Source organism: Lissotriton vulgaris, chromosome 3_1 (genome assembly GCF_964263255.1).
Source record: "Lissotriton vulgaris chromosome 3_1, aLisVul1.2, whole genome shotgun sequence".
Taxonomy (NCBI): domain Eukaryota; kingdom Metazoa; phylum Chordata; class Amphibia; order Caudata; family Salamandridae; genus Lissotriton; species Lissotriton vulgaris.
The window spans coordinates 1,451,049,910-1,451,121,998 of NC_141689.1; positions in this window are offsets into that span (position 1 = coordinate 1,451,049,910).

Below are 72,089 nucleotides of genomic sequence, written 5' to 3' on the forward strand. Positions count from 1 at the left end.
GCGTACAAGTTCCGCTCATAGCGGACCGAAGAGATCATGGATACATGGACCCCCAGATACTTAAAACCGTCAGTCGCTACTAGGATGGGAAATCTACGGGGGAGAGGCGGTAGAGTACCAGCTATGGCGTAGACACAGGACTTGGTCCAATTAATGACCAGTCCCGAGTTCTTACCGAAGGACGTGAGGACGTCGAAGAGAACATTGAGTGACTTCTGAGGGGAAGTAAGATAAAAGAGGATGTCATCCGCATATAAGGAGACACGATCCTCGAGGTCAGGGGACCATCGGATCCCTTTGATCGAGGGTTCCCACCGGAGCCACGCGGCAAGAGGTTCGAGTGCCAAAGCGAACAAAAGCGGAGAAAGGGGACATCCTTGACGTGTGCCACGGCCCAAAGGAAAGGGGTCTGAGCACCTCCCATTCACAGCGACCTGAGCTAGCGGCTGTTCATAAAGAAGCTTGACCCATGCGATGAAGTTGGGGCCAAAGCCAAATTTGGCGAGGGCTGCCCATAGGTAAGGCCATTCAATGGTGTCAAATGCCATCGTGGCGTCAAGGGAGGCGATCACTGCTGGCTCGGCGAGAATAGAAGCTCTCGCGAGGACACTGTGGAGCCTACGTAAATTAAGGGCAGTGTTCCTGTGAGGGATGAAACCGGATTGATCCGGATGGATTAAGTCGCAAATGACAGTAAGCATCCGATTGGCCAGCACCTTAGCAAGGATTTTAGGTTCCGCATTAAGGAGGGAGATGGGGCGGTACGAGGCACAACGGTCACGAGGTTTGCCATCCTTATAAATGACCACTATGGTAGCAAGGCGCTGCTCAAGGGGGAGGCATCCGGCCCCAACCGCCTCAAGAAACATGTGACGCAGGTGGGCGGCCATCTTGTCGGGACAAAGTTTGTAGAGTTCAATGGGGAGTCCGTTAGGGCCCATTGCCTTACCCGAGCGAAGGGAACGGATTGCGAGGGCAATCTCGTCGACAGTAAAGGGGGCCTCCAGAGCGAGGCAGTCCTCATCAGACACAGTAGGCAGAGCAATGTCACGCAGGAGGAACCTGGAGTCGGCCTCATCTCGATCACTAACCGGCGTATAAACCATACGAAAGTGGTCAACAAAGCACTCAACAACCTCACCCGGATCCGAGACAGTCACACCAGAATCACGAACAATGGAGGGAACAACACGACTCGCACGCTCAGTCTTATCCAGCCACGCAAGAAGCTTGCTAGCCTTGTCACCCACATCATACAGTCGACCAAGTTGATTTGACCGCATCAATTTAGCAGCATCGGTGACACAGGCCTTATAGTCTGCTTGTTTCAATTCCAATTCATGCAACAGTGCAGGCGTATCATTCCCACCCAACTCACTTTCAAGCGCAGTGATTTCAGTTTCAAGAGCCACAACAGCCTCCCTCTTGACCCTACGCTCAGTAGCAATGAGTGACAGGGCGGAACCCCGAATAACCGTCTTGAAGGCCTCCCAGAGAACAGTGGGGGAAGTGACAGAGCCCAGATTCTCAGAAAAATAGCAATCTATTGCCTTAATCAAGTCTGATCGGAGCCGGGGGTTTTTAAAATGCCAGGGAGGGATCGGGGGAACTCTGTTACCATGCAGACCACCCACAGAAGTCGTGATCAGCAGGGGGGAGTGGTCCGAGATACCCCGGGGGAGATGTCGAATCTCACGAACAGTGGACAAAGTGGAGGCTAACATAAGAAAATAATCAATACGGGAGAGGCTGCCGTGCGCGCCAGAATGAAAAGTGTAGTGTTGGAGCGTGGGATGTAGTGAGCGCCAGACATCTACTAAGCCAAAAGTGTCAGCCATTTCACTGAGCCACATCTGGGACTGTGGCAATACTCTAGGGGGTAGTCGGTCGCAGTCGCCGGACATGACAGAATTGAAGTCCCCGCCCAGGACCAACAAGCCATCTGGCAGCCCAAGAAGAGTCCTACCCAAATCAGCATAAGTGGTAGCCTGCAGTCCCGGGGGGATATAGACAACAACAAACACGACCTGTTTACCCTCCCACCTCCCCGAAACAGCAGCATACCGCCCACGCTCATCAAGGATAACATCATCAATAGCAAGAGCAAGGGAAGACTTTACCATGATACCCACACCTCGGGAACCCGAGGTGAAACCCGCATGTGCAACCAGTCGATAACCCCGGCGGTCTAAGGCCTTGCAAGCGTTACCAATCAAGTGGGTCTCTTGAAGGAACACAACATCAGGGGCGTGGCGCCTCAAAAATTGCAGTACAATGCCCCGCTTAATTCTGTCGCCCAAACCATTTACGTTCCAAGAAAGAATCCGCAGTTCACCCCCCCCCATTACGGCAAAAACATTCCACACCCACCCCCCAGCAGGACCCACTATGAACAATCATTGCAAGATATGAAATACCATGAAACAAAGAACAAAACAAATTAAACGAAACACAAACCAGTCCCCAAACACCAACCCCGGAACCCAAACCCGTTACAACACCCCCCTCCCTGCACCCCTGCTGACTAAAAAGCCACCCCCAACTGCAGTGTGCCTGTCGCCCCATACTTCTACACAAAGAACCCCCCGAGGAGGAAGGGAGAAATCACCCGTTACCGCACCGCCACGGGCAGAGTCATTAGAGAATAAGTCAATATGTACAGTACGTTGCATAGTCTCAATCGGAACCTCCAGGGCATCTGTTACTCCTGGGCCTCTGCACCACCTTCCGCACCACCAGGGCCTCCGCTCCCAAAGTCATCTGCCGGCAACGAGTCCAACCAGTCGGCTGCACGGTCAGGTTGATCAAAGAAATAGGCACGTTCCCGATATTCAATCCGGAGCCGGGCCGGAAACAGCATGGCATATTTCAGTCCCCGGTCCCTTAGGCGACGCTTCACTCCGAGGAAACCTGATCTTTGCCGCTGCACTTGAGGAGTGAAGTCGGGATATATGGAGACAGAGTTATTGTCATACTTCAGGGGACCATGTTTACGGGCAGCCTGGAGGATAGCATCCCTGTCCCGGTAATGAAAAAGCTTGGCAATGATAGGCCTCGGCGGGTTCCCCGGCTTCACTTGACCTCCGGGGAAACGGTAGGCGCGCTCAACGGCGAAGAACTTACTAAGTCCCGCCGGAGCCAGGTGGGCGACTATTAGTTCCTCGACCAGAAGATCGGTCGCTACCAAACCATCGCCTTCCGGAACTCCGACAAGGCGTATGTTGTTCCGCCTGGCCCTGTTATCATAGTCCTCCATCCGCTTGAGCAGCAAGTCGTGCGATGCACGCAGATTGCCAATTTCGGATTGCGCCTCAGCCATGTCGTTCACCAGGCTCGACGTTTTAAGATCCAGTGCCTTCACCCGCTCGTTTGTTTTGGCCAGGTCGGCTCGAATCAGAGTCACATCCACCGCCACAGTGTCTATTTTGGTCACTACGGCCTCGAATTGTTGGCCCATGTCGGCCTTGAGTCCAGTGATGGCAGCCATAAGGTCTTGGAGCGACACTTCCGACGTAGAGGATGTGTCCGTTTGAAGTCCTTCAGCACCCATGCATACGGCCCCGGGGGAGCCTCTCGGCTGGGTATAGCGTTCGATCATGTTCGTCTGGATCGATCCCCCCCGGGTCGCAGCCTTCCGGCGTCTTTCGGCCTCCACTTTCGTCGCCATCTCGCCTTCAGAGTTGGCCGGTTAGCCAAAGGAGGTGACGCGCAGGTAGAAAAGTCTCGAAACTCCGATGCGCCAGTGAGACAGAGGTGTAGCGGCCTCCTTGCCAGTCCAACGGAGGACCGTGCAGATCGAGAGGGCAGCAGGCGAGGCAGAGTAGGAGGAGACAGGAACAAAGGGAAGGAAACCGAAAGTGAAAGCAATACACCTCCGGCGGGCCAGATGCCAGGCAGCCGTTGTTGTTCAATTACAAGTCGGCCACAGTGGGCAGCCAAGTCCCCGGTCGCGCCAGCGGGCAGGCCAGAAAGTTCCAAGTTGCAGAAAAATGGTCCCCAAGGTCCGATTTCGACCGGAAAGGGATCAGTAGCATCAGCGATGATAGTGCTGCAAAAGCCCGTCAAAATGACCAGGATAGGTTAAGGATGGATAAAGGAGGACGGCGCGGGTCTCGGGAGCTCTCTGCTCACGCGACCATCTTGGATGCCCGCGTAGCTCCTCCCCCCTCATGACTTTTCTTAAAGACGCCCTACCAGCAGTGCCATTGTCCTCCTGCTTTGTTATAGAAAGGGCGCACAGGATGTCTAGGGTTCGGCCTCAACCGGGGGCACCCCCCCAGCCGCTGGACCCCTCAAATGGAGATCCCCGTTTGTTGCGCCCCCTGAACAAAGGCGAGGAGGAATGAAACTCTGGTGCCAGATGCCCTCAGTCAAGATGCTGTATTGCCCCGGCAATATCAAGGAAATATGGACCTTTTTGCTGCACGTGAGGAAAGTATAAGAGGGTTGGATTTTTCTGTAGTATTATTGAGTTGAGTGAGTTGGGGAGGAGGGCTACAGACCTCTGGGCAGGGTTGGATTGGGATTAAAAATCGGCCCGGGAACGCATCAAAAAATCGGCCCACATTTGCATAATGCCTTCCCTCAAATCACTGCTTTCAGCGTAGTTTTACATTAAAGGGGGGGTGGGGGTGGAGGGGTAAAAAAAATGCACGCATCAGTTTACACTAGTGAAATACACCTGAAAACAAGTCAGGCCACTTCTGCTCAGGCCCCCCCCCCCGCCCCGCTCAGTATGCCTACATTAATAGGAGGCCCAGCAAAAGAAAAGGGGTGACACCTCTGCCTGTTGCTGCTATACGGGAGATAATGAGTGCCCATCTCCCTCCAGAAAAGCCACTCAGACACCCACTGGGCTGCTGGCGGTATAGTCGAACAACAGAGACACCGCCCAAATTGGCCCCCAGGCTGCTCAAAAGCAGCCCTCAACTGGAACTCGGACCCCGGCCCCTCGGGCATTGCCCGAATGCCCCCGTTACCAATCCGACGCTGCCTCTGGGTGATCTACCTGCTCCAGTGTTGTCCTGTTGGCAAGTTTGGGAGTGGTGGGGGTGCCTGCAGAGTGTGGGGAGGGGGGACAGAGAGACTCTATTTTTTGTTTTTGAACATTGAAGGACGATAGTACGACCCTGAGGCCATCAGGACTCTGTGAGAAAGGGGCCTAACAAGGGGAAGTATATTTTGAGCGCTTCTTGTATTTCTTTTGCTCTAGCTCATGTTAGGGGGTAGAGAGGGGGTGACAGACCTCTTGCAGAATACCTGTGCCAGAGTTGTCATGTTGATGAATTGGGGGATGGTGCGGGTACCTGAAGAGTGTAGGGAGGGGGATGAGCAGCTATTACATGACCACAGTGTGACATGGTTACTAGTCGAGCTGGGGGTTTTGATGTTTTTGTTGGTTCTGTTATATTTCTTGAGTGTGGCACTAGGGAGAGAAGGAATGGGAAGGGGCACTCCTTGTGGGAGGGACCCTGTAACTTTACTGAGAGGCCATGATGACTGAAGAATGCTTCACGGTCCTTACGTGGAATGTTAATGGCTTAGGCAACAAAATTAAGCAGGTTCTGGTTTCAGCCTATATTAAACGACATGCACCTGATATTGTACTTCTGCAAGAGACACATCTGATGGGGTCGAGTGTTCCCTTTTTGGCCAGAGGGCACTACACCGTTCTGTCTCATGCCGGTTTCACTAAAGGCTCCAGAGGGGTTGCGATTCTTGTCAAAAAGTCCCCCCCATTTCATGTCACCCACAGGTGGATATACCCAGATGGGACCTATGTGGCGGTGCAGGGCACCTGGAGACACAAGCAATTATTTGTGGCAAGTGTGTATGCTTCTCCACAATTGCAGCAATGCACACTAGATAAGCTCACAGGGCTTGTCCTGCTATCTGGGCCTGGTACACACATCCTGGGGAGAGATTTTAATGATGTTATCGAACCAATGATAGATCGTACACAACCACGGTTAGGACACCATAACCCCACAGCACTGGCACAATTCCAACACGCACTGGGGTTGACTGATTTGTGGCGACAACACCACCCGAATCTCCGGGCTTACTCTTATTTTTCAGGGGTACATAGGGTATTCCCGAGACTGGATTATCTATTTGCACCAGCGGGGGCTATCGCTGGGGTGGACTCAATAGAATATTTGGCCAGGGGCATTTCGGATCACTCCCCACTCTTGCTGACAATGGGAAGGGAAGAAGTTAACAAACTGGCGACTAAGCTCCTTGGTCCTAAAAGATAAAAAGACGGCGGATGAATTACGAGTAGAATCGGAACTGTACTTGCAAGAGAATAGTGGTTCAGTCCAATTGGCCGTTACCCTATGGGAGGCCTACAAGGCGGTACTCAGAGACAGAGCACAGAATATTGTTGCCTATAAAAAGAAAAGGGAAATTCAAGGAGGCCAATCTGTTGCATTTAGAAAGTAAACTTATTGATAATCCAGACGCCCTTGCGCTGGCCCAGCTAGAATTACCAGACGGGAGTACCATTCGTTGGCAACCAACGCAGTCCGGTCACAACAGCTGGATGTCGTACACCGGCTCTATGAAACGGGAGATAGGGCGGGGAAACTCCTTGCATGGTTGGGCAGAAAGGAGCTTGAGGCAAAGGTGGGTAGGCGCTATTAAGGATCGCAAACAGGTGTATACTACGCCAACAGATATTGCAGGGGCATTTACTAAGAACAGCTTACACTAACATCCTCTGCCCCTACCCTGATTCAGGGAATAGAGGGGCTACACTTCTGCTTTCAGATGAGTCCTCAGCTATCCCTAGCGGGATTAGTGATATACCGCCCGCCTGGCGGAGAGGATCCCAACCTGACAACTCTGCTGGAGACGATTGTTCAGAGCTCCCTCCTCTATCCTCAATTCATTGTGTTCAGGGACTTTAACATCCATATGGATAAAGAGGACTGCGCCCCTGCAGAGTTATTGAGATCCACACTAAATGCAGCTAAGCTGAGACTGATTAACGAGGGCCCCACGCACAGAGCGGGTCACACGCTCGATCTAATTTTTTCTAATATTAACGATGTGAAGGCAGAGGCACCACTACCATTAGTCTGGTCAGACCATTTACTGATCCCATTTAAATTAAATTTAGCGGCCGACAGACCTGCTATAAGCAAATGCTCTTTTATGAAGAGACAATGGAAGAAGCTAGTCCCTGCTATCATGGGCCCTGTTTTGGCTCAGAACATTCCCTCTCTTACCTTAAATGCTAACATAGACGCACAGCTACTCAATGATTGGGTCGGGAATATGGTGTCTTCCATTGCACCGGCCACACGCGCAATATCTAAACGGGATTCCCCCTCCGCTCCCTGGTTCTCTCAGGACCTTAGAGTAGAGAAAGCAGCCTGCAAGAGGCTGGAGAGACTGTGGAGGGTAAACTACGGGCCCTTAGAAAAAGCTCGATTTAAGGAAGCATCCAAAAAATTCCACAAGGCTATTAGAAAGGCAAAAAAACAGTTTTACGCAGATTCATTCCAGCAGGCAGAACAATCGAGCAAAGAGATCTTTAAGGTGGTACAGTCCTTTTTCTAACCTAAGTGTGTTGAGAGGGAGGTCTCCCCGTCAACCACTCTGTGCGAAAACATCTCAGAGTTCTTTGACCATAAAATTAAACAAGTCTATGAGTCCTTTGGGCCGGAGAAAAAAACGGTGAAAACGGATCTAGCTAGCAAAGAGGTGGTTGGTGAAACCTTAGCACAATTCCAGCCGATATCCCTGAGTGTGGTCATGCAAGAACTAAGTCGTTGCAAGTCAGGTTCACCGGACGACCCTTGTCCACCTAAACTCTGGAGTACCATAGCTGAATTTGTGGCGCCCACATTACAACAGATCTGGAATATGTCCATCTCTTCCGGGATGTTCCCGAACATATGGAAACATGCCACTCTCCTCCCGCTTAAGAAAAAACCAAATGGGGATCCTAAAGACCTCAGCAATCTTCGCCCGATCTCTCTACTAGCAGCACCGGGCAAAATGTTCGAGAAAATAATACAGCGCCAGCTGAGCAAATTTATTGAAGACAATAAGATATTGCATGAGACGCAATCAGGCTTTAGACCCGGCTTCAGCACGGAGACAGCACTAATTGAGGTGGCAGAGTCAGTATGGTGGTCGATGGATTCAGGAAGCTCAGCGATGCTGGTACTCCTGGATCTGTCGGCCGCCTTCGACACTGTTGACCATGCTAGACTCTTGATGCGACTGGCTGAGATAGGCATCCAGGACCAGGCACTGGGGTGGATACACTCGTATCTGACTCAGAGAACACAGAACGTGGCGCTGGGGACTGTCTCTTCAACACCTAAAGTCCTCAGCTGTGGCGTCCCTCAAGGTTCGGCACTCAGCCCCCTTTTATTCAACATCTACCTTGCTCCACTCTTTACGTTGATTGCCAATTGGGGAGTTAAGGCAATTTCATATGCCGACGACACCCAATTGGTATTTCCGTACTCAGAGGTGTCGGAGGAGTCCTTCTCGAGTTTCAAGGGCTGTCTCCAAGATGTGGCCTGCTGGATGAACACAAACAAATTAAAACTCAACGCTAACAAAACGGAAGTGATCTTTTTTGGTAAAGGCCTCCCTCCACCCTCAGAGCTGTGGTGGCCAGCGGAGATGAGACAAGCCCCGTCACCTAGCAAAATGGCAAAAAATCTGGGAGTGCGGTGGGATGACAGTTTGTCCTTTACCTTGCACATCCAGCAAGTAGTCGGCTGCTGTTTGAGTAAGCTGAGGAATCTTCGTAAGATTCTGCGACTTCTACCAGAGAGTTGCCGAAAAACAGTAATCCATGCTACAGTGACATCTAGGCTGGATTACGCTAACGGCCTCTATCTGGGCCTACCAAAATACCTAATTCATAGACTTCAACTGGTCCAAAATGCGGCTGCGAGACTGCTTATGCGGATCCCTTTTAAGCACTCGGTCTCTCCGTATCTTCGGTCACTTCACTGGTTACCAGTAGCCAGCAGAATCAAATTCAAGGCACTCACGCTGGCCTTCAGATCCCTGTTTGGCACCTGCCCCAATTACTTGAAAACTCGGCTCCCTAGATACACCCAGGCCCGTGCTCTCCGTTCCAATTGCCGCGTTCAGCTTGCCGTCCCACGAGTAAAAAGGGCTCGGCTGGGAGGACGAACTTTCTCGGCTAATGTTGCGACACTTTGGAACTCCCTGCCCCCAGCAATTCAGCAAGCCCCTTCTGAAAGCTGCTTCAAGCGGTTGTTAAAAACTTGGCTTTTTACCCAACCGCGCTAGGCATTATCACTCCAGTCCTCATGGTCAAACCTGTTCTCTAGCACCGGGACACCTCCTTGCGAGGTAGCTGTTCGCGCTCTATAAAATGCTGTATTATTATTATTATTATTAAGTACTATAAAGACCTTTACATAGCCAAAACGCAGGTGAGCATAGACCATATCACTCAATATTTGGACGCAATCAAATTGCCAATTACTGAGGCAATTGGTCGGCCAAAATCCGGTAAGACCCCTGGTCGGATTGGACTTTCGGGGGAATTAAAAAAAAAAAACAGTAGTATATTAACCCCGCACTTATTACAGATATACCTGGACTCCAAGGAACAAGGGTGCTTGCCTCCAGATCTTTGGTCGGCCACTGTGGTGGTTATCCATAAGCGTGGGAAACTGCCGGAGGAGGGTGGATCCTACCGTCCCATATCCTTGCTTAATGTCGAAACTAAAATTCTGGCCACAGTACTTGCGAAGCGCCTCCTGGCAGTCATTGGCCCCCTGGTCCACGGTGACCAGTCTGGATTCATGCCTGGGTGAGCTACCCGTTTTAATTTGCGATGCGTGGCTAACTGGGTGGACAAGATTCAAGGCCGCAAGGCTCCACATCTACTCTTTTCTTTAGATGCCGAGAAGGCATTTGACACCATTCACTGGGCCTTTATGTGGTGTGTTTTGAAAAAATGTGGTTTCGGCCCTGGGTTCAGGGAGTGGCTGGTTCTCTTATATAATGCACCTGAAGCTAGAGTGTGAGTTAATGGGATACTATCTTCCAACTGGGCTATCCAACGCGGTATGAGGCAGGGTTGTCCCCTATCGCCCTTACTATTTGCATTTATTTTGGAGCTCCTGGCATGTATAGTTCAATCTACCCCAGGCTTAGGGGGCTTTCTCGATGACTCCGGCCACCTTGCAGAGGAACGCATATCGTTGTATGCGGATGATATTCTGCTATATGTGACAGACCCGGCTAAAACTCTTCCTAAACTTCTTCGACTCTTTGAAGATTATGGTCGTCATGCAGGGTATAAGATTAACTGAAATAAATCAACCTTGTACCCAGTGACAGGGGTGGTGACACCTCAGCCCTATCCGAGCTGTCTGAAGGTGTCTCCGGATGGGTTCCGATATCTCGATTGTATATCACTTTTCATACTCCGTCTTGCTTACAACACAATATTCTACATATCCTTTCCAACTTTCAAGAAGATGTTAAGAGGTGGAGGAGACTCCCTGTGACAATCATGGGGCGGGCGGCAATGTACAAAATGATAACTCTTCCGCAGTTGTTATACTTTTTACAGAATATGTATTGCAAAATACCAGATGCCATATTTGCATCCCTTGATGGGGAACTCCGTACCCTCCTTTGGGATGGGGCCCACCCACGTATAGCATTGCAAACAATGCAATTGAATCTGTATAACGGGGGCCTGGCCCTACCGGATGTTAGGGCCTACTATAGGGCAGCACATCTTATTATAGTCAATGAATGGGGCCACGCTCCAGGTGATCATCCCGCTTGGAGCGACTACAATTCCAAGATCATACATTACTACATTACCTGTATGGTGGGCCGGGCACCGCCCGCCTCCACCCGGCCACGCATCGGATGATAGAAGCATGGAAACGCGCAGAGAAACAGATGGGACAAGAAACTCACTAGGCAGGCTCCAGTATGGGCAGGGACCCGATTGAAGTAAATTAGGAAACTGAGAGGTTTCCATAGTTAGGACTTAATAGGAATCTCCAAAGTAGTAGATGTCCTGGACAAAGGCAAATTGGCGTCCTTCGCCTCCCTGCAGGCCACTTACCAACTTCACTCAAACCAACACTATGTCTATCTCCGGTTTCGACATGCCTGGCGAGCCGAAGGGCTTGCGGAGGTGACGCTCCCAGAATATTCCCCCTTGGAGGGAAGACTCCTCCAGGAAGAGATTCCTTGGAAGGCTATCTCACTAACCTATAGGACACAAATTGATAATATTCCTGATAACTTGGGCCAACTTAGGGTTAGATGGGTACGTACTACGGGCCCGCTAGAAGACCTTGATTGGGAGGCCACCCTTATGCATCCCCGTAAATTTGCAATCAGGCTGCGACTGCGCCTTGTACAGTACAAAATCCTTCATAGGGCTTACTTTGATAGGGCAAGGCTGCATGCGATTGGCAGAACAGAAAACCTGGAGTGCCTTCGGTGTCATGCAGAGCGGGCAACATTCATACACACACTCTGGGAGTGTGCTCGGATACAAATGTACTGGTTCACCGTGGTGCGGGAATTGAATTCTATATTGGGGGCTCGCCTGGAGGTACAACCTCACTCTATACTATTGGGGTTCAATACGGAAGTGGATCTTCCATGATATAAGCTTCTCTTGGTCAATTTGGGATTGGTAGTTGCCAAAAGAGACATAGCTCGCTACTGGGGCACTTCCCAAATTCCTACCATACAGGAATAGAGGAACTGTTTAAATTTGTATATGGTAGCAGAGAAAACAACGTATATAGCGAGGGGAGGTCCTCGAAAAATTCATAATATATGGACTCCCTGGTATTGCCTGAAGATTGAGTTGGGGGAGGAGAGATCGAGCCTGTTGGGGGGTACGGGGAATTGCGCCTTGACTGTCCTACTGCCTACATTGTCTACAGATTTGTTGCCAGTTATTGAGGGGTCTTCCTGTATATGTACCTTTGTAATCATACATTGGGGAGCCCTGTCCTTGCTCGGGGAGGAGGTCACGACCTGTTCTATCTATCAGCGATTGTCAATGTGTATTGATGCCTGGTTATCTCACACTCATGAGTTATGTATTTCTTGTTTAAATCCAAATAAAAATATGAATAAAAAATAAATAATACAAGGTGGAAATATTATGTGGTAAGGCTGGGTGCCTTACGGTGTGTAACTAGGACAATTCACAAAGATGGATACCGGGTATTTTCTCAGTATACCTTCTCCCAGTCCTGGTAGAGTGGCAAAGAGCAGACAGGCTACTTAGAGGAACATGTGTTAAGCATTTCACATCACCAACGTGGATGATAAGTAATTGGCACAAAATCAATACAACCAGTGTAACTGGAGTTATTCAGTACTTTGCAATATGAAAACATTAACGTTGCAGTCAATGGGAAAAACACAGACATGCAATTGTTTACTTAAAGGGTGAGCTCAATGGAACCTACTTAGAGCTAAGACCTCAAGAGTCCCTAAACCAGTTCACAACAGCTAACACAATTTTAACTGGCTCAGGGGAGTGGGGTGCAAAGTTAAACTTTAGTTGTCAAACAAAAAGAAGCCAATCAGGCTTGCACTATTGGAACGATGACCTTAGCAAAAAGGTACTTGCAGAGCATGTTGAGCAAAACCCATTGGAACTTAAGCAAAGATCTGGCCCTGGACCTGGAGTCTCCAGGCTGATCCGATCTACCTGCTTCAGGGGACTCTGGAGCAGAGGTGTTTTTGGCTATCTGTGGCGCTGAACTGGATCTGCGTCAACTTGTGCTGGCAGATGCACCAGGAGCGGGTGAAAACAAATGCTTCATCTTCACAACGGAGCCACAGAGGGGTTGGTTATACTGGCAGCTTGATCTCTCCTCTCGAACCGTCAAGTGAAGCTGGTAGTAGTCTGAAGGACCACCAACTAGCCTTGGCACTGCCAAACACAGCAACTTGGGAAATCTTCTTACAGAAGACCAGGGGAGCAATGTAGACAGTTGAGACTTGCTGAGAGTCAAAGTCACAGATCGTTGAAGATGGCTTACCACTTTTCTTTGGGTAGATACACTTTGGAGCCCAGCAGACAGTCCTTTAGTGGTTTTGCAAGTACGGTGTGGTCCTGCTGACTGCAGGAAACTAGTACTTCAAGTCCTAGGTAGTTCTTGTGAAGTCTTTAGGTTGCAGAGAGGTTCACCTTTCATTTGATAGCAGTCTCTGGTAATGGGTGAGTCATAGTCCAGTGGGTGCAGGGTGGCTGTCACGTTTGCAGTACTTTGTGCCTTTCCTTTTGTGCAGTCTGGCACTTGTGCAGACACAGGACTCTTCTTGTTTCATTTTGAATCTAAGGTTCTGGTGGGTGGTGTGCCCCTTAAATCCTGGATTTAGGGGATGTTAGTGGGTGTGATGACCAGTAGCCAATGGGTGTCTAGTCCAGCGGCTAATCAGCCCCAGTAGTGACAACATTCTATGGGTCTACATCACTAAAACTAGTCAGACCCTGATTTCTAGCCTAAATTCAAGATGGCCAAAGTCATCCGTGACTCTACACCTCAGCTGCAACACCCTAGAGGTGTGGTCCGCTTTGTGGAAGTGGACGATTCCTAGACTGCTAATTTCCTACCTGCCAGTGAAAAACAGTGCCTGGGGCCGGGAGAGCATTGTCCTCCAGTGGGGGACATGTTCCTATGTCCAGCGGGGCTAGTGCGGCTTTTGAGGCTCACTGCAGCACTGGTCTAATCATTAGCCATTCTGTGTGGCCGGAAGTCTCACCTCCTGCTTAGACAGGTCATTGTCTCATGCCTCTGTGAGTTGCAGGCACTGTCTTGCATGAGGTCAGACTTCTGTCTTGGTGGCAAACCTTTGAAAAAGCCCACCAATGCACGAGAACACCGAGTTAACTTGGTGGACACTGACTAAAGTGCCACCTAGCTACATGCTAGTTAAACCTCAACACCACCATCGTGTCGGGGGTTAAAAAGCACAGTGTTTGACACCAAACATGAAAAAAATCATCCGGGCCATCATGGAGCTGGACACATAGGTAATGCCCACATGCTAGCTCATGTTATCCTGTGGACCGCAGGTCACTTATGGTAGGATTATGTTTAGAATGCTACCACAGGCCAATATATGCCAGCACAGATATTCCCACACATATAATATAATGCACCCTACCTACTGGGCTATAGGAGGCCTGCCTTAGGGGTGACTGATATATTAAATGCAGTGAGGTGACCCTATCAAATAAGGTGTGTGCAGGGTAGAACTCGAACTGGCAAGCTGCTCATGCAAGTCTGACATGGCAGACCCGCAGACTTCGGTTTTACTCAGATAACTCAGGTTGGCCCAATAAGTGCTGTAGCCCTAGTACCCCTTTTACATCCCTGCCCTGGGTACCACTGGCCATTACGGGTGTAAAAGTACTTGCCAATTGGGTGTACCAATTCACATTTACAGTTTAAGGGACATAGCACTGGTGCTGGGCCAAAAAGACCCAGCCCACTCTCAGATCAATTATGACAGCATCTAGCAATTAAAAATGGGACAAAAAGTGTGGGGGAGCATCTGCAAGCAGCCAAGTTTACTACACATTCGTTTACTTAGTATGGCTCTAGACAAAGCTGCGTTCCACGCCTCTATCGAGTTCAAAATTATATTTAGTCATGCCCCAGTCTCTGTGGTCTTATACGAGTTTCCCCAGGAGGCCTCTTACCCATCCCAATGAGAAATAAAGTATGCAGTGTTAAGTGTCCCTGTGCAGAAAGAGTACAATAAGAAATCTCTTAGCCATCACTTCAATGCAAATATCACCGAAATATGGCTTAGAGCACAATTATTTTGGATGCTGCCAAAGCAGTGATAAGAGGTGAGTCAATAGCCCATACATCAACATTTATCAGGCTTACAAAGCAAGAAAGAGGCAATCTTAAGAATCAAACATCACAGTGAGAATTCCAACTTAAAGCGAACCTGGTCACAGAAGACATAAGCAGAATTAAGGAAAGTACTGAGGGAGCTCGCTACCTTGCCAATGAAATGATCTTAATGTTAATTTTGATGCTAATGTTAAGCATCAGACAGTTCCACTCTGATGGGGGAAGGAGGTCGTGAAGGTGGACAGACCTTTAGCTTGTAAAATTAGACCCAGAAGCCACATTAAATAAAACCATAGATCAAAAAGGCACCTTCCACTCAACCTCCACAATATAGGCAAAGTATTTTGAAATTATTACAATGATTTGTATTAGACTCAGGTATGCAACCCAAAAAGAAGGATAAATATCACCAAGACATACAAATATGAGACTTTGCCCCTGAGATAATAGCCTCTTTCCATGATCTTATTTCAGAAGAGGACAGGAACAGTTCCTCCATTGGAGTGGAGGAGTGTTGCCCCACGTAAATACCCCCCAAACAAAGCCCCTGAGATGAAAAAATAAAATGACAATTTATTACCATTTTATTTTTCATCTACCCGTCCTGAACAGAGCATCAGGACGGGGCGCGGCCTTCTGAATGAAATCAGAAGGGAGGAAGGTGGGTTACCTGGGCACTTTTCAAAGTGTGCATGTCTCTTTGGCTGGCTGTCTTGTGACGGCCAGCTGGATATTCACACTTTAAACCTCTCAACCCAGCTGTCTTAAGGCAACCGGTTTGAGAGCAAGTGCAGGCCTCCAGTGTGCTGTGGAGCGCTGAGAAAGGCCGCTCACACCAATCAAGGCACTGCTCTCATGCTGGGAGCAGCGCCAGGATTGGTCAAGGGAGTTGCAACATCCAGTTCCTGTTCATTGGTCAAAAGAAGAGGTCCAACACAGAGGACGTTGTGTTGAAGGTAAGTGTTTAATATTTCAATTGTATTTGCCTGTGCACCTGAATTCCCCCCGTAGATGCCAGCTACCACTGGAAGAGGAGGTAAGTAATGCTTTCTAGCAGATGCCACGTAATAACGCCCTACAACTAGCTGACTCTACTGCCTCAAGGTAAAAAGCTTTCCAGACCCTTCTGGTGTATAACTCCTTTCAACAGGTAGATGCAGTAACTGATGAGAAGATGGAACCAACATTGTCACTGGTACGGAAATCAAAGTGTACTGTATCACTAATGAAATGAAAAGCCAAAATGTAAATTATATGGTAACTAACACAGCCAGTAGTACTCATCAGAAGGACCAAGCAGAGCTAATCTAGCTCACCACTGTTTTTCACTCTCTCACTTTTGCAAAAGGTAAATTCTAATGCTGATATCCATGGTATACAGATGCGGTTACTACCGATTGGTCGTGTTTACAAATAATGTTTTGTGCTTTTTAACTGGACTGACGTGGAACATGCCAGCACTAAAGCACTAACACAAGAGTTGCAAAGCTTCTGTGATGTATCGGGTGTCAAGATCAATTATCCAAGTTAAAAGACATGTTCTATTGGCCCAACACTTGGATCCTAAACTTGATATTCATACTGCACTTTGAACTTTTTTTTAGGTCCAGGATGGTTAAGGTAGGAAACTGTCATCACTTAATATGGAATTGAGAGGTGCAAGAAAATGTCATTAAAAATATATTAGATAAAATCCGGTTAACAACACATTTCCATTTTTCAGAGGAGGATTGGCAGACCATACCACTTTTAGGCCATAAGTGGTTGACAGCAACTAACTCCTAACAGATGTCATTCCTTCCTCGTTGGATGGCCTATTACACTCCAGCAGCTCTAAATAGAATGTTTCCAGCACTTGATAACTGCTGTTTTCGTTGTAAGCACCAGGGTGATGTGAGGGGGGTGGCCACACCCTTTTTACTTCTGCCCTATGTTAATGCCCTTTTGGCAGCAGTAGTCTTCTGTTTTAAGCTTGGCTATGGGGATAACAATTGATTTGGATCCTGCCTTGGTACTTTTTCGTCTTTTAGAGAATGGTCAATATTCAAATTTAGCAAAATCAGGACAGCGATTAATGTCAATTGTTTTTACTATAGCCCGCTCTCTGATTCTGCAAATGTGGAAAACCTGCAAGGTCCCAGTGTATCAAGAATGCCTGAATAAAATGATTAGAACAATGCAGTTCAAGGCAGCCTATCGAAAGAGGGTCGGGGGCTTAAAGAGATTCAATGCCTCTTGGTAGTATTTCGATCTAATTGAAAATCAGGGCTTTGTGGTTCACAATAGTTTGAGATCCTCTTGAAGTGAATCTTGTTTTAGGTCTTCAAGGGCTGGGTTACAGCAGTTCTCTACTATGCCACAGGGTCGAGGAGTTGACCCAATCAATTTTGATTGAAATATCATTGCTGTCTTACAGCTCATTGGGGTATATTTACAAGCCCCTATCGCCACCACAACATCAATTTTAGTGAATTTATGGTGATGATAGGGGCTTCGCCATATTTACAAGGAAGCGTGAAAGGGGAAGGCAATGGGTATTGCTGTGGGCGTTCCACTGCAAACCCCATTGATTTTGAAACTACCCTCTATTTCCAAAGGCAGAGTAAGTATGGGACACCATCAAAATTAAGACCAGGGAAAACTTGGTCTTACCCTGGCGCAACCAGGATAAATGTTTTATTGCTCCTCGTTTTTGTTGTATTCATGTGTGCTTCGATGTGAAGCATACATGGAAACAGCAAAACGCCATTGATTGTTTATGCACAGGAAAGTCCCCCTTCCTGTACATAAACAATCATTTTTAAAAAATACTGTTTTGCAACTTCTATGTGTACTGCATTAAGCAGCACACATAAAAGTTACAAAACAGCATTTAAAGATTGTTTATGTGCTGGAAGCAGACCCTCCGGGCACATAAACAATCTTCCCCTCAATACAGACACCATTGCTCTATGGTGCAAGGGTGGCGGCGTTGGTGCTAGGCTGCTAAACTTAGCACCACGCACAGGGGGAAACGCAGGGCTACACTATATTCATGTAAATATGGTGCAGCCCTATGATTCAGAAGTGGCGGAGCATGTCCTTAAGCCAAGGAGGCTAACGACACACTCTGCCACTTCTTTGTAAAATGCCCCTCTATGTGTTGAAGTGATCTGCATCTCTTTATGCAATATGATCTTGAGAGATATTCGTATCTGGCCACTATTTTGTTCTGTTTATGCACTTTATTATATTTGTAAGGAACCGTAGCAATGAATATTACTCAACTCTAGTCTGTATATGCACTTTACCAAATTCTTAAGGAAACTTAGTAATGAATGTTTGCTTTTTAGATCTCCTGCATTTAACTATGCCCTAAATTTGCTTTTTCAAAGTTATATATTTTGATTAGAGATAATAGTTACTGCTTGTCCATACTAAGTATGAATAATTGCACCCCTTTTGTGATTTGTAATCTATATTAATCATGGCTGATGATTGCATTTTTTTCGTCTTTTTCTGTTGAAACTATGGGCCTAATTACAATACGGTCGGAAACGGCTTCGACCGTCAGTCGGAGCCGTTCTGATCGCATCATAATATGCCGGTTGGTTCCTTTCCGATTGACCCACTACGATGGAGTCGGTCGGAAAGGAATGTGAACAGTCATTCTGACTGGCTTCCGATAGGCTCGAAGAGCCCGTCTGCCATTCGGAATGCAGCCAGTGTTCCCAAGGGCGGCCCTTTCCGCCCAAGGGATTACGATGTTAGGTTTAAACAGCCTTTCTGTGCCGGCCTACCCGACATGAAAGGCTGTTGAAACTCGACTTTAGGGGCCACCAGCAGGGCCCCCTTTGGTGCGCGGCCTCCGATTGAAAGCTGAGGGGGCACCTATGATGCCCTCCTGTAGATCCCTGCACCTTGTGGCAGGCACGGGGTGCAGGGATGAACTGCACCTCACATTTTACAATGGGAGCCATGCTCTCGTTGTAAAGTATAGGAGTGCAACCGAGCACCATCCTAATTAGTCGATCATGACCGCGAACCGGGTGTCGTTCGGTCCCTTTTTGACAGAGACGATGTCGGGCACAGGAAACTCCGCCCGCCCGTGTGTTTTTTGTACAAATTCTGCCTATGCAATTTACTGTATTTATAAGGAACCATAATAATGCACATTACTCTACTCTAGTCTGTATATTCTTCGGGAACCCTAGTAATGAATTTTCACTTTTTAGATCTCCTGCATTTAAGTATGCTCTTAATTTTCTTTTTCAAAGTTATTTATTTTTACCTCTGTTCCATAGTATGTATGAATAATTGTACCCCTTTTGTGATTTGATATCCATATTAGTCATGGCTGATGATTGCATTATTTTCTTTTTCTTTAGAAATTAAGTGTTTTTGGTACAAATTCTGCTCAATAATTTTTTTTTTTTAAAGTTAGATGTTGCGAAACCCAAATACTTCAGGCCTTTGGTCAAGTTAAGAAATTCAAAACTTAAATGCACATTATACTAGATAAATGCTAATACATGAACAGTCATGTTATGAAAGTAAATGCATTTCTTATGAATACACATTCCATTATATAGTAAAAAGCAAAACATCTTCTTATAAATGCATATGAACTATAACTCGTCATTACAGAAAACAAAGCATGCACAAACTCATACATTTTTAAATGTTGTGATTACATAGCGCATGCACTTCGTATGTGACTTTAAGTGTTTAAGTGCAATTTTCACTTGTGGGTTACATTATATCTCATGAATAAATACGGCCTCAATATACATATGTGGCCTAATCAATAATAATGAGGGTAGAGACAATTTTATGCTGCTCCAAAACCCTCCAATATCCCCACACCGAAAACCAGCATACTTGTAATGAAAGCCCTAGTACCATCCATAAGGCTTTCTGGAAAAAAGGATCTATATATCGTCAAAATCTGGCTCCATATTACACCTCCCCTGGGAACCTTCAAACTGCACCTTATCCAACAGAGCACTATCAGATGAAAGAAACATGGAGGTAGATCACTGGGAGTCTAGCATCAAATTCTGGAATTTTTTATTTCTTACCTTGATGGACCACCTGTGCACATCTTTTTTAGAGTGCTCCTGATAATTAACAATTTCAAGGTAGCATTCAGCTGATGAATTGTTAACAGTAAGGTAGTGCATAAGACCTGACAATACATATGGGGGCAACAAGAGAAGAATATCATATTACAGTACTGACCAGCATTTGGGTTAACTCCTCCGACCACAAAACCTTAAATTCAGAGATTTGTAAACCAGTATAGGACTCTGAAACAATGGTGGGACGAGGTGTAGCACTTTATACTTGTAACTCCCTAAATAAAGAAATAAGGCAAGTAGGTAATCTTAATCGACTTTATATTGATTAGCTAACTGTAGATGTTACATCTGTACCATTCAGTGGGTAGAGTATTCATATTAAATGCATTACAGTAAGCCAGTGCTTAATTTGTAAAAAAAAAAAATACGTGTCAGAGCTCTCGTAAGGAGGCCACTGCAGCTTGCACCACACATTGCCCCTGCCGTGCTGCCAATGATAGTAACAACACAACAACTAACCATCACGCTTCTTTGTGAGTCCTCGGCATGCATAGTGTGAGGTGAAAAGTATTGCTGAGCTATTGATATATGTACAGCAAAGTTATCGTGCACAAGTGACACTAGTGAACAAAGGGGGGTTACAAGGTACTAAGTAAATATATACATTACGAGGCATCTATGCAGAACAATGCTCTATGTTGTATGAAATCAAATAGCAGTATTTTCAGTATACATATTAGACATAGAGCACATATGTTATTGTATAAATACAAGAAATCAGGTTCAACAGTAGGGGGCATACATCCCCAGGTAATTGGCTGATGTAAATAATGGATTCATATCAGGGTATGTGGTAGTTATGCGTAATGCATAGAGTGAGCGCTACAACATCATATGATAATGCTTAGTCCAACACATGTGTGGGTATGCGAGGAGAAATATCTGGAATCTTGAAATAAAAACTGAAAGTTGAAAGATGGAGATAGAGCCAAAGATGTAGGAGGCAGACGAGAAAAACAAGAAAAAGTGGGACTACCAAGAAATTATATACATATATACCAATAACATTGAATCTATTAAAAAGAACATTCTATTATCAAAAAAAACATTAAACTATTTAAAAATCTTTCAACTTAAAATTACCACTCCAGTCAGTGCAACAGCAGGGAAAGTGTTGGATAGCGGAGGCGTAAAAATTACTATTCCCACTCCAATGATGCAACAATAGTGAAAGTGCAGGAAAGCAGAGGGGTAAAAATTACTATTCCCACTCCAGTGAGTGCAACTGTAGGGAAAGTGTTGGATAGCTGAGGGATAAAATGTACTATTCCCACTCCAATAACTGTAACAGTAGGGAAAGTTACTATTCCCACTCCTGTCAGTGCTACAGTATGGAAATTGTTAGATTGCGGAGGGATAACATTTACTATTTCCACTCCAATAATTGTAACAGTAGGGAAAGTGTTGGATAGCGGAGGGGTAAAAATTACTATTTACACTCCAGTGAGTGCAAAAGTAGGGAAATTGTTGAATAGAAGCGGGATAAAATGTACTATTCCTAGTCCATTCAGTGTAACAGTAGGGAAAGTGTTGGATTGAGGAGTAACAATTAATATTCTCACTCCAGTCAGTTCAAAATTAAAAGCAAACAAAATACCAATAAAATAAATATTATTATTTAAAACTCATAAGAATTAGTAAACTTCCCACAAATAGCCCCATAATCCCCACAAACAACAGCTAAAATAAAACTGTAAAACTAATAATTACACAATTAAAACTTATTTTCAATTAAAAAACTAATAGTATTCAACAACTAATTCTAAAGTTAGTAAAATTAATTTAATCCCCACCCTTCCCCCTATAAAAGTCTAATCCACACACAAAAAATACAAACAATTACCCTAATAAAATATAATTTAATTAGTTAATATTAATAATCAACTAATTATTAATTAATTAAACATAAATTACTTCCCACACTTTACCCCTATAATCTCCACAACCCACACCTAAAATTAATTACACAATTAATTAATCAATATTAACTAAGTAGTGTTAGCTGGTAGTTTTAGCCATTCACCCCCAATGGGCATTAGATTGCTCGTAGTGTTAGCCATCCATCCCCTATAGGTAGAGAATGCTGGTAATGTTAGCCACCCACCACCCTATAGGAAGAGAATGCTGTGAGTGTTAGCCATCCACCCCCTATAGGTAGAGAAAGTTGTGAGTGTTAGCCATCGACCCCCCAATGGACATTAGATTGCTGTGTTAGCCATCCACCCTCCTATAGGAAGATAATGCTGTGAGTGTAAGCCATCCACCCCGATATAAGTAGAGAATGCTGTGAGCGTAAGCCATGCACCCCCCTATAGGTAGAGAATGCTGGTAGTGTTAGCCATCCACCCCCCTATAGGCATTGGACTGCTGGTAGTGTTAGCCATCCACCCCCAATGGGCATTAGATTGCTGTGAGTGTTAGCCATCCACCCCCATATAGGTAGAGAATGCTGTAAGTGTTAGCCATCCACCTCACTATAGGTAGAGAATGCTGGTAGTGTTAGCCGTCCATCCCCCTATAGGGTAGACAATGCTGGTAGTGTTAGCCATCCACCCCCAATGGGCAGTAGACTGCTGTGAGTTTTAGCCATCCATCCCCCTATAGGTAGACAATGCTGGTAGTGTTAGCCATCCAACCCCCTATAGGTAGAGAATGCTGTGAGTGTTAGCCATCCACCCCCATATAGGTAGAGAATGTTGTGATTGTTAGCCATCCACCCCCATATAGGTTTTGGAGTGCTGGTAGTGTTAGCCATCTACCCCCAATGGGCATTATATTGCTGTGAGTGTTAGCCATCCATCCCCCTATAGGTAGATAAAGCTGTGAGTGTTAGTCATCCACCCCCCTATAGGTATTGGAGTGCTGGTAGTGTTATCCATCCACCCCCCAATGGACATTAGATTGCTCATAGTGTTAGCCATCCAGCCACCCCCCTATAGGTAGAGAATGCTGGCAGTGTTAGCCATCCACCCCCCATAGGGTAGAGAATGTTGGTAGTGTTAGCCATCCACCCCATAATGGACATTAGATTGCTGTGAGTGTAAGCCATCCACCCCCCTATGGGCATTAGATTGCTGGGAGTGTTAGTCATCCACCCCACTATAGGGTAGACAATGATGGGTGTGTTAGCCATCACCCACCCCCTATAGGATAGACAATGCTGCAAGATTTCCACCCACCACAATGGTGACTGTAGTTTCTCTTAAGCTGTACGTATTTTTGCCTTTCACGGGGTGGTGGCGTTTTTGTGTGCAGTAGGTGTCTGACTTACCGTCTGTGACGAACGCGTCTGATGGGGTTGTAGTGTTGGCCGTAGGCGTAGAGTATGGGTATGATGTGAGCGATAGAATACATGGATGACTGTCTTGTTCGCAGGGACCGTGTTGTGGCGTGAATCGGAGCTGATATACTCCTCTTCCGGATGCTGTGAAGTGGGTAGTGGTGACAGATTAGGCGCTTGTGAAGTACACATCGTACTTTGGCGTTTTGAATTGGGCAGGGAATATGTGTCCGTACACCCCCATTCAGCTTTTACGGAGGCTTCTCGTTGGGGAAACGAAGACGGATTTGAAGTGACTGAGTCATTCGGTAAGTAAGGGATTTCGAGCATCGTACTTTGTCGGTTGGCAGACGCGGCTTCCAGTACGAGTCGGTTGGAGGTTCCAACTCCGGCCAGTTCTGGGAAAGCCTTCCTTATGGGATTGGAATCGACCCCATAGTAAGTTTACAAATTTGTTTCTAAAAGAATTTACGGAAAATCTGTTAATTTATTTATTTTAATTTAGATAATGGCTCCTTGAATAATGAAGTACTGGGTAACTAAAAGGGAACATTTATATAATGACCTTCAAAGTGACAAAAAGGAATAACTGTCTGATCAGTTCATAGAAAATATCAAAAGATGCATACAAAAGGGTATTCCACCTATATATCGAATCCACAATATCATGCTATCATAACATCGCAGTCAAAGTATGGAGGACCAAGATATTGACACGGTTTGTATACATTGGTAATTACAGATCTACTTTACAGTAAACTTATACTTACCTGCAGACATTAACTGCATACAGACGGCCCTCACAAATTACAGGAGTCAATAAAGGGAAAAACACAGGAGGCAAACCCAATAACCCTTGGCATCTGCGTCATAGCTAACCCTAAGTACTGAGCAGTCTTTTTGAGTGCTCATGGGATTAAACAAGGCTAAACATTACTTAATTTTTGTAAAATTCCAGCAATTGATATCCCACAAAATTGTTCTGCAGGAATACATATGTCTATGCAAGTACATCATATGAGAGCATTGCAGTTCTGAAGTCAAGTCAATAAATATACAATAAAATACGGAAAATAGTATGGTGCAATCAACAGATTGTACTACAAAAAATGAACATCAATGTGCTAAAGGAAGTAATGGCACAGTGCTCGTGTCACACATGTGATCAATGAAATGTAAAAACAATGATAGATGCAAGAGAACTAATGGTTGCCAGACAGACTGAAAAAAACTGATATAACAGTCATCTTAATTTGGAAGTTGGTGAAATGAGAACAGAGGTTATAGAACACATATTTTGGGGGTAACATTTAGAGGTGTTCAATTGCAAGTAAGTTAACTTTTTAACCCCTAGGAAGACAAGTAATTTCAATAAGGCCTTCATGAGAACTGAATCATCAACAACATTGTAAGGGCAGCACACCTAAGGTAGACCAATTTTAGGAAATCTTAATTTCAATCTAAAATGGATTAGCTACATGAATGGCTCAACCACCAATAAGGGGAGCACCAAACAGTGAATTAATTGAATTAATTGGAGCCCCAAGTCTTATCAAGTAGGGTTGTACAAGCACAACGCCAGGTCATCCAGGAGCCATGAGGATTGATCTACAGGTGCATCCCTTACAGCAGAAAGTTAGAAAGGTTGCAGAAGCAGCATAACAGAAGCATAGCAGTAGCAATACTCTTTAAAAGTAACCCAGAAGCTACAAAGATATGACCCACCAGAGTGTACTGATTACAGACAGCCAGGGTAAATGCTCTATGGCAGCCATCCAGGAGCAAGAAAGGTACAACCCACGGAAGTTCTCTGATTTCAACCATAAGAGAAATGGTTTATAGGATCCATTCAGGAGTGACAGGAAAGTGGCTCACTGGCATAACCTGGAAAGTCAGCCACAGTAAATGATGAATAAAATATGTCCATGAGCCTCAAATGTTAAACTATAGGGATGCAGCCTTAGTGTATGCTCTTTGAAGGATACCCAGGAGCGATAGATTGTCTATTCTTGATCAAATTTTCATCTACTGCCAATGTATGTTTTTCTTTAACATGGTTTTTAGGTCTCGCCTGTGTCTTCGAGACATGCTATATCTAGCATATGGCCTTTAAGAACCACCCTTCTTTTCCATTGGTTCCTCCTACTGTCCTTTGTGAATGCCGGATTTGATTGGTGAATATACTTAATAGTCTCTCATTTTGGGGTTTTGTATCCTTCCATGAGGACAGCCCTTGTTACATGTGCTCTTACTCTTCAGGTTATTCTTACTGGAGAGCACTCTTTTTTTTTGTTGGCCTACTTCTGCTCGTTAAGTGTTCTGTTATGATTACTTGTGCATGAAAAATTGGTCGTTTTATTTGCTGTGCCCTCTCTTAATATCCCTGTACCTCCCCCCTCACCCCTCCCACAACACTGCTTGACCACCCTCACCACCCCTCTGAGGTTGCAGCTCATTTTTATTTTGTTTAATTGAAATTAAATTACGCTTCATTTACAGTGCTGCCAATGAATCTCCCTGTGCCTCCCTCCCACTGACTCCCCCCTACCACAACATTGCTTGCCTGCCTCCACCACCCCTCCGAGGTCGCAGCTAATTTTTATTTTGTTTAATTGAAATAAATTGGGCTTTGTTTGCAGTGCCATCACTTATTCTCCCTGAGGTGTCTCCTCCCCACCTTCTATCCCCTCCCACAACACTGCTTGCCCACCCCTACCACCCCTCTGAGATTGCTGCTTCTTTAGGTCTATTTTCTGTGTGTTTTGAATGTTTCCTTCTGCCAGATTGCCTACAGCTTGTTCTAATGATCAATTAAAACGTTCAGGCCCTTGCATGTCTCCTACCCTCTCCGTGTGCTTACCCTCCCTCTCTTTTTAGCTCATACATGCCTGCTCCCAGGCCTCTACACCAGCCTTCCCCTTTTCATGTCTCCTCCCCCTGCGTACGGTGTATTTGTTCAGATATCAGGAAGCTTCTTGTTCAGGCTTTCAGTTTTGGCTGATGGTGCCTGGCTCCTGCTGTGCTTGCTTGGCGCTGGGGGCCCCAGGGGGCTGCACTTTTAAAGAAAAAGTCTTCAACGCAATTTACAGGGATGCAGCCGCAGTGGACATTTGCAACAAACCCAAGGTGTGTGAAGCACCACACCCACAATACCACACAACCCATTCCCACACAAAGCCTGCATCTTATACACATACGGGCAACACAATCATAGTGCAATGTAGACAATTCTGGCAAAGACTCCAAGGCCACGTTCCCAAATGGCAACAGGACTTTTAACTTCCCCATCCCGCTACACATGAACCCTACCTATGTTTGAATCAGATTGTCCTTTAGCTACATTTCCATACCTATTCAACATTTAATTAACCCAAGTGAACGTATTTTCATCCCTCCCCATTCAGCATCCATTTACCACGAAGAAATAGGATGAGCACCTGCCCTGAAGGTTAAAGGTGCCGATCTGGTACTATAAATTTTACACATGAGCAAGTCCACTAGTATAGCTTCTATGGTACTCTTAATTACCACTGTTGGACTCACTTCATGTGTCTTCCCTTATCCTGAAGTATCCTTTTCTCTTAACTCTGTTGGCACCAACAAAATGCATGTGCAAACTAACTATTGTTGGTGACCAGGAAGGAGCAATAATAACTGAGGCAGTTTCTTTGTCTTTCAGAGACATCAGTTTACTAAGGAGGGGCACTTTAGGGGGTCCACCCCAGAACTGCTAACTGCCCTTCACCGAAGGAGGTGGGGACACATTAGACACGGAGTAAAGGATTTGTAGCAGGTATGTTGTCATGCCGGTACTTGTATATTTTCTAAAGAGCTGCCATATGATTTTAAAATTTGGGGCATACTTGCCATTCAATTTTTAACCGATAACTTGCAAAACCCATATTATTAATTTCAACCATTGTTGAATTTGACATAGTCAGCAGTACAGAATACTACAGTATTTATACTGCATGAGTACACCGGGTTACGTATTATTAGCACAGTATATAATGGGTTTTGCAGTTCTTTCAACACGGCACACAAAATATCAACTATCTATGCTGTTTGTTTAACAATTTGCATGCACCATTTTTGTGTTTAAAGCTTGCGATAAATGGGAGTGAGCACGTTCAACGTAATTTTTAGGTCTCGCCTAGGCAGCGCGCAAGCGCTGCTTAGAAGTGACCTCTTGGAATCACTCAGGATTTTTTGGGAATCTTGTGCATGTACTGCACTGTTTCCAATGAGCACTCGTGCATGTATGGCGTTTACCATGCGGGAGCGAGCAGCTGTGCTGTTTCCAATTATCGCGCCCACGCTTGTTTACATTTGCCTGTCTCGCAGTCATGTTAATTGGAAACAGATGGCGGTCGCGTTCACTTTTGCGTCTGCTTGTTTCTTCTTGTCGCTGGCTTTGTTTATCTGCTGACAGGAGAGCTGCTGGTTTCCGGCAAGCTATTACTGAGATTCATAAACAACTGGCTCAAGATTTATCCAGTATGGGAAGATAAACAGTTCACCTGCAGCCTCGTTCTTCATGCAAAAAGTGTTGTGGAGCACGAGCCTCTGGTTTCTTTCAAGCATGGAAATTTAGTTAGCTCTCGCATGGAAAAATGCTTTCGAGCCTTTGTACCAAAATATTTGAATATCAGAGTTTAAGCTAAATTCTTTGCATACGTAGCAACAGGCCCCGTTCACCGATTATCAGAAGAAAACTATGTACCTTCTGATCGGACCCCCTCTCTAATCGGACTGAACAAACATTAGGGGGAGGTGCATGTTTTAAGTCAGCGAACCCCTCCAACCTACAATGCAATTGCCATTTTGGGGGAACGAGGGAGACTCTCCTTTTCCATTAGTGGGGTCAGTCTACTCCCCCATTTTACAGCTTTGCGCCCCATCCCTTGCATTTCAGGATTAGCTTTGCACCCCTCATTTTCGGACATCAACTCAGAGCCCCCTCTCCTATTTACTTTTCCCCCTTCCATTACCCTTACTAGCAGCCTCGCATCCCTGGAGAGCAATTTTTGGTGTTGGTGCTGGGCCCGGCCGGGCATTGACTGGCTCCGGTCTGATGGGACTGAAGAAGGGGAGTGGTTCTGCTGGGTCCCCGCTCCCGCCTCTCAGAACAATAGAGCCTGAGTAAAACTGTCTATAGCTGCCACCGAACATCCAGTACTGCCAGGTACGATTCAGCTGCTCCATGGTCTGTGAAGACTACACCTCCCATGGCTCCCTGCACTTGCCTGCACTGAAGTAGCGAGGTGAATGCTGTGCCCCATTACCACTGAAACAATACACAGCAGTGGCCCCACCTCCCATCACAACATGCACGGTGTACCTGGAAACAGAAGAGATGTTTCCGGTAAGTCATCAAAACGTATCACCTAATAAGAGTGAAAGGCCACTTTGGTTCTATTGGCCACCCAAGCATTTCTAAGGTGTACACGGCTCCTTGCTAATATAAGTGTGGTGGTACCTTCCAAAGTTACTGAGCGCTCCAATAAAAAATGGTATTTTGCAAAGATTGCACCTCTATATATGCCCTCACAGTGTTACCTTACCCATCTGCATAATCCGACAATTAAGCGACCAGGTTCTAAACTGCAAATAGGTCTATCCTATCAAATATGACCGTTTTGCATCGAAGTGCGTACTCTGATTCAGGAATCATCTCTGTCGTAAGATTACAAGATACTGCCCCTATGTCACATGGATTCAGAAGGCCCTATCCAGCACTTCGAGCAACCAGTTGCCTTCACGCGAGTCTGTTCAGTTCAGGTCATTCCCTAGATGCTCTAGGAATCTTTTGATTTATTATCCACCCAACTGCTCCTCATCCAATTTGAATGCATTAATTGAAAAGATTGGCAGCTTCTGCCCCAGGAAGCATGAGCTGCTTTGCTACATGGCTTGAAGTAAAAAAAAAAAACATTGGCATAGCCAATAGGTCGCGCCTTTGGGACCTTATAAGTGGTTAGTTATGCAGCACAATATCCTTGGTGTAACAACATCAACTGTTGCATGTCTAAACACTTATAAGGTCTCAAAGGCGAGACCTATTGGGTATGCCAATGCTTGTTTTGTATGTGATTCCCCTATGCTGTTCCTAGGCTTGTACGTTATTTCATCAGTTGGCAACTAATATAAATTCCCATAGCCTTCAATACTGGGAGCTGCACCTTCTGTTTCTAACATGTGAATCTCGTTAGTCTGCATCTCGTTTGAGGCAACAACCTTTGTCGAATCAAGCAGGATAAAGCTCTGTTTCCATTTCGTGTGTATGTGATACCGTACTCTATGGTGTGGCTTTGCAATTTCCCCTCCAACTACTTTTGATGAATGGGCTCGCCTTTATCCTTATACATGTTAATTTCCTCCCTCTTGAAGATATAACAATATTACAGTTCAGTACTAAGGTACTTTAAAAGAATATTATTCTGTGTATTCATTTAATTTAATAGGGTTGTTCAATTGTACATAATGTCTTCTTGTTTGTGGCTCCCAGCAGTCAAATGTGGGCTGTAAAATGCAGACATTCCTCAGCCCTCTGCTTCACAGGAGACTCTGCGGGCTCTCCTATGCCAATTACCACCTACAGGAGAGGCGTGGGGTTGTCATGCACAACGGTCCTTAATTAAAGGCTACAAAGCTTCTCTAATCTCAAGGAAAGGAGAACCCTAGCAGAATAGTACGAAGCCAATAGCCCAATCTCTGTTGTCAATATACAGCCACAGAGAAAAATGCTTTTTTTGTACCCGGTTAGCCTTTTATTGTATTCTCTGAAAGCAAATAAAAAATGAGCATCCCATTTTTTTATTGCAAAGTTTTTGCTACAGCGCTCTAAAGCTTGTACAAGTGATAGTGTGCTTTAAAATGAAAAATAAGAACAAGAAAATCACTTTTTCCAGCTTGGATTGGCTGGCGAATCAGACACTCTTCCATGACACCCCCACCCTTTCAATTACATTTTGCTTCAGACTAGGAGCCATGCACTCACGTCAATTGTTTACATACAACAAAAGACTTGCCGCTGCACAAGGTTCCGTTCGAGCTTCCAGCTTCTTGTCGCACTCATAATTGATATTGTGCAATACACCAAGGGAGTTTTACGTACACACATTCTACCTCACTGTACCTCCTCGCACAGTGCACTGGTCCTCCTCTCGCCTCCCACTCTGGATGGCCCTCCCACTCATCCCTCTCTCTCTTTCTCCTGTACTCTCTCTCACACTTCTCTCACCCTCTCTCACACAGTCTTCCCACCTCTCTCTTATTGGTTCACTTAAGGTCTTTGAACACAGTTTCTTTCCCATGCCTTTTCAAAATTGCCATCCCTCAAACCCACGCTCTCCTCCTCTTCTTGGGGTGTCTTCTGCATACACAGGTGCACCCTCTTTATGCGTTTGTGCACTGCTCTCCTCTTCTTTCTCTCTTTTGCACACTCTTTCTGCTCCTCTGTATGGAGTTCATTCACCACTTCATGCACAAACTACCTATCCCTCTCTATCTTCCTTTCTATCTATTCTGTGCAGCTCTCAACCCTATCTATTCACCATCCCACACAATTCCACAACTAACAATTCCAATTCAACCCAGATAATTCCACTCACATGGTAAAAAGTCATTGCCCTTTGCAACACCAATCGCTCTAAAGCTCCCAAATGCGAGACTGATTGCTTTGCAAATGCTTGTTATCAGGTGTTTTAAGATCGAAGTGCTGAGATGTAAATATTTATTTTATCTGTTGTTTCACTTTGTTGTATTTTTCATTTTGCCATGAGATAGGGTGACCAGACGTCCCGGATTTGCCCGGACAGTTCTGGTTTTTCACCAGCTGTCTTGGCAGATTTCGGCACTCTTGGCTTATGTCCAGATTTTTACAGGGGGTCCGACTGAAAACAGTGAGAGGCACTTTTTGAGTTGTTCTAAAGCTGTGCTAGTTAGCAACTATTGTAAATATACAATTTAATTATTAGGTATGATGTTGGTTGTAGAAATTACATTTTATTTACTACTTAATGCATCTTCTGTGATCCTACGTTGATGACAGCTGTCATGTTTGGCGCAATTTCGTAGATGAAAATTTGTAGTCCTTCTTCTATTTTCCCAAACATCCCGGTTTTTGGTTCTCAAGATCTGGTCACCCTACCGTGAGATGACTTTATGTGTTTGCACTTCTATTATCTGCATTGGTTAAATCAAATAAAGTTTTCTGAATGACTGACAATCTTTGATCATGCACTGGGTACAGGCAGCCTCAGCCCAAAAGTCCGAGTTGGGTTGGGAGACCATAAGCATATAATTTAAACAAACAGGGACAATAAATGTGGCAAGTCACAAATCAAGGCAGCAATGGCTTCACTAACAAGCCAGAACAAATAACATTCACCTTTGTCGATCCCATATAAGAGTGATAAGTGAGATCCACGGAATGTGAAAGGTGCCACAGGAATGGGTCTGCAGAGTCCACCTAGATGAGGAGGAGGGAGGACACACAAATTGGGGGGAGAGTTTGCACCTAGAGCTGAGAGTGCACAGGTCCACCATGTAGAGTATGGGGCCTATTTATATAGGCTATAGATGAACTAAATATTCCTTCCTCGGTGAGAGGAATACAGTGAACCACTAACATGATTCGCTTTTTTCACCAAGAAAATGTAATCCCCAACACAGGGATCCTCCCTAAAAAGCTGTCTCTTTTAACAGATGAAAACGTAGGTTGTTTATCCAGTCCTTTTGGTACATTATTGCATGCCTTTAGCTGTCACGTTTGGAGTCACTTATTCTTAAGCGCTGTTGAAAGGTGGCATTTTAAAGTTGGCATTGGCTGAAGCAATCCATGTTTATTGCACGCAGAGCAAAATGTGATTAGTTGGCAGGGAGAGGGTTACAGGGGTTATAATGCAATGTCTGAAGTTGGGTACACACCGTACATTGTCCAATGGCTGCCTCTCAAAAACAGCATGAGGCATCGCATGTTCTGTACACATTCAATAGCATTTACATGGGAATGGAAATATGTGGCACTCATTCTAAATATTCTTTTAACCATACCTGCCTACATTTTATAAGAGGAAAGTGGGAGTTTAATATATATATGTATATATATGTATGTATATATATATATATATATATATATATATATATATATCGAGCAAAGTGCGCACCTGCGCTTGCAGCAGTCACACACAGCGCTCCGCTTTAAATGACTGTTCCTGAATCCCTACCTTCTCCCCCTACTTAAGGGATGAACACAGACATCCGAATATGCTTGAAATCAGGAAACCCACTGAAGGGTCTGTTGTCAATTGTGCCTCGGACTACAAGGACCATCAATCCTGGTGGTAGAACATGCATTAGCCACGCCCATTATGGGCGGCACTGTCTAAACCAAATAAAGTTGGACTTTCAAAGGCACAATCACAGCCTGTTTTCTGCGTCAGCCCCAAGAAGAAGAGGCGTTGGCCTCGAAACGCGTAGGGTGCATGCAAGGATGAATAATTCACAGGAGCAGTGGGGTTTCCAGGGCACGAGGTGACAGAGAGCTGGAAGGCACGGCGCGCTGTGTGTGACTGCTGCAAGCGCAGGTGGGCACTTTGCTCGATTTGTATTATACGGCTGCCCCTGGCCGTGCAGCAGAGCACCATCCCTGGCTGAAGCAGAACTGGATATACAGCACAGGGAGACCTGAGCGTTGCACGCAGCAGCGCTTCTGAAGGTACAGCGCTCCGCTTTAAATGACTGTTCCTGAATCCCTACCTTCTCCCCCTACTTAAGGGATGAACACAGACATCCGAATATGCTTGAAATCAGGAAACCCACTGAAGGGTCTGTTGTCAATTGTGCCTCGGACTACAAGGACCATCAATCCTGGTGGTAGAACATGCATTAGCCACGCCCATTATGGGCGGCACTGTCTAAACCAAATAAAGTTGGACTTTCAAAGGCACAATCACAGCCTGTTTTCTGCGTCAGCCCCAAGAAGAAGAGGCGTTGGCCTCGAAACGCGTAGGGTGCATGCAAGGATGAATAATTCACAGGAGCAGTGGGGTTTCCAGGGCACGAGGTGACAGAGAGCTGGAAGGCACGGCGCGCTGTGTGTGACTGCTGCAAGCGCAGGTGCGCACTTTGCTCGATTTGTATTATACGGCTGCCCCTGGCCGTGCAGCAGAGCACCATCCCTGGCTGAAGCAGAACTGGATATACAGCACAGGGAGACCTGAGCGTTGCACGCAGCAGCGCTTCTGAAGGTACAGCGCTCCGCTTTAAATGACTGTTCCTGAATCCCTACCTTCTCCCCCTACTTAAGGGATGAACACAGACATCCGAATATGCTTGAAATCAGGAAACCCACTGAAGGGTCTGTTGTCAATTGTGCCTCGGACTACAAGGACCATCAATCCTGGTGGTAGAACATGCATTAGCCACGCCCATTATGGGCGGCACTGTCTAAACCAAATAAAGTTGGACTTTCAAAGGCACAATCACAGCCTGTTTTCTGCGTCAGCCCCAAGAAGAAGAGGCGTTGGCCTCGAAACGCGTAGGGTGCATGCAAGGATGAATAATTCACAGGAGCAGTGGGGTTTCCAGGGCACGAGGTGACAGAGAGCTGGAAGGCACGGCGCGCTGTGTGTGACTGCTGCAATCGCAGGTGCGCACTTTGCTCGATTTGTATTATACGGCTGCCCCTGGCCGTGCAGCAGAGCACCATCCCTGGCTGAAGAAGAACTGGATATACAGCACAGGGAGACCTGAGCGTTGCACGCAGCAGCGCTTCTGAAGGTACAGCGCTCCGCTTTAAATGACTGTTCCTGAATCCCTACCTTCTCCCCCTACTTAAGGGATGAACACAGACATCCGAATATGCTTGAAATCAGGAAACCCACTGAAGGGTCTGTTGTCAATTGTGCCTCGGACTACAAGGACCATCAATCCTGGTGGTAGAACATGCATTAGCCACGCCCATTATGGGCGGCACTGTCTAAACCAAATAAAGTTGGACTTTCAAAGGCACAATCACAGCCTGTTTTCTGCGTCAGCCCCAAGAAGAAGAGGCGTTGGCCTCGAAACGCGTAGGGTGCATGCAAGGATGAATAATTCACAGGAGCAGTGGGGTTTCCAGGGCACGAGGTGACAGAGAGCTGGAAGGCACGGCGCGCTGTGTGTGACTGCTGCAAGCGCAGGTGCGCACTTTGCTCGATTTGTATTATACGGCTGCCCCTGGCCGTGTAGCAGAGCACCATCCCTGGCTGAAGCAGAACTGGATATACAGCACAGGGAGACCTGAGCGTTGCACGCAGCAGCGCTTCTGAAGGTACAGCGCTCCGCTTTAAATGACTGTTCCTGAATCCCTACCTTCTCCCCCTACTTAAGGGATGAACACAGACATCCGAATATGCTTGAAATCAGGAAACCCACTGAAGGGTCTGTTGTCAATTGTGCCTCGGACTACAAGGACCATCAATCCTGGTGGTAGAACATGCATTAGCCACGCCCATTATGGGCGGCACTGTCTAAACCAAATAAAGTTGGACTTTCAAAGGCACAATCACAGCCTTTTTTCTGCGTCAGCCCCAAGAAGAAGAGGCGTTGGCCTCGAAACGCGTAGGGTGCATGCAAGGATGAATAATTCACAGGAGCAGTGGGGTTTCCAGGGCACGAGGTGACAGAGAGCTGGAAGGCACGGCGCGCTGTGTGTGACTGCTGCAAGCGCAGGTGCGCACTTTGCTCGATTTGTATTATACGGCTGCCCCTGGCCGTGCAGCAGAGCACCATCCCTGGCTGAAGCAGAACTGGATATACAGCACAGGGAGACCTGAGCGTTGCACGCAGCAGCGCTTCTGAAGGTACAGCGCTCTGCTTTAAATGACTGTTCCTGAATCCCTACCTTCTCCCCCTACTTAAGGGATGAACACAGACATCCGAATATGCTTGAAATCAGGAAACCCACTGAAGGGTCTGTTGTCAATTGTGCCTCGGACTACAAGGACCATCAATCCTGGTGGTAGAACATGCATTAGCCACGCCCATTATGGGCGGCACTGTCTAAACCAAATAAAGTTGGACTTTCAAAGGCACAATCACAGCCTGTTTTCTGCGTCAGCCCCAAGAAGAAGAGGCGTTGGCCTCGAAACGCGTAGGGTGCATGCAAGGATGAATAATTCACAGGAGCAGTGGGGTTTCCAGGGCACGAGGTGACAGAGAGCTGGAAGGCACGGCGCGCTGTGTGTGACTGCTGCAAGCGCAGGTGCGCACTTTGCTCGATTTGTATTATACGGCTGCCCCTGGCCGTGCAGCAGAGCACCATCCCTGGCTGAAGCAGAACTGGATATACAGCACAGGGAGACCTGAGCGTTGCACGCAGCAGCGCTTCTGAAGGTACAGCGCTCCGCTTTAAATGACTGTTCCTGAATCCCTACCTTCTCCCCCTACTTAAGGGATGAACACAGACATCCGAATATGCTTGAAATCAGGAAACCCACTGAAGGGTCTGTTGTCAATTGTGCCTCGGACTACAAGGACCATCAATCCTGGTGGTAGAACATGCATTAGCCACGCCCATTATGGGCGGCACTGTCTAAACCAAATAAAGTTGGACTTTCAAAGGCACAATCACAGCCTGTTTTCTGCGTCAGCCCCAGGAAGAAGAGGCGTTGGCCTCGAAACGCGTAGGGTGCATGCAAGGATGAATAATTCACAGGAGCAGTGGGGTTTCCAGGGCACGAGGTGACAGAGAGCTGGAAGGCACGGCGCGCTGTGTGTGACTGCTGCAAGCGCAGGTGCGCACTTTGCTCGATTTGTATTATACGGCTGCCCCTGGCCGTGCAGCAGAGCACCATCCCTGGCTGAAGCAGAACTGGATATACAGCACAGGGAGACCTGAGCGTTGCACGCAGCAGCGCTTCTGAAGGTACAGCGCTCCGCTTTAAATGACTGTTCCTGAATCCCTACCTTCTCCCCCTACTTAAGGGATGAACACAGACATCCGAATATGCTTGAAATCAGGAAACCCACTGAAGGGTCTGTTGTCAATTGTGCCTCGGACTACAAGGACCATCAATCCTGGTGGTAGAACATGCATTAGCCACGCCCATTATGGGCGGCACTGTCTAAACCAAATAAAGTTGGACTTTCAAAGGCACAATCACAGCCTGTTTTCTGCGTCAGCCCCAAGAAGAAGAGGCGTTGGCCTCGAAACGCGTAGGGTGCATGCAAGGATGAATAATTCACAGGAGCAGTGGGGTTTCCAGGGCACGAGGTGACAGAGAGCTGGAAGGCACGGCGCGCTGTGTGTGACTGCTGCAAGCGCAAGTGCGCACTTTGCTCGATTTGTATTATACGGCTGCCCCTGGCCGTGCAGCAGAGCACCATCCCTGGCTGAAGCAGAACTGGATATACAGCACAGGGAGACCTGAGCGTTGCACGCAGCAGCGCTTCTGAAGGTACAGCGCTCCGCTTTAAATGACTGTTCCTGAATCCCTACCTTCTCCCCCTACTTAAGGGATGAACACAGACATCCGAATATGCTTGAAATCAGGAAACCCACTGAAGGGTCTGTTGTCAATTGTGCCTCGGACTACAAGGACCATCAATCCTGGTGGTAGAACATGCATTAGCCACGCCCATTATGGGCGGCACTGTCTAAACCAAATAAAGTTGGACTTTCAAAGGCACAATCACAGCCTGTTTTCTGCGTCAGCCCCAAGAAGAAGAGGCGTTGGCCTCGAAACGCGTAGGGTGCATGCAAGGATGAATAATTCACAGGAGCAGTGGGGTTTCCAGGGCACGAGGTGACAGAGAGCTGGAAGGCACGGCGCGCTGTGTGTGACTGCTGCAAGCGCAGGTGCGCACTTTGCTCGATTTGTATTATACGGCTGCCCCAGGCCGTGCAGCAGAGCATCATCCCTGGCTGAAGCAGAACTGGATATACAGCACAGGGAGACCTGAGCGTTGCACGCAGCAGCGCTTCTGAAGGTACAGCGCTCCGCTTTAAATGACTGTTCCTGAATCCCTACCTTCTCCCCCTACTTAAGGGATGAACACAGACATCCGAATATGCTTGAAATCAGGAAACCCACTGAAGGGTCTGTTGTCAATTGTGCCTCGGACTACAAGGACCATCAATCCTGGTGGTAGAACATGCATTAGCCACGCCCATTATGGGCGGCACTGTCTAAACCAAATAAAGTTGGACTTTCAAAGGCACAATCACAGCCTGTTTTCTGCGTCAGCCCCAAGAAGAAGAGGCGTTGGCCTCGAAACGCGTAGGGTGCATGCAAGGATGAATAATTCACAGGAGCAGTGGGGTTTCCAGGGCACGAGGTGACAGAGAGCTGGAAGGCACGGCGCGCTGTGTGTGACTGCTGCAAGCGAAGGTGCGCACTTTGCTCGATTTGTATTATACGGCTGCCCCTGGCCGTGCAGCAGAGCACCATCCCTGGCAGAAGCAGAACTGGATATACAGCACAGGGAGACCTGAGCGTTGCACGCAGCAGCGCTTCTGAAGGTACAGCGCTCCGCTTTAAATGACTGTTCCTGAATCCCTACCTTCTCCCCCTACTTAAGGGATGAACACAGACATCCGAATATGCTTGAAATCAGGAAACCCACTGAAGGGTCTGTTGTCAATTGTGCCTCGGACTACAAGGACCATCAATCCTGGTGGTAGAACATGCATTAGCCACGCCCATTATGGGCGGCACTGTCTAAACCAAATAAAGTTGGACTTTCAAAGGCACAATCACAGCCTGTTTTCTGCGTCAGCCCCAAGAAGAAGAGGCGTTGGCCTCGAAACGCGTAGGGTGCATGCAAGGATGAATAATTCACAGGAGCAGTGGGGTTTCCAGGGCACGAGGTGACAGAGAGCTGGAAGGCACGGCGCGCTGTGTGTGACTGCTGCAAGCGCAGGTGCGCACTTTGCTCGATATATATATATTTTTAAGGCTGGTTAGCAAGAGTACTGCGTGTGCCTTCTCAAAGCTTCAGGGCACTTTGTAGTACAACATATCAACACGGCAGCCTGGCCGTGGAGGAGAGCACCGTCGTGAAAGAAACGAGGCTGAGGACCTGAACTATTCAGTAACAACACAGCGCAGCGCTCTATATGCTCAATGAACTTGCCTCAAATGCCCTATCCTACTAAGGACTTCAATTGCTTTTAATTCTTAAACATTGCATCGAACTTACATAAAGGATGATGGCTTTTGCTCACAACAGGCACTGCGTGTTCCAGCATGCATCTCGAAATATCTGCATTTTTCAACGCCCACTGTGGGCCTTTAAGGAAATAAAAAATGCCGGAAATTGCTTGTGAGCCCTTGATGTGATGATTAACGAGCAGCCCAGGAAGAAGGAGCCTTGAGCTCTGAAACGCGTCGGCGAAATATGCTAATTACAGGGGCACAGAGACAAGCTGCATTTTTAAGGCTGGTTAGCAAGAGTACTGCGTGTGCCTTCTCAAAGCTTCAGGGCACTTTGTAGTACAATATATATATATATATATATATATATATATATATATATATATATATATATATATATATATATATATATATATATATATATATATATATATATATATATATTCGGGAGAATGAATGTCCCCCATCCAGTTCTATTGAAGCAGCGGCAATTTGAGCCGGGAGACAAACAAAAGAGAGACATTGTTTGATACAAAAAAATCGAGAGTCTCCCGCCTGCCTCGGGTCTATTGGCATGCATGCTTTTAACTGATCCTTTCATAATAGTCTGCGGTGCTCACTAGAATCCTGCTGGATAGTGTTTATTTACTGCAAGATAATGTCTGTATTGCACACACCACTTTGATAGTGCGCCTCAAGCTATGCTGCACAATCTAGCTTGATTTCTGTGCACAACGAAAAGGATAGCTGTTTATTATAACAAATCTGGTCAAACATCCTGCCTTGTCTTATCACCAAAAATGGCCACTGTTCCGGTATTTTGAATCTGCGCATGCCAACGAGAGACGAGAGTCATGGTGACGCTGGGATATTCGCAGTGTGCAGTCGTGCGTCCCCGCTGGAACATAGCCGTGCTGTGTCACTCCCTCGGGGAACGGCGCCGTGACGCACGCGGAGCAGATTGTGACCTGCGCGTAGACTCTGCCTTGGCAGGCCGCTGAACTTGCACGTTCCTAAACGCAGGAATAGCAGAGGGGGCACCCGGCCGGATATAGTCCATAGAGACTAGAATAAACCTCGAGTACGTGACTATGTTCTTCTCCAAGAATGCGTTTCAGAGAAAATGACTGAAATCCCAAGTTTAGGAGAAAATGTAATCTTAGAGTGAGACTGGCAGTTTTTTTAACCATTTGCATTATATTGTACAATCCATTAAAACAATTGATGTTATTTCATCAGTGAATGCACGTTTTTCACGCTCTTTTCCTTACCCCGTCTCCTTACCTCTGTTCATGCTTCATCTATAGGCTGTCTGTAGGCAGACCTACTTCCAATACATCACGGTCTTGGAGGGGGCTTTTTGTCAGACCCTTGCTCTAGATCATTGGTACTCACACATTTTCGGGGGGGGGGGGGGGGGATGCGAGGTCAAAATTACAGTGTGGTTTGTAGCTGGGGGCCGCACCGGTAGGTGTGGGGTCAGAGGGGAGGTGGGGTCAGTAGGGGGGGGGGGGGGTGGCGAGTATTTAGAGTAAGAAAAAAACCTGTTAAAAAAATTGGACATTGTGACAATGCTGTATTTCAATCGCAGATGTAACTACAAAGAGCACATTTTGATAATACATTTTTATTAGCAGACAATCGCAATCTTAACCGCATCGCTGCGGCGGTCATTTTTGCGCTGTGCGGCTTTTTTACAAAAGCTGCGTTACATGACGAGCTCAGCTCGTCATCCGCACACGCCCCCGTGACTGATGACGAGCTTAGCTCGTCATCAGCATCGAAGGGGTTAAGAGGCATTGCATAGCTTCATACACACTTTGACCCCAATTCCATCACAGTCTCTCTGTCTCTTCCTCTCAGTCAGTCTCTCTCTCAGTCAGTACCTCTGTCTGTAAGTCAGTTTCTGTCAGTGAGTCAGTCTCTCTCTCTCTGTCAGTCAGTCTCTCCCAGTCACTCTCAGTCAGTCAGTCAGTCAGTCTCTCTCTATTATTCAGTCTCTCTCTCTGTCAGTCTCCCTCTTTCTCTCTGTCAGTCTCTCTCTCTCTCTTTCTCTGTCAGTAAGACTCTGTGCCAGTCTCTCTCTCTGTTCCTCTCTCTCTCTCAGTCAATCAGTTTCACTCTCTGTCAGTCTCTCTCTTAGTCAGTCAATCTCTCTCTCCCTCAGTCAGTCTCTCTCTGTCAGTCAGTGTTTCTCTCAGTCAGTCAGTCTCTCTCTCTCTCTCTCTGTCAGCCAGTCTCTCTCTCTAAGTCAGTTAGCCTCTCTCCCTCAGTCAGTCTCTCTCTCTCTCTCTCTGTCAATCATTCTCTCTCTTAGTCAGTCTCTCTCTCAGTCAATCTCTCTCTCTTTCCCATCAGTCTCTCTCTTAGTCTCTCCCTCTCAGTCAGTCAGTCTCTCTCTGACAGTCAGTCTCTCTCTCTCGATCAGTCTCTCTCGGTCAGCCTCTCTCTCTCTCAGTCAGTCAGTCTCTCTCCGTCAGTCAGTCTCTCTCTCCGTCAGTCAGTCTCTCTCGCTCTCTGTCAGTCAGTCTCTCAGTCAGTCACTCTCTCTCAGTCTCCCTCTCTGTCAGTCTCTCTCTCAGTCAGCCAGTCTCTCTCTGTCAGTCTCTCTGAGTCAGTCATTCTCTCCCCAGTCAGTCTCTCTAACTCTGTCAGTCAGTCTCTCTCTCTCTCTGTCAGTCTCTCCCTTTTTTGTCAGTCTCTCTCTGGCAGTCTCTCTCGTAGTCAGCCAGTCTCTCTCAGTCAGTTAGTCAGTCTTTCTCTTTCTGTCAGCCAGCCAGTCTCTCTGCCTGTCAGGCAGTCTCCCCTGTCAGTTAAGTCTCTCTCTCAATCAGTCAGTCAGTCTCTCTGTCAGTCAGTCTCTCTCTCAGTCTGTCAGGCACTTTCTCAGTCAATCTCTCTCTCTGTCAGTCTCTCTGTCAGCCTCTCTGTCAGTCAGTCAGTCTCTCTCTCTACTCGCTCTTCACTCGCTCTCCACTATCTCTCTCTCCACTCTTTCTCTCTCCACTTTCTCTCCACTGTCTCTCTTTCTTCACTCTCTCTCCACTGTCTCTCCCTCTCTCCACTCTCTCTCTCCCCTCTCTCTCCACTCTCTCTCCACTGCCTCTCTCTCCACTGTCTCTCTCTCTCCACTGTCTCTCTCTCTCTCTTCACTCTCCCTCTCTCCACTCTTTCTCTCTCCACTCTCTCTCCACTGTCTCTCTCTCTCCCTCCACTCTCTCTCCACTGTCCCTCCCTCTCCACTGTCTCTCTCTCTCCACTCTCTCTCTCTCTCTCTCTCTCTCGCGCTCTCTCTCTCTCTCTCTCTCTCTCTCTCTCTTCTCTCTCTCTTCTCTCTCTCTCTCTCTCTTCTCTCTCTCTCTCTCTCTCTCTCTCTCTCTCTCTCTCTCAACTTTCTCTCTCAACTTTCTCTCTCTGGGGGCCATGGTTATATTACCTGCAAGGTTCGCGGGCCGCCAAGGAAGGCCTGCCGGGCCACGGGCGGCACTGGGCCGTACCATGAGTACCACGGCTCTAGATGGATGTCTTTGTTGTAGCCTTCTTTCTCTTTTCTTGATTTCAGTGTAATTCCTCTATATTCTTGAGTTGGTCTTTCCCCGGGGGCTTTCAGTTTGTATACTTGCACAGCATACTAAGAGTACTGTTTTCTTTTGTTACTGAGCATACTAAGGGTTCTGATTTTTTGTTATTGAGCCTTATAAGTTTTTTTATTTGTTTATTATTTACTTATTTTGAGGACAGGAAGCTGCATACTACTACCAGAAGTCTCTCTACCTCTGTGTGCATAAAAAAATCCCTTTTAATATACCAAGGTAAATACAATTGTTGCCATGCATCATTATACATGCATGTGCCACAAACGATGTATGAAAGTACATGCATCATGTTGTAATGTACCTTTACTTAATACACTCTCCCTACTGAGGTTCTCTCCCTGCTGCTCAGCCAGTGATGACATCAGATGGAATGTTGATTGTGTTGGTTTGGAAGAGTATGTCAGTTGGGGTGGATGGGCTGAGCAGTGGAGAGCCTGCTCCTGGTGGGGCATTCCTATGGATCTAACTACATCTGGTCACCTGTAACTATGAAGAGATCTAAAGAATAAAGTAGAGATCTTATTACCTACTTCACCTCGTCCACGCCTCTTTCATCATTTTAACACTGGCGACGATTCAAAGAACCCATGGAACTACCTTGTATTGGATTTGACTTCTCAGACTGAAGTAAATGAAGCCCTTTGAAGAAGTAAGGAATTTAAGAAATTTTCCTACTGTTTGGAAACTATGGGACTTAAAAGACTCAAGTAAGTGAACTTTAACTTATGGATTTTATGAAACTAGGCACCCAATTGCCTCACCAGTGACCCTGCCAACGGTCGCCCTTACTAGATTGTGCCAGTTTCTATTTGCCTGCCTACAACCTGGGAAGAAAGTGTCACCTCTTAAAAGAATAACCTTATTCTGGACTTGTGGATTTATGGATTTGGGATTTATCTGTTTTTATTTTTGTGCTTCCTGGATCTCTCTACCGGATCTCTTTGGACTTGGATTTAGACTGATATCACCGGACTAAGCCTCTTGGATTTTAATCTCCCTGCTTGGACTCCCTATTGACTGCTTTGTTCACTCCAGGTAACCTCCATGTTGTGCACTTATTCCCGTTTTCGGCTGTTTCCCTGCATTTTCACTCGACTCTGGGGCAGAAGCTAAGTTGTCCAAGAACCCATGGAGCTACCTTGGACTGATTTGATTTTTAAAACTGAAGCAAAGGAAGTAGCGTTTTTAATATGGATATAAAGACTTGGAACCAAAAGACTTTTAGACTTCAAGTAAGTGGAGTGGATGAAACTAGGCACCCCATATGCCCCACCAGTGACCCTGTCAACGGTCGCTCTTTGACTAGATTGTGCCGGTTTCTGTTTGTCTGCTTGCTGCCTTTGAGAAATGACTGAAAGTCTCTGCTACATTATCCCTGCATTGACTCTGACTGACTCTTCAATGGATTGGCAGCTATGACAAGTGCTAAAGGAAAACTACACTTCAAATAAGCTGTTTTAAAGTGTATGCCTCATCACCCCAGTGGTAGAAAGTAGCGATGAGTGCTAGGTATGGATATCTGTATGGAAAGCAGCGATGCGCCTTAGGTATTGTCTGCAGTAAAAGATGCAGCGATGTGTGCAGGCAGGACTTGCTTTCACGTGAGGATTTCAGAGCGTTTTTTTTTTGGGATATATAACTTCGTTTGGATTTGTTGGATAAATAGTGACTTTCTCTACTTTTCTTGAAAATCGAATGTTAATTCATCTTTACTTTTGTCTAACCTCCGTGAACTTTGTTGCATTGATTCGGAAACAAACCAAGGTAACGTTTTTCTTTTATTGTTTTGGGAAGAAACCGAACTAACACAGCTAATGTAAGCCTTTATTTACCCTTGATTTATAACGGTTGTTCTTACCGTTATTGAGCGCGCCTTGCATGCTGTCTCGCTCTCTTCTTGCTCGCGCTGCTCGGTCTCCTCTGCGTTCGGCCATTCTTCTTCCTCACGCTGTGGAACTTCACTGACTGCCTGGCTGTGCGTATGGCGTGTGATGTCATTGCGCTTAAACATCATCTGAGCACGTAAGCCGCCATTTTGTGTATCCTTGGTTACTGGACTCAACCGGACACAACATCGTTCACGGAGAGCTTTGAGGTTTGTCTTCATTTCTGTTTTATAGCGTTGCTTCGCCCAGACTTTCTACATTTTGAACTATTTTTAGACTTACCTTCGATTTCTCATGCAAACTCTACACAAAGGATACCTTCTGTGAATATTCAGAGTTTTGTGATTTATCTACGATTTCCTCCTACTGCAGTACACTTTATGGTTGACGCTTCATATGATTTTTTTTATTCAAGACTGCGATGTTCTTCATGTTTTACAATTTAATTCATGATTTCCACAGGGCAAATAAAGATATATAGAAGACTCTTTTGTCTAATGTTTTTTTGGATGGAGATCCTCGGGTGAGATGTCGCTCACCGGTGTTTGAGTTTATTGGTTTTATGTACATTTTAGCATATATGTTTTGCAATGTGGGGGCTCAACTTGTATTGATTTATACTGTGATTTGCATTGTTTTTTTATTGCTTAACATGTTTAACATGCAATCTTTTGTCATTCTTACAGCTTAAAATTGTCATTTTGAGGGTGATGGCTGTTCCAATTTTTCGTTTTGCATCTCCATACCTTTTCAGAATTTGTTGTTTTGGGTTGAGACATACCCATAGAGTGCTTGCGAGTGTTGGGTTGGGGTTTACCAATAGTTTTAGCGAGCGTGTCATGGGTTTAAGGATACCCATAGTTTAGCGTGAGTGTCATTGGTTTAAAAGTTACCCTGGATTTATTTTGGGTTAAGGGATACCCTAGGTTTTGATTGTGTGTGCATGCTGTGTGTGATGGCTACACACGTGGGGTTAAGGGATACCCTAGGTTTTGATTGTGTGTGTATGCTGTGTGTGATGGCTACACACGTGGAGTTAAGGGATACCCTAGGTTTTTGGTTATCTGGTGTTATGTTTATACGCTACTCAGACTGTGTGTGACGGGTACACACATGGAGAGTTACCTCAAGTGTAGTCTAACTCCTCTTATCACACTTGTTACCCTTGGTTTTTGGGATTTGTGCAGTTAGGGTTGTAGATCCCTGTCTTGCCCCAGTTTATGCTGGTTTAGTATTGTGGTTGATTTGTTTCCGCAGTTTTTCTACTGCTTTAGTGTATGGCACATTAAGTATTGTGTGCGGTTTTGGATTTATTGGTTTTTAAGAAGGTGTTTTCTTGTTTTGCATTTCTTTTGTTTATGATCATTTTCAGGGAGAAGGAGGTAATATATTGTTTTGATACTGTGTCTTCTTCTTTCTGTCAAAAGTGCGTTTTCCATCTATTCATTTTTTGTGCTTATGATCATTATCAAAGGGGAGGGATGTGTTGGTTGTATTCATTAATGCATTCTCATCTTCTCCTTTTCTTTTGTATGTTTAGGGGATGTTTTGGTTTTATGTATTAATACATTCTCTTTTTTTTACATTCCTTTGATTGGTTAATTATTAAGGAGGGGATGTGTTGTAATGTGCTTATTGCCAGTTCAGTCTCTCCTCTGTGGTTCTCTCTCTGCCTGCTCAGCCTGCGATGATGTCACGTGGAATGTTGGGGTTGCTTTGTATGTTGAGAGATTCAGTTGGTGTGATGGGTTGAGCAGAGTGGACCTTGCTCCTAGTGGGGCATTACCAGAGACTACCTGATTTGCTACAGATCTTCTTGTAACTGAAAGACTGTAATTTACTACAAGAATAAATCTACTGATACCATCTACAAGAGTTGTCTGCGCCTCTTACTTCATTTGAACACGTCACAACACATTCATGCTCATCGATGACCATCTTGGAATGAGTTTCCTTTATTAGGAAACCCAAACCAACATTGCATGCCATGCACTCACATGATTTTGCCTCGTATGTTTGCCTGCCAGTGCCAGGAAGCATTAACAAAGGTAATGAGACATATTGGCTTTGCCGTTGCCCATGCATTATAAGATTTAGCAGGTAAATCATGACCGTAAAGCTATGATAAAAATGATTTGAAAATAAAAAAAGGTTATTCCTTCGACATTTGTGTTTCAATCGAATGCATTATAGTATATCAGTGCTTTGAGTGACCTTTATTGAAGATAATCGTTACTAAACTAAATTAAGAAAACATTAAAGATTACCTCTGTGCTCAGGCAGAGTTGCCATGAGTCCACCAGGAAGATATCATTTTTGTATTTGCATTATATAGGGCCAATGTTTGTGTTCCACTGCCTGTTGAATATACAGACATGAAAAAACGTGCTCACTTGGAGCTTTCAGGCCACAATGCATATAAAATCATATATCGTCCCAACTTGTCAAGGAAATCATCTAAAAACCTTAAACACAGACTCCTCAAATCCCACCTAGAAACTCTTATCTTTGACTCTTTCTTCTGCATAAAAAGAGGAGCTATAATTAGTGATCTGATCTTATATACAAAAAGACGTGCTCAATGGAGGAACGCTATATATTCATTGCTTATTATCACCACATCCCAAAAATCTCCCCATGGTCTAAGAAACACGTATGCCCCCTCACCTATTTATAAGTTTGAAGCAACCATCTCCCATTACAATAATTGAATTATCCTTATCCAATACCCTGTACACAACCTCAAAATGTTTGAAGATTTTTTTCCCTACCATCAAAAACTCGGTAACTAATGCAAAATCCGCCCCCTCCCAAAGTCGTCCGAGTCCCTCAGCCAATCTCTTTGACCCGAACGCAATGTCCTTCCCCAGCCATTACGTCTATCTTGACCATTCCCTTTTCATTCTTCACCCTTCCAGTGATATCTGCATACTCAAGATCAACCCATCATCACCACCTGGGTCTGAGCCCCTCTCCATCATTCGCCAAACTAGTCTTCATGCTCACTACTCGCCCAGAGCAAAAAAACAATGGACTTAGGCCCAGATCTCTGTACTGGGGTGAATCTATGACATTTTTCAGCATTTTGTCCATCCGTTGTTCTTTTTGCATTTGTCACCCCGAGTGGGGCGGGTATGCCCAGATGTGGGTCCCGTACTCTCCATACCACTGGAGTCAAGCTGGCCTGGCTGATGAGGGATGAAACCTTGAAACTGGCCCTAGGATGCTTGTTTCCAGTCCAGGGAGGACCTGGCTTGGCAGTTCTGGCTGGACAGGTCCCATGGGGAACAGGGTCAATACTGATTTGCATATGGCTGGGTCTAAACTGGAATTGCATGGGGAGCAAAAACATTCAGTTTTCGATACAGTTAAACATGACTGCCTACTCGACCTACTGGAACTTAGGATGGGCCTCTCAGCGCCCGTCCTAAACTAGTTTGCATCTTTTCTCCACAATAGAACTCAAAGATTCAAGGTTAATCAGTCTCTAGCTAATCCCTACTTAGTTAATCTAGGGGTTCCACAAAGATTCACACTCTCACCAACTCTCTTCAACTTGTTCATGGAGCCTTTAACTAAAATTTTGAAACCATCCACTAACCATTATCACATTTATGCTGATGGCACCCAACGGTACCTAAATAAGTAAAGTATCCTCCCCAGATGATATCAGATCCCTCAACACCACTCTACTAAAAACCCCAAACTGGCTTACTCTAAATCATCTCAAACTAAATACTCTGAAAACTGAATTCCTTTTAATCACCCCACCTAAACAGTCATCTGCCATCAGAGAAAGGATGAATCAGCTAACAGCTCTTAACTGCACACCACACATCATTGACTCCACAAGCTCACTGGGCATAATGCTAGACAAGAGCCTAAAAATGCAGAAGCACATTAATGCTCTCACCAAGGGAGCGAACTTCCAAATGAGCATCCTAAGTAAAATACAATCTTTTCTCCCCGCCAATGATTTCAAATCTGTGGTGGATGCTCTGGTGATTTCCAAGTTGGACTATGGAAGCGCAACCCTCTGTGACCTCCCTAGATCGAGGATGGCTCGACTAAGGGCCTCTCTTAACTCTGCTGCTAGACTCATCACTGGCTCAAAAAGATACCACCTTATAACGCTGGAGCGGAAATCCCTAAACTGGCTCCTATATGAAGCAAGGATACAACTAAAATTACTTGCATGACCCATAAAGCCTTACATTTCAACACCCTGCTATACTCACACAGAAGCCAGAAACGTGTGCTATCTGGTGGTTCCAGATCCTCCAGAAATGCCAGCACAAAATTTACGATCAAGATTTCTCGGGTATTGCCATGAGAAATTGGAAATCCCTGCGCCCTGAAATCAGGTTGAAACCCCCAACAATAACTTACAGAAATGTAGTTAAAGCGCTATTTATGAACCAAGTCCTCCCATAGAACCCCCCTCGCCTGACAAGCTCTCAAAGACTCATCTGCTTCTCCTTTATTTTGATTTGGGTTTTCAGAGACTTACCTCTTTGTGTACTTTTCATACTTACTTTGTTATTAGATCCCCTAGCTTCCTCCTCTGTGTCTTTTTTTGCTTCACTTATTCTCGTTCCTCTATTCTCTAGGCCTGCTCTGAATCATGTCTCTTACCATTAATACATGCTTAGACTGTTTATGATTATGTCAGCCTAGAGCCTTTCTCCCCCTGTACTTTTGATCACACAGTTGTCTGATCTATAGGCTTCCTCTCCATCGCTCAACTGTGAAGTGCTCTGATACCCTCATGGGTCTTGTTTGTGCTATATTAAACAAATAAATACATGTTCTTGAACAGGGCACATCTTGAACTGAATGATTTCACAGTGCTCTTTATTGCCCATTCTAGGGAAATGAGGCACAGTGAAGTAAAACGATTTGCCAAGGGTTACTCAGTTTGGCCAAGTGGGGAAGCTGAGATTTGAAATTAAGTTTCCTAGTTACGTTTTCTGTAATTCATCTTTTGGATGGATATGTCCAGGGCCGTCCTTAGCGCTGGTGATGCCCAGTGCGACAGTGTTTGTTGGCAACCCCCATCCATGTTCTAGGTGGTGACCACCTCCACCAAGGATTGCCTCACCACCACCTTTTAACAGTGCTTCTCAAGTATCCATACCACTTTCTTTCAGATGCATTTAATTAGTTATATATCCCCACTCATACAAGTGTAGGTGTCAGAGCATTTTGAATCACACACATTACACAGAGTCAATCCGCTGGGATTTGAACTTAAGCTCCCTGGTTACGTATTAAGCAATTCACCCTTTGGATGGGTATGCCCAGGGCAGGCTTTAGTGCTGGTGGAGCCCTGTGCAACAGTGTTTGTTGGCAACCGCCCATACATGATGTAGGCAGCGACCACATCCACCATCGATTGCCTCACCACCACCTTCTAACAGTGCCTCTCAAGTCTCCATAACCACTCTCTTTCAGATGCATTTAGTTATATAGCCCCACTCAACCAGTGTAGAGTGTCGGAGCATTTTACATCACACACACATTATGCAGAGACAATCAATTATACATGTGTCAATGAACGAATAGGAAATGTTGCATAAGCCAGAGGACTACAAAGTGCAGGAGTGACATTTCATCCATATTGGTAGGCAGCATAGTTTAAGAATGCTTGGTCTGCAGGCTCACAAACTTAGAATTGAAAACGGAAGGGGGGCGTGGCTACCGCCCGACGACGATGGCGGCCTCACCGTAGCTCTCCCAGGATGCGGGGATGACAGGAGACCTGGCGGGACACTCATGAAGATTTTCCGAGCTGGTCCTGATAGAGAGGACACCGGAATGTGAGGTGTGTTGCCTGCTAGCCTTCTTGGAGAGATTACGTCATTCATGAGCCTTTCCTGCCACAAGTGAGTCTTCAAAGGGGTCACGGCCGCCATATTATATCACCGCTGACGGAGCTCGGCTCCTAGCGGCTCGCATTGCGTGACTGTTTGTTCAAGACTGACACCGCTCCCCCCACAGTCCTGTGATATGCTGCAGGCCAGGTCTCTGTTATTCCGGCATGCCTTATTGAAATAAATGCTCTCTCTTCAATCTTGGAACGCTTTCTCCTCAGCAGCCACGTTTGTTTATTTTGCTGCGTCACCACAGCCTTAACTCCTGCTGTGCCGCGGATGAGCTCTTCCTCCTTTATAAGTGCCTTCAGAATTGCCTCTTATTTATACTAGCATTATTGGAGAGTTACCTCATCAGGAATAGTGCGCAGCCTTTCTTTTAATTTGACTTTCATTCACAGTGCCATGCCTGCGCCTACAATGCTTCAACTGGACTCCTAATGTTTTACTTCAGTGCTTCTGACATGCATTTATATTATTCATTGTCCTGGGCAATTTGACATTAATATTATTTTTTTTCACCACATATGCTGTATTTAACTTCATAAGTTCTGTATTGCTCCTTGGCACATTGCTTATCTATTGTGGATTTGAATACTTAGACTGGATTTCAATGATATTTATGCAGTGTTTGGTGTTTTACTGTATGGTTTGGTCTCACGCTATTTTTCTTCTCAAATATTTCTAGTGTGCACCTTATATTTGCATATGACGTCACAATGTTCCTCCTAGTGGGTGGTTTGTGCATGTTCCCTGACCTTCCGGAACTTCTATAATTGCATTTTGCCTTTCAGAGATGCGCAGTCAATGCATTTTATTTACTTTTATTCATACAAGTATTTGTATGGACATGTATTGCAGTAATGCGATGTGGGGTTAGAGGGGACATTGTTTTGACATGTTTTGAGTGTTCAATTTGACTCCTTCATATATTCTGTTCTTTTGCCTGCTCAAATTACCTTGTGTTTATTTATCACCTTCATTTCATAGTTAGATCTGTGCAATTTTTGTATGGGGAGATTACATAAAGATTTGCGTAAGCCCTCTACTACTACTGTTAAGAAGATTTTTGACTATACAGGCTCCCGCTATCAGTGTCTAGCGATGGAGGACTTACCTGATACCACCCCTGCTAAGGGTTCGTCCTCTTCAATTGCTCCACTGCCTGTTACTAAGAAAGGTACAATTAAAAGATTAAAAAAAGACCCTCCTTCGCCTCCTGCACAGGCGCCCCCTGCCACCACCATTGACTTACTTCTAGATGAAATACGGGCATTGCGTCCTTTTATTGAGGAGACTAAGTCCACACTTCAACAGCTTTCTGACAAATGGCTCTCAGTAGAGGAAAGGATTACCGCACTTGAGCAGAATGTTGCTTCAATGGAGTCCTCTGTTTCTAAGGTCGATCCAGTGTGCGCACAAGTTTCCAGTTTACATAAACAGATCGAAAATTTAGAAAATAGGAGTAGGCAAAATAACTTACGTCTTTACGGCCTTGAGGAAGGTTTGGAAGGTTCTGACCCTATTGCCTACTTCAAATCCTTCTTACCAAAGCTCCTTCATTTGCCAGAGGAAACTAATTTGAATATTCAAAGGGCGCATCGTCTGGGCTCACTTAGAGGCTTGCCCTCATCTGTATCTACACCAAAGAAACCAAGAGGTGTGATCATGTACTTCCTTGAATAAACGGATCTACTAACAGTTTTATCTGCGGCAAAAGCAACGAATCACATTACCTGGTCTGGTCATCCTTTATTCTTTTCACAGGATTACGCCAAATCAACAGCGGATCGGCGTAAGGAGTTCTTGTCCCTTCGTCCCCAGTTACGCTCAATGGGAGCACAATATGGCTTGTTCCATCCCTGCCTTTTTAAAGTGACTATTAACAATAAGACTACCACTTGTGCTGACCCTTTGAAGCTGAAAAGTTTTCTCTATTCACACTCTAGTGAGAAAATGGATACTGCGTGTACCTCTAGCTCTAAGTAACCGTATAATGTTGAAATGGTGTTGCTCCACTGATTCACAGATACTTTTTTTATGGTTGCTTTGGTTTTTCCTTATATATTGTATGTTGTGTTTTTTGCCACTATGTTCACACTCATGTTTCTCTTTTCTTGTACAGATTCTTACCCGGTTTGGCTGGCTTCTTCCCTATGTCAGTGACGTCCGTTGGGTCTCCTCCCTTCCTTAGTCTTCCCTTCTGAGCTATGGTCGCCCCATCGTTCACGTGGCCTACACCCTCCCACCCTTTGCTTTGTTATGTTCGAGATGCTATGTAAGTTTTTTCTCTTCTCCTTTTTCCTAGTGTTTTATGTCATTTGGTTGGGATTGCCTTTGTGGTTTCTTATTCACGAGCTTCTTTTTCCAACTTGCTTTCTCACCCTTTTTCCCGACTACTTGATAATGCTTTATTACTTTCTTCATTTCCTTGCTTACTTTGTATGCTTCTGTCTGTTGTCCTCTGATTGTTTCTGTCACTCTTCTCCATTACTTTCTTCCATTCACTTGATGTTTCCTTCTTCTTCAGTTTTTCTTCCTTCTTCTCTCTTCTTTTCTCCTCAGTCTCATTATTACTTTTCTTCTCATATAGGAGTAACTTGGTATCTTTCATGTTATGCCTTTTGTTTATTATTGATATTTATGATAAGTTTGCTCATTTCTTATTATTCGCTGTTCACATGCATGATTGTTTCACTGTTAGCCCGTTTACAATATGCCTGGTTTTTTAGGTTTCTTTTCTCTCATGTTATGGTATGCCGTTGACAATTGTTTCATGGAACGTTAGGGGTCTTCACTCGCCAAATAAACGGCAGAGAGTGTTGTCCCATATAGCTAAACTTCACGCTGATATAGCTTGTATTCAGGAATCTCACCTTTCTGCTGATGAGTCTGTCAAATTAAAACGATGTTGGGTGGGGGAGGTTCATTTTTCCCCAGGTGATGGCAAACGTAATGGGGTAATGATTTTGTTTCGTAAATCCCTCCCTGTTAAGGATGTCACAAGTTATGCTGATCCTTTAGGTAGATGGGTACTTGTTCACTTTACCTTGGATGGAGTTCCCATGTCCATTCTTAATGTTTATGCCCCAGTCACCGGTGATGCCCTGTTTTGCTCTTCCCTAGCCCCTCATATCACGCAACATTATGCTGATAATTTCATTCTAGCTGGAGATTGCAACAAGGTTTTTGATCCATTCCTTGACAGACAATCATCCACTGCATACATTCCTCACAAATCGCATAAATCCTTCACACAGCTCATTCATCAATTTAAATTTCTCGATGCATGGAGATTATGTCATCCTATTTTGCGTGAATACTCTTTTTTTTCCCCACCTCATCATACTCAATCGCGCTTGGACTATTTTTTTGTCTCGCATCACTTGTCTCAATCCCTCATTTCCTCTGACATTGGATCTATTCTGATTTCTGATCATGCCCCAGTTTCGATCTCATTGGACGTTCTATGCAAACCCAACTCCACTAAGAAATGGCGTTTTAATAATTCTCTTCTTCTTGATTCCGTTTTTGTCTCATCTTTTACATCTTTTTTTCATGAATTTTTCTTGCTAAATCAATCTGACGAAACTCAATTTCCTGTAGTATGGTATGCTTTTAAAGCGTCTGCTAGGGATTTTATAATTCAATTTGTCTCTCGAAAACTAAAGAAAGAGCAACAATCCAACAACGATCTTTTTTCCAAAATTAAAAGTCTTGAGCATTCTTATTACACTTCCAAATCCAAAGACTGTTTAAATGAACTTATAGCTACCAAACTTACATTTAACCAGGATACTACCTATAGTGCCTCTAATTATTTACTAAAGTCTAGCGCAAAGTTTTACGGCGGCCAAAATAAAGCGGGGAAATTGTTGGCCAATTATTTAAAAGCTAAACAAAATCGTGTTAACATAGATACTGTTCACGGTCAAGATGGCTCCCTTAAGCATAAAGACAGTGAAATTTTGCAAGAATTTCAGTGTTTTTATGAATCTCTTTATTCATCTGAATCTACTTTGTCGGTAGAATCCATCTCCCAATTCCTTTCCCACATTCAATCTCCTTTTACTTTGCCTCCCGATCTTTCTTCCTTGGAATCAGATATAACGCAAGCGGCACTCTTGCGGCGGGCTCTGCAGACTCTGAAACATGGGAAAGCTCCGGGACCTGATGGGTTTACTGTTGAAATCTTTTCTCACTTTTCCCAGTTGCTTATCCCCAAATTGCATCTTCTAATTTCTTCCTTTCTTGATTCTGACTCTGCCTCGAGCACCTTCGCGGATGCTCTTATCTGCATTCTCCCCAAACCGGGCAAAGACCCGCAGTATTGTAAAAACTATCGGCCAATTTCATTGGTAAATATTGATTATAAAATTTTCTCGAAAGCGTTGGCTTTGCGTATGGAATCTCATTTATCTGATCTTCTGGGCAAAGAACAATCCGGGTTTGTCAAGGGTAGATTTCTTGCAGATAATACCAGATTATTCTTCGATATCATTTCTAAATCTTCTCGCTTGTCTTACTCTCTCGCAGCCATTGCTCTTGATGCTGAGTAAGCTTTTGATAGAGTTGAATGGTTGTATCTTTTTCAGACCTTGAAGTGGTTCGGCTTTGGACCAAAGATTTCTTCATTAATTTCACTTCTATATTCTCACCCAAGGGCGGCCATTTCGGCAAATGGCAGTCTCTCTTCATACTTCTCTCTTAAGAGAGGGGTTCGTCAGGGTTGCCCTCTTTCCCCTTTTCTGTTTGATCTTGCTCTAGAACCTTTCCTATTAAGAATGCGTCAAAATTCTGACATCCATGGCTACACCTTCCAGCAATCTCATATTAAGATGGCAGCGTATGCTGATGATGTCCTACTATTCCTCTCCCAACCTAGTTCTTCCCTACCTGCATTCATGACTGAGGTGGATTCGTTTGCTTCTGTACCTGGATACAAATTAAATAGGGATAAGTGCGAAATCCTACCCCTTACGAAATTTACTCTTAAAAATGATTTCACTGCTTCAGGCTTCTCTTGGAATTCTCATTCCATTAAATATTTGGGACTTAATTTTACGACATCTCTTAAAGGTACAGTTATTCGCTGTTTAGATGATTGTCTTCAAAAGCTAACCACCCTCACTTCTAAATGGCACCCCCTTTACTTATCTTGGTGGGGGAGGTTGGATACGATTAAGATGATGTTATCCCCTATCGTCCTTTTCACTGTTTCCAATATCCCATTATCCATCCCTTCCAAATACTTTAAGAAAATTAATTCTATCCTTTCGGCCTTTTTGTGGGGGCACAAAAAGTCTCGCATGTCCTTGAACAAATTGTCTCGTCCCAAGTCGGAGGGCGGGGTGAACTTTCCTAACTTCTCTTTATATCATAAGTCTTTCTTGCTTCACCAAGTTTCCAGATGGCTTTTGGATGTTAACGCTTCTTCTCCTCTCTGGTTAGATCTAGAGCAATCCTTTATTTCTCCCTTCCTTTTTCAGGAGTATCTTATGTTTTCTAGCAAACCTCAATATGTAGCCACTCCTATTGTTAAGCACACATTTAAACTTCTCCCTAGTCTCCCCATCCCATCCTTTTTTGACCAACCCATCTGGCAGAATAGCTCTATCTTGATTAATAATAAGCCCATCTTTTGGAAGGCATGGAGATCTTGTGGTCTCATATGGGTTCACCAACTTTATCATCAAGGTTGGCCTCTCTCCTTTTCTTCAGCTACTTCCTTGTTCCATTTTCCCTCTTCCTTCCGTACCAAATTTGCACTGTTAATATCTGCTCTTCAAGAGACTCGCACTACATTTCTTGCCTCTCCCTCTCCTGTCTACCTTATTCCCTCTAGCATGCCGTCATTATATTCTTTACTCCTCAAACGTGCCAAAGCTTCAAAAATGTATGCTTCTCTTTTATCTCCCTCTGCACCTCGGTCTAAAACGAAAACAGAAGAGAATTGGGAAACAGACTTACAAGTATCTTGGTCCATTGCTCTCTGGGATAAAATTTGGCTTAAATTACGTAAGTCTTCCAGAGCTGCTAATGCGACTCAGACGTTATTTTTTATTTATAATCGCCTATTATTCTCCCCACTCACTCTTAGCAAGCAATTTCCAGACGTCACAGACTCTTGTTGGTCATGTTCCAGGTCCGGTGCAGATCTTTTTCACATGATTTTTGATTGCCCCCTAGTGCACACCTTTTGGAGGCAAGTTTGGTCCCAGATTAACACATTTTTTTTCTCTACACACCCCTTTTCTGTCTCACACATCTTTCTGGGAAGTGTTTCTCCTATTTGGAAGCAGTGCACTCTGGGTACTAGAATTATAGACTTACTGTTAGCAGTTGCTTTTCAGCAAATCACCAACAATTGGAAAGACTTCACCAAAATATCTTACCAGGCCTGGTGGTATGCAGTATGTTATAATCATAGATTGGACACGACTTATGTTTACCCATTGTCCCTGGCGATGAAAAGAAAAGTTTTGTGGGAACCTGTTACCTCCTTGTTTGATGACAGTGCCAGACATTCCTTGCCGATTTCTCCTTTGCAACAAGAAGTTTCCAAGCCTCCATGAAGGTACCTTGATGTTTTGCATTGTCTACTATAATGCATATCGTACATTTGTGTTTTGTACTTAGACAATGGTTTTCTTATATAACCAGCTCGCCACCTCCCTGAGCCAGCACCCTCCTGCCAGCTCAGAGGACCCCAGCCAGGCCGCCGACAACCTCACGAAGTGGATCAGCAGCTGCGCGGATGAGCTCGCCCCGCTGAGGACCCCGCCCAGCAGACCCGGCAGCAAGAAAGCCCCATGGTTCACCGACTAACTCAAGAGCTCCAAGAAGAACTGCCGAGCCCTCGAGAAAGTCTGGAGAAGGGAACCTACACCGGACAACAGGACCTCCTTCAAGCTTGCCACCCGGAAGCACCACCAGCTGATCCGCGCCGCCAAGAAAACAGCATTCAAGGAACGGCTGGACAACAACGCACACAACTGCAAGGAACTCTTCAACATCGTGAAAGAGCTTTCCAACCCCAGCGCAGGAAACAACGACATCACCCCATCGCAAGACCTCTGCAACTCACTCGCTTCATACTTCCACAACAAGATCGCGGACATACACAACAGCTTCAACAACCAACCAACGCACACCATGACCGAACAATCACCCCCCACCACCACCCTCCACGCCTGGACCCCGATCAGCACCGAAGACACCATCCGCACGATGAACTCCATCCACTCCGGATCACCGACCGACCCCTGCCCTCACCACGTCTTCAACAAGGCCGACGCTGTCATCGCTCCCCACCTGCGAGACATCATCAACACATCCTTCGACACCGCCACCTTCCCTGAGAGCTGGAAACACGCCGAACTCAGCGCTCTACTCAAGAAACCAACAGCGGACCCCACCGAACTCAAGAACTACCGCCCCATCTCGCTCCTCCCGTTTCCAGCCAAAGTCATCGAGAAGACCGTCAACAAGCAGATGGCCGCCTTCCTCGAGACGAACGGATCCCTCGACCCCTCACAGTCCGGCTTCCGAGCCAATCACAGCACCGAGACCGCCCTCATCGCCGCCACCGATGACATCCGAGCCCTGATGGACAATGGAGAAACAGCGGCCCTCATCCTCCTAGACCTCTCCGCGGCATTCGACACGGTCTGCCACCGCACCCTAGTACAGCGCCTCAGCAACATCGGAATCCAGGACAAGGCGCTGGAATGGATCACCTCCTTCCTCGACGGAAGAACACAGAGAGTCCGCCTACCACCGTACAAGTCAGAGGCCTCCGAAGTCATCTGCGGCGTCCCTCAAGGATCATCTCTGAGCCCCACCCTCTTCAACGTCTACATGAGCCCCCTCGCGGCCATCGTACGCAAACACAACCTCAGCATAATCTCCTACGCCGACGACACTCAGCTGATCCTCTCCCTGACCAACGACCCCGCCTCCGCCAGAGCCAACCTGCACGAAGGGATGAAAGAGGTAGCCGAGTGGATGACGACCAGCCGCCTGAAACTGAACTCAGACAAGACGGAGGTCCTCATCCTGGGCTCTTCCCCCTCCGCCTGGGACGACTCCTGGTGGCCTCCCGCCCTGGGCACCGCACCTAAACCGACAGACCATGCACGCAACCTGGGCTTCATCCTGGACTCCTCCCTCTCCATGACCAGGCAGGTCAACAACGTCTCCTCGGCGTGCTTCAACATCCTACGCATGCTACGGAAGAACTTCCGGTGGATCCCCACCGAGACCAGGAAGACCGTCACCCAGGCCCTCGTCACCAGCCGACTGGACTACGGCAACGCCCTCTACGCCGGTCCCACCGCCAAGCTCCAGAAGAGACTCCAGCGGATCCAGAATGCCTCAGCCAGACTCATCCTCGACATCCCACGAACCAGCCACATCACCCGACATCTGAGAGACCTTCACTGGCTCCCCGTCAACAAAAGAATCACCTTCCGCCTCCTCACCCACGCACACAAAGCCCTACACGACCAAGGCCCACGCTACCTCAACAGCCGGATCAACTTCTACGCTCCCAAACGCCACCTCCGATCAGCCAACCACGCCCTCGCCGCCATCCCCCGCATCCGAAGAGCGACAACAGGAGGAAGGTCCTTCTCCCACCTGGCCGCCAAGACCTGGAACTCCCTCCCGACCGACCTGCGCCTGACCCAAGACCACCTCTCCTTCAGGAAGAAGCTGAAGACCTGGCTGTTCGAGCAGTAGCGGCACCCCCCTAGCGCCTTGAGACCCTACGGGTATGTAGCGCGCTCTATAAATGTCATTGATTGATTGATTGATTTTCTGTGGCAGTGAGGTTATCTCTAGCGTAAAGGTTTTCACCTACTTGGGTGTAGTATTTGATCATAGGGGTACTTGGATACCACAGCTAACATCCAAAGCGAATGCGGTGAGAAGTTCTGCCTCCGCAGTTTTGGGGTTCACTAAAAGACTAGGGGGGAAACCGACAGAGGCGATCCTGGCTATTTACAAAGCCAAGACAGTCTCCATTGCAAGATATGGGGCTGCAATTTGGGGGTTTGTAAAACCTGACCGCATCCAAACGGAGGAAAACAAATTCTTGCGGTCATTGCTGGGTCTACCTCAGTCAACAGCGACATACTCCCTACACCTTGAGCTAGGACTGGGATACATCACAGACATGTTAAAACTAGCACCGATCCTGTTATGGATTAAGCTCTGGCTAAATCCGAACCTTAGTCTTAATCATAAAATCATAAAAGATTGCCTCAAACTAGATCACATGAGGGATATACAGTGGTTGTCCTATGTAGAGACCTTGGCCGTGAAGCTAGGACGCCCTGAGATTTTTGCTAGACCAGAATCCCTGTGTAAAGCAGATCTAGTGTGGGTGAAGATTAACTTCACTAGGCTCTGTGTTGCCGAGCGTGAAGCGGATGAGCTAGGTAAACCCTCAGTGAGGGCACATGTAATGGTAACAACATTTCCTGAGTTGGCTCCTTATTTGCCAGTGGTGACAAACTTTTTCCATAGATGGTTACTGACAAAATTCTGTTTCAATCAAATCCATATGGTTCTTTGGGATGTGAAAGGTTGGTGTAGGCTTGAGGATTCTACTCCATGTAAATGTGATGACCAGTCCGCCCAGGACACTGCGCACTTTTTGATTTTTTGCCCCAGGTATTCCGAACCCCGGAATCGGTTTGTAAAACCAATGCTGAAAGAGATGAGATTTTCGCAGTATGAGCCCGCATTGCTATTTCTGCAAATGATGGAAACCCCCGTAATTATGTACTGTGTCGCCAGTTTTCTAGCTGTATCTGTAAGAATCAGGAGATCAAGATTGGACTCTTAACGCTGAAAGCTAACTATTCTGTATCATGTATTTAAATAATGGATTGTTGGGCTCGAATGGAAATGAAATTGTGTAATTATTTTTTTATAACGGGTTTTAATTGCCATTATGACTGAAATTGTATTAATTGACTTTTTTTTTTTTTTTTTTTTTTAAATTTTATTTAAAATTTTTTATGGCACATCATACAACAATTTGTCATTTACATACACAGAGATCTCGATACACAGTATAACCCAAATAATTACTATGTATAAAAAAAAAAATTATAAGTCATCAACACTTTCAGGTGGAAAACAAGCCTTATAAATTATTAACCAAGGGGTATCCTTACTCTCTCTTTCCACCGATATATAGGATTCCAAATTTTTAATCCCAATTTTCTAGTTCTTTTACCCTTCCTGGCGTATATACCTTTTTCAAGGTTAAATATCCCTAATAACAAAGCAATCCATTGTTGTATTGTAGGGGGGATAGGATCCCGCCATGCTCTTGCAATTAATAGTCTGTACACTGCCATCGCTAGGAATATAAATTCAGTATTATCGTCCCTATAACCCCTAACCCCTAGCATGATAACCATTGGTGTTAAAGTCTCATTTACACCCAGAGTAAACCTCATAAAATCTTCAATCTCCTTTCGTAGATTCTCTAATTGGGGACACAGTGCGAAAATGTGAATACTATCTGCTACTGGAGCATTGCATCGAAAACAAGTTGTCCCTGTGGTCGCCCCCCACTGTGCAATGCGGTCCGGTGTATGATAGAGTTGAAATACAGTTTTAAAATGCTGCGATTGAAGAGGAGCAGAACACAGCACAGAACATCCTAACTCTAGTGAATCCAGAAAGAATTGACTCTGTACACCTAGTTTCCCTGCCCATTTATCTCCAAATTTCTCAGTATCGTCTTTTTTTAGGCCTGCTAGACTGGCATAAAAGAATCGTATAGAACACACTCCCCCCTGAGCTAGAGATTCCATAAGGTTACTTTTCCGAAATCCGGATTCTCCCCCCTTTTTCTTACCCAAAAAGCTCCTGATTTGCAGATACTTAAAAAAACTATTTCTTGTAATGCCAAATTTACCCATCAGATCTGAAAATTGTAATATATTCCCCTCCGTTCCCATCAAATCCCCTATACTTTTTACGCCTTGCATATCCCATTCCGCCATTATGGAATCTGAAAATATCAAGGGGGGTAGTGTTCTATTCCTGTACAATCTAGTATACCTATTGTATCTTCCTAGTCCGCATTTCTTTGCTACTGCTATCCAGATATTATATGCAGCTTTAACTGTTTTAAATCGTGTATGCTTATAGTAAAGAAAATCTGCATGAATTAGGAAAGCATTTGCGGCATCTGCCCCCAGTACAATAGAATATACCATTGTCGAGCAAGATCTAACATTCACCTCTCGGTTATCAGCCCCCAGCAAACCCTGGGTGTATTGTAGTACAGATGCCCAGTAATATAGCCTGAAGTCTGGGACCCCCCACCCTCCTCTAACCCTTGGTAGCGTCATGAACTTATAGGCTCTTCTCGTTTTCCCATAAGACCATATAAATTTATTAAGTATTGATTCTAGTTTACTAAACCAGATTCTTTAAAAAAAAAAGAGGAATAGTGCGAAAAAAATAAAGGAATTTGGGAAGAATAATCATTTTAATTACATTTGTACGTCCTACTAGCGAAAGTTTAAGCTTATCAATTCTGGCCAGATCTGTACTTACATCTTTAATTAACGGAGAGATATTCCGTCCTACCACTGTGTCCAGATTAGGTGATATCTCGACTCCCAAATATGTTGCTGCGGGAACCACTCGAGCATCATTATATAAGACCACAGAGTTTTGGATGATTTGTGTCTTTGCGCTGTTTAGTTTATACCCAGATATTCTTCCAAATTTACTAGCCTCCCGCTCAACCTCCTCCACTGCTTTGGCTGGGTCTGGAGTGATTATAGCAACGTCATCTGCATATGCTAGAACGTTAACCTCCGCTCCATTCGAGATGAGCGGTGGAATATTCGGGTTAGCTTTTAAATAATGCAAATATGGATCCATATATAATGCGAAAAGAAGGGGAGAACTAGGACAACCTTGCCTAGTACCTCTTTTAATTTGTACAGGTGCCGTTAAGTCTCGATTAATTTTAATTCTAGCTGTAGGTGCCTTGTATAGAACCTGAATTGCCCTTATGAATTTATCGCCAAAACCATATACTTTCATTATTTCCCATAAGTATAACCAAGCCACCCTGTCAAAAGCCTTCTCGGCGTCGAGGAACATGGCTGCCAGCGGGCCGCCAATAACCTCCATAGCATCAAAGCAAGTGATTACTGTTCGAACATGTGTAGTGGTACCTTTTCCTGGAATGAATCCATGTTGCTCTGGTGCAACTAATTTTTCAATAATGGTAGACAGCCTTGTTGCCAAAATTTTAGAATATAATTTCACATCCGCGTTCATAAGGGCAATTGGTCTATACGACCCTGGTGTTGTAGGAGGCTTGCCCTTTTTAAGAATGACAATGATCTCCGTGCCTCCCCATGAATCTGGAACTGAGACTTCTCTCTGTGCTTGTAAGAGAGTATCTAAAAGCTCCGCACTTATAGAGGAAAAAAATGTTTTATAAAATTCAATTGGAATGAGATCTGGACCTGCGGCTTTAGAAGATGGGAGTTCCGAAAGTGCTAATGCAACTTCTTCTAATGTTATATCGGAATCTAGCTTAGTCTGATCTTCTATTTCCAGCGTATCAAGCTGTATATTTCCCAAATAATCTCTTATTTCCCTATTTATTTCCTCGGATCCCATCCTGTAGTCGCTGTCATATAAGTTCGTATAGTATTCCCAGAATTCATTCCTTATACCATTCGAATCTAATATCACATTTCCTAAGTTATCTACCATGCTTTTAATATCACCAGCATTAGCTTTCTGCCTCGTCCTAACAGCGAGGATATGCCCCACCTTCTCACTATATTCAAACACCTGTTCCTTCTTTGCGAGATAGTTTATGGCTGTTCTATTTGTAACCATTTCAGCAATGTCATTCTTTAACATCATTATTTCTAGTATTTTTTGATCCAGTGGACTCCCGGCTATAATCAATCTATTAAGTTCTGCTTCTGCAGCCAAAAGTGAGTTCATCTGTTGTTCAGACTTCTCTCTTTCAACTTTCCGTCGAAAAGATGTAAAACTAATCGTTTCGCCTCTAATCCCTGCTTTAAAAGCATCCCAGACATTACCACTACTTGTGCTCCCCTTATTATTAAGCCAAAATTCAGTTATCCATTTCATCATATGCTTACAGTAGCTTTCGTCTTTCAACAGCGCTCTTTCAAATGTCCATTTGTACACCTTTCTGCTTATTCCACTGAGATTCAATGTCAATAGTAACGGGTTATGATCTGACATCATACGTGGTAACTTTGTAATAGATGCATTAGATAACAGCACATTAGAGATTAAGAAATAATCCAATCTAACAGTAATTCTATGGGACGCTGAAAAAAAAGTGTCCCCATCACTCATTGGATTCAAATTTGCCCATACATCTGATAAAGCATTATGTGTAGCCAGATCTACTATCGCCTTATGTACCCTCTTCTTACGCCCAGTATAACCAAAATTCCTTTGAAGCTCTATACTGGCTGGTCGATTAATATTAAAATCCCCACAACATACGATAGGATCCACCCATGTTGTCAATTCCTGATCCAAAAATTCAAATATGTCTGATTCATCGGCTGTTGAGCCATAGACTGAGACCAAGGTAAATCTAGCTCCTCTGAATACTACTTCCACCATAACCCATCTTCCCCACTTATCTACCTTCTTCCTAATCACCAAACACTCTCTCCCCCTTCCCAAGATTGCCACCCCTCGTGTTTTTGAAGCTTGTGTAGTATAAGCTAATACTTCGAACCCCAGCTGTCCTAACAAAAAACCTTTACCTCCCTCAACGTGGGTCTCTTGGAGACAGATCAGATCTGGATTTAATGCCTTACAAAAAGCAGAGACCCTTAATCTCTTCTGGAGGTCGTTAAGGCCACACACATTCATTGACATAATTCTACATGCCATTCAGAATTTCAAGAATTATATCCATCCTGTCCGTCCTACTCTCCCAGTTTCCTCTTACTCTCTTTGTTTCCTTGTTCCACCATATACTTAAAATCAATACCATCTTTTTACCAGAGCTCTGTGTATACACTACTACAAATGATGTGTGCCATTTTTTCCCCCCCCCTCTAGTGTTCCCCCCCTTCTCCACCCCAGCCTAACCCACCCCCACCCTCCCCTACAGGCAAATAGGTCAAGCATGACCTATGTGTGATCGCCAGAGAATCAGCAGTCGCCACTTCTCCCCGCCTTCCTACCCCCCTCTATTTCAAATAAACAGTTACTATATTCTGGTTAACTGTCCTTATACCCCAAAACTTCAATCATAAAGGCCTTTGCTTTAATTTCAGAAAAAAAGAACTTAACCTGACTTTTAGTTACTATTTTCAGCTTTGCTGGGTAGAGAAGGTAGGCTTCTGAACCCAGAGATTGTATACTCGGAATCAGCTGCCTCAATCTCCATCTACGCTCTACCGTAGCATGGCAAAAATCAGGCCTTGCAAAAAATGACACGTTATTAAAAGACTTTCTTGACTCAGGTTTGGCCTTATCTAAGATCAGCTGCCTTAGCAGGAAATTTCCAACAAAAATCAAAATTGCCCTTGGTTTACCCCCTTGGGCCCCTTCCTGCCCTCTTTTAAAGAACGGAAAGCGATGGGCTCTTTGGATTTCATGTTCCCATTGCCATGATGTTAGTTCTGGGAAAGCTCCTTTTAACAAATTCACCACAAACAATCTGATGTCTCCTCCTTCCAGTCCTTCTTCAATTCCTAGCAGTCTGATGTTATTTCGACGCTGTCTATTCTCAAAATCCTCGAGTTTCCAGTTAACATCTTCAGCAACCTTCTGATGCTCTTCCTTGTATGATTTAATCTCTCTCAGGTCGTCCTCCACTTTCCCAGTTCTTTCTTCTACGTGTGCCACCCTCTCCGCCATCTCGTCCTGCCTTTGACTTATCTTCCTCAATTTGTTCTGTACCTTTCTAGCCTCATGCCTAGCTCTCCTACTTTCCCCTCTAGCCTCGGATTGCATCAATTTCAGAGTGTTGAATAATAGATCCAGAGTAACAGGTGGTTGTGTGGGCTGCAAAGAACCCTGCTCTCCAATCATTGTAGCCGGGCTATCCTGCTCTAAAAAGGAGAATGTGGTAGTAGAGTAATCCCAGGCTAGTTTTTTAGTGGGGTCTGTAGTGCTGCTTGCTGAGGATGGTTTTCTTCTGGATAGACGTTTTTTTTTAGTATATTTCTGAACCGGAGAGCTACTACCTGTATCTCCCCCAGTTGATTCATCAGAACTCTCTCCAGTAGGAAGCGACTGTGACTGGGAGTCTTCTTCTACCGAGTAGAACCTCTCCGCGGAGGCTGCCTCAGATATAAAATGCAATTCAGTGGAGTGGGAGGTAGAAGCTGATGATTCACCGCCTGATTTCCCTCCTTCTCTTTCCAAATTCATTTCTACTTCATTCTCCCATAGCGGAGGCATTGCTTGTGCAGTGTCAATTGTTAACAAACCATCCGCTAATCCTTCATCGCAATCCATAGATATTGTCAAGCCGCTATCTTTATCTGATAATTGCGCATTCAGAGCGTTAACCTCAAGCACTTCGTTACCAACCTTATGCAGTGTATGATGTTCTCCTGGGGCCATTTTGCTTGAGAGCTGTGCAGAAGTAGCCACTGCAGTACTCTCACCCTCTGCATCTCTCTCAATCCCCTGTCTGACAGCAGCGCTAACAGTGTATGCAGGCATCGCCTCAGACGGCTTCCCTGCAGCGGGTCTTTCTCCCTGTTGCTTGGTTACCGCTATCCCAGCGCCCGCGCTGGCGCCCTTCACTGCCTTCTCTCCCTCTCCCACTGCCGGTGTCGGCCCACGGACCTTGCTGACAGGATCCACAACTCCTTTAGCTTCCGCGGCAACTGTAGCAGCAGGTACTGGACCAGCATCGGACATGGATACAATCTTACCGCTGCAGATCCCGCCCGGATTCAGAGGTATATTTGAAAAACTTTCCGTCACTGAAGGCTGGCGCATAGCACTCTCTTTCGTCTTCTTGGTGTTTCCACTATCCTTAGCCGAGGCTGAGTTGTCACCGCCCGGTTTCCTCAGAGTTGGCTTTTTGGGAATAGCACCGGCTTTCTGAGCCGCGTTCTGTGATACTTTTGTATCCATTTTTGTATCATGTTTGGTGTCTTGCTTCATATCCGTCTTGACTTTCTCTTTAGCATTAAGGGCTTTGCTAGAGTCAGTTTCGCCGGGCTTCCCGCTTTTATTTTCTCTGCCGTCTTTTGCATCCTGCACTCGTTGCAGCCTCGTTGGCATTCTGAACCAAGATTTCAAAAACAGCTTGGACCTTGCTGTAATATTTCTCCAAATCTTCAGGGCGATCCGTTTTGTTAAACTTAATTCCTGAGATAGGAATCCGGCGTCTTTCCTGCAGCTCCTGTTGCAATGAAGCTGTGTGTTATGCTGCCAAGTACTGCTTTCCAAATCAGGTTCCAGCATCGATTCAGTCAACCATTAGGCCTGTGGCAGGGAGAAGTGAAAATGTGCGACTTACTCGCTGAAACCCTCAGCGGCCATCTTGCCTCCGGCCAGCGGCCATCTTGAATTAATTGACTTTTAAACATGTTTTATAAATGTTTAGTATACTTTTATGATTTTAATTAATCGAATAAAGTGGTTTTGACTTGAATAGATTTTAATGTCGCCGAGAGTGAACTCACTAAAATCTTACACTACATGCTGGTAATAAGGAATTCATAAGCAAGCCAAATATTCTTTCAACCTAACTGTCTTTTCTGGAACTCGCCCTGAAACCATTTAGCAAGAGGAACCATGGTCAAATTATTGTTTTTGAATGCGGTTTTCAGATCAATCTTTATTTCCACTTTTCACTTCTACAAATTTCAGTATGATTTTATTTCTCTGTTTACAGTTAGCCACAAGCTCCAATATGGCCACTTTGTACGAACACAATAAAAAGCATAAACCAACTTAAGTGAATCAATGTTTGCTTTTGTTAATGTTTTTTAGATTTATAATCCTCCGCGCTTGGCAAGCATCAGCTTCAGCCTCTACATTCTAAATGAGTGATTATGAAACATGCCCCATTAGTATCAAGAGGCATATGGCATCACATACACCATAACTATAAAAGACAATGCAGGTCACCAACTGGTTTACACCAAAATAGCCTTCAAACATGTAATTCTTGAGAAGGACAACAATCTGCAGCTGATCTAGAATTCGAAAGGGCCGGACTGGTGTGTGAAAAACTTTGGCCCACTTTGCAAAGACACCATTTGACTTAAACATCTCTCAGAGCAAATTGCTCTCAACAACAGCAGATCACACATGGTGTAATGGGAACGTGTGATGCCCTCTGACCAGCTCTGCTACGGCTCCTGGCCATGCCATCCACCGCTTGAGAGTTGCTCTCACTTTGCAGTCTAATGTAGAGATTTGATAAAAGGATTAAATAACACAGCTAAACAATCAAATTGTTCCATAAATTGTCCATGTATGCAAATCTTGCCATTCAAAAATTGTTTTTGCCCCAAGGCTCCTAAGCAAAAGTTCCTACCATCATCATCATATGGGTTAAGGCTGCAGCAGGATTTAAATTGTGAGTCACTGCTGCCATGTTAACACACAAATCAGGGCCCCTCATTTGAACTGGCTTCTTGCCAAAAAGTATCCAGTAAAAAATATAATTGAAAAGGGTAAACAGAAAATGCAGACAAAATATAAAATGTATTTCCAAAGAGCGCTTTCATCTATTCCAGTAGTTTTCCCCCTCTCAAAGGAGCCCAGGAGATTTCATGTCCATCCGTCGGTTTCTTTTGGTTTATGATGCTCTATAATGTAGGAAGGCCCTGGCACTGTTAAATTACCATATTCTAGGACTGTTTTGAATTAGCAATCAGAAAATTAAAAAGCGTATCCATGGGGCAAAGGACTCTCAAGGGATACCCATGTGCACGCTATTGTAGTAATCTAATTTAGTAAGTAACAGTAACTTAATGTAAATGTATTTATATAGCGCAAATCACTGACCGAGGTCGGTATCTAAGCGCTTGCTTAGGGAACCCGTCCTGGTATTCCCCTGTGAGATAACCCCGGCAGGGTATCCACAAGGTGAAAGCCAGGCATCCCGCCGCGAGGGGCCGTTGTGGAGATTAGGCAAGCTATTGCCCAGAGTCGCAGAGTGTGAACCCGTGAGTCGAGAAGGCACCGGAGCGAGAATTATCGAGTCCGTGGATTGTTTTATGAGCCCAAGACCCGCCGAGGCTGGGAATTGAACCCTGGTCCAGGGCCGATCTCGGCTTCCGGGTCTGCCGCCTCTAATCCCTGAGCCACACTTCTCCACGCTGTTAATATCTCATGCTGTGGAATGAGAAATGATTAACGTATTTGGTGGTGTTGTTATATTTAGTACTTGGTAGCATGCTGAGAAAGGACACCTTACACACAGAATGCCTGAAGAGAACCCAATAGTCTCTAACTGAGGAAAAAGTGAAGTTAGCGGGCAAAAAATGGACCAAACTAGACAGAGGGATGGGTGCAGATGAGGGATATGACAAGGGTCTCGAATTTGGAAGAGCTCAATGGGACAGATCTGAAGGCCTTCCAATGTCTGATAGCTGTACAGCAGCCAAATTCATGAATGGAGACATGGGCAGAAGAAGATGGTGTGTGTCGTCAGTGGAAAGATGAAAGAAGAAGATGGTGTGTGTCGTCAATGGAAAGATGAAAGGAGAAGATGGTGTGTGTCGGAAAGATGAAAGAAGAAGATGGTGTGTGTCGTCAGTAGAAAGATGAAAGGAGAAGATGGTGTGTGTCGTCAGTGGAAAGATGAAAAAAAAAGATGGTGTGTGTCGTCAGTGGAAAGATGAAAGAAGAAGATGGCATGTGTCGTTAGTGGAAATATGAAAGGAGAAGATGGTGTGTCATCAGAGGAAAGGTGAAAATGGTGTGTCATCAGTGGAAAGGTAATAATAATAATTCCACATGTGTAAAGCGCAGGCTTATCACCCCTAAGGGTATCCAGGCGCTGGGGGGCCGTCAGGGAGATCAAGTGAGCTATTGCCCAGAGTAACATTATGCTGAGCTGCCGCAGGGATCGAACCATGAGCCGCGTGCTCTGGGGTCAGCTGCTCTGGCCGCTGCGTCACACCTCTCCTTCAGTAAAGGAGAAGATGGTGTGCGTCAACAGTGGAAAGGTAAAGGAGAAGATGGTGTGTGTCACCAGTAGAAAGGTAAAATGAGAAAAAGTTCCAAAGAGCAGTTGTACGCAGGGATAATTGGAGTTAGCCTTGGACAGATCATTGAGAGACACTCCACCCCCCAACTCTGTGAGGCAGCGGTGGCACTCTCAAGAGTCCAATGCCACTGAGAGGGAAAGGTCTGAGAGACGAGAGGAGAACAGGATCAAATGTCACAGACAGATCATGAATAATAAGGAAAAAAATAAGCGAAGGAGGTGAGCAGATGAGATTAAATTGGCCCTCTCGCATCAGGCAAGAATGCGGTTTCAGTTTAAAGAAGAACCTGGATGTCTGATGAGAATGGGTTGAAAACACTTTAGGAAAAAAGAGAACTATAGAATTTCCATTGAAAAGCTGGGATTCCAGTACCTTGGAGAAGAAAAGTCTTGGTCTACTGGACAATAGTTAATGGAGAGGAAAGGACAGCAATAGTTTTTGTACAGCCCTCAATCGAGTTGACCTTGAGAGGGAGTAGTTGAAGGCAGAGGTTAGAAAGAAAAGCACAGTTTGAAGTGTGAGCTAAGAGTTTAGTCGTTTTGTGGGCTGGAAGTGTCATGTGGGGCCCTGAATTGGTTAGGGTTTTGTATTGAGAGTGACTTCGGATCAGTGAAAATCATCTTGTTCCCAGTGGAAATTAGACTGGTCACACATTTGTCAAGCAGTGTTCCAAAAGATTATTCTGTATTTGATTATCACTGGATAGATGTGTCCTTTTTGCTTGTTTTGTACCCATTGCCAATGTTTCAGTCATCATATGTTATTATAAAATGCATGAACTGAGTGAAATACAATCACATCTGTCACCAGTTTCTTTTCATGTTTGTTCTATCTTTATAACCTCGTTGGTTTGACTTACTCTAATTGATTAATTCAAAGTGGCATTTTGGGAAGACAGACGTATATTCTAAATAAACACTAACACATCCTGTAAATGGACCCCTTGTTGGCTATTTACACCAGTTTATACTTCTCGGGGAAAAAGCAAAAAGTTTCGGGGTAATATGCGCTGACGACAGTAAGGCAGAAAGGATTGTGTGTGTTCCCGACAGGGGCGGCTCAACCACGAGAGTGGAGGAGCGTCACACTGTTAACCAAAATGCCCCCAAGCCCCAGAGATGAAAAATAAAATGGTAATAAAGTTAATTTTTTACCATTTTATTTTGTATTCATCTGTCCCGAACTGAGAGTCAGGCCGGGGCGAACTGAGAGCAGCAGCAAGGAGGAGGGTGGAATGCCGGGCACTTCATTTCAAAAGTGTGCATGTCGCTTTGGCCGGCCGTCCTGCAAAGGCTAGTCAGCCATGTGCACTTGGAAACCTCTAACCCAGCTGTCTCAAGACTAATAGCAAGTGCATGCCTCCAGTGCCCTTGGCAGTGCCGAGAGCGGCCACTCCATCCAATCCTGGTGCTGCTCTCATGCGGGAAACATCATTTACCACGAAGGCATTACCACTAATAACCTTTACCACGTGACACTTACCACGCAAACTTCTTTACAACGAGGGTGCCTTCCACGACGTCTTTACCACGGGCTGGGGGGGAGACGTGGTATTCCTTCAAGTCGTTCTGCGTGGGCTTGGGGGGGCAGGGGGGGGGCTCGGAGGGGGGCTGGGGGGGTCTCCCCCCCAAAAAACAAACAAAGGAGCGGATTACTTAAATAAAAAAAAACGAACTTCAGTACCACAGAAGAAAAAGGAAAGTGCCTCCCCCAAAGACGTGCCGTGTACGTCAAAAAAGCAGTCCTTTTTTTATTTTGGTATACGTGTTTTGACGCTTGTTTCCATGGAGGATGGAAGTAAGGGCTCGTAGAGAAAGACGTGCAGGTAAGACGTTTCTACGCGTAGTAAAATCCTACGTTGTAAATACCAGCGTGGTAAAGCCACTTGCGATGTAAAATTTGCGTGGTAAAGCCATGCGTGGTAATTGAAATCGTGGTATAATCATATATTCCTCTCATGCAGCATGAAAGCAGCACCAGGATTGGGTAACACACATCACTGGGGCCCACTCTGAACAGCAGACTGCAGGAGAAAGATGTGCAGTGAAGAGGAGGTGTCACAGGTAAGTGGATTTTATTTTATTTTTTACCCACGCCCATTTGCCCGAGTACCACTCCCCATAGATGCCAGCTGTCACTGGTCTGGCATGGACCTCTCCTGGCACCTCGGATTGGAATGTACTTATTGGAGCAGGACCGAGTCTGTTTCCATATGTCTATGCAATGACAAGGCCCTCATATATCCAAGAGATATGTATTTATTGCAATTTTGGAACATCAATAGCAGGAGCATAACAAAGCTCTTCCTCTTCTACTTGTTTCCCACATAATTCCAGTGACACACAATCATTCTGGAACTCTGGGCAGGTGCTTCGTACATAACATTGAATATTGAATATATATATTGCATCATCTCCCACAAAACAAAACAAAAAACATTAAGGAAATCAGAAGGAGTTTACAGCAAAATTCAAAAACATTGCAACCAGTAAGTACACAAAACTAACATGAAGGTAAACTAATTCAAAACAACAAAAGGAAAGAATAACACACCTCCAACCTTTCCCCTACTCACACATGTAACCAGAAAGCAATTTAGTGTTCCTTCTCACTCTTTGTGTGTTACAGTTTTTGACAAAAGTGCTATCAATAATTTGTGAAATATGACAAACACTTGGATTGTAATTACTATAATTTCTAACTGAATATTATTAGAAATCTTCAACTACAGTATCCCCAAAATCTACTTCAATATTGACATTTTCTGTTACTTCTGTATTACCATTTGATGAACCCACAAGGCCAACTATATTGGTTTTATTATCCTCCAAATCATCCAAATCTAAATTCCTAGTCAACTCAACTTTCCACTTTCCACTTACATGCAGAAGAATCACCCTTTGCAATTTATTTGAGACTCCAAACTTTACCTAGTACTTAACTGCACAGCATTACACTAAACTCTAGTGACCCTCTGGGTGTCTGAAAATGGACTATCACCTTTATGTACCTTCCACAGTATTTTAACTAAAACAAACATGCTTTCCTCTAATTCAACTCCCTTCAAA